The sequence below is a fragment of the Labrus bergylta genome, chromosome 13, assembly GCF_963930695.1.
Source record: "Labrus bergylta chromosome 13, fLabBer1.1, whole genome shotgun sequence".
NCBI classification, from domain to species: domain Eukaryota; kingdom Metazoa; phylum Chordata; class Actinopteri; order Labriformes; family Labridae; genus Labrus; species Labrus bergylta.
The window spans coordinates 20,554,835-20,626,923 of NC_089207.1; the positions used below are offsets into that span (position 1 = coordinate 20,554,835).

The 72,089-nt window shown below is 44.4% G+C and overlaps 2 protein-coding genes across 2 annotated transcripts; both read right to left on the bottom strand.

Moving 5' to 3' along the window:
• Positions 1-9,631: 9,631 nt before the first annotated feature.
• Positions 9,632-41,264, bottom strand: efnb2a (ephrin-B2a). The gene is made up of 6 exons (XM_020635459.3): positions 41,147-41,264; positions 40,416-41,022; positions 30,139-30,422; positions 18,609-18,701; positions 17,134-17,244; positions 9,632-14,148 (listed from the first exon to the last, which is right to left on the bottom strand). The coding sequence occupies exons 2-6, from the start codon at positions 40,526-40,528 to the stop codon at positions 13,745-13,747; spliced, it is 1,005 nt and encodes a 334-aa protein (XP_020491115.1). The 5' UTR covers positions 40,529-41,022; positions 41,147-41,264; the 3' UTR covers positions 9,632-13,744.
• Positions 41,265-46,132: 4,868 nt separating this feature from the next.
• On the bottom strand, positions 46,133-54,827 carry arglu1a (arginine and glutamate rich 1a). The gene is made up of 4 exons (XM_020635421.3): positions 54,279-54,827; positions 51,687-51,912; positions 49,010-49,093; positions 46,133-47,739 (listed from the first exon to the last, which is right to left on the bottom strand). The coding sequence occupies exons 1-4, from the start codon at positions 54,608-54,610 to the stop codon at positions 47,575-47,577; spliced, it is 807 nt and encodes a 268-aa protein (XP_020491077.1). The 5' UTR covers positions 54,611-54,827; the 3' UTR covers positions 46,133-47,574.
• Positions 54,828-72,089: the final 17,262 nt, after the last annotated feature.

Consider the following 72,089-nt stretch of genomic DNA (forward strand, 5'->3'; position numbering starts at 1 on the left):
TCTTCTTCTTCTTCTCCTCCTATGTTTATTGTTGTCTCTTGGTGCATTCTGTTGTCTCCTTTGTTTGTAACATGTGTTGGGTTTTTTTTATGTATCCTTTTTCTTTGTCTAGAAAAAGCTGTAATTACGAACCATGAAAAAGGAAACAGCAGGCAGAACAAACCACCAGCTTTACTCCGAGGAAATTGTTTGTACATCATTTAATTATGTGCCAATTATTTCAGGAATTTAAACAGTTAAAGTAGATAATCAACTCAAGCTCGTGTTTTATTATTGTATTGTCGCCTCAGGCTTTTTATTAATAAGGATTTTCTTTAAAAAAAAAAAAAAAAGTCAGAACTCCTGTGAGGAGTTTTTTCTTTCTGGTTCTGAATAAGACCGAATGAATCCTCATGAGCCTATATGACCTACAAGACCATCAGCGAGCAGACTGTAACCACAGCACCCGGGTTGGTGTCAGACTACAGACTGTAAATATGAATGGATGAAGCCAGAAGTCATCTGTTCCTGCAGGGGGCTCTAGAGGCTCATCAGCAGCAGCCGCCATGTTGGAAATCCGGTCTCAGCCTAACTTTCAGTCAGCCTAACGACAGGCTGAGAGCTGGAGCTGAGGCGGGTTTTAAGCCTCCTGATGAACCGTTACATCCCGCCCGCCTGTCAATCAGGTCAGCTACACGCCTAACTATTGATAACAAGTATCGTTCATCAAATCTAAACTGAACCGTTTGAGTCAGTGTGTGCCCATGATGACAATAACTAATCAGATCAATGTATTTTTTGAACCAGGCTGTAAACATGTTAATTTCTGCTGTAAAAACAGGCTTTTTTTTCCTGCAGCCAGCCTCTAGTGGACACTCGAGGAACTGCAGGATTTTGCACTCCAGCCTCGGCTTCACTTTTCAACAGATTTATTTTGATTCCAAAGGAGAAGGACCTGGTCATTGAAGGCTCTACCTCCCATACTACTTTTTATGATAATTTAGGTACTACAAGCCTGCAGGCCTGCGGTCTGGAGGGGAAGTTATCTTGAGGGGTAATACGGCACTTTGAGCTCTTGATAGATCAAGATACGCAGATCCCCAACACTGATGGAGGATGCTACATATTGAGGATTAAATGTTGATATCTTTAATCTTTCTCATGACTCGGCTAGATTGCAAGATAACTTATACAGAACTCCTAAACTGCTCTTGAATAGGTTACAATTAAGATTTTGATTCAAATTATTTGTAGTCACATGATGTATTTCTGTTTAATCAAGTCCATCCCGTTATGCTCTAGTCATTTATTTAACCTAACGAGACGTCTGTCCATCCTTCATCTCATCTCATCTCTCCTCTCATTTCTTTTCTATCACACCTCCGCTCTGTGTTGTCCACCAGGAGCCCTCTCATTATTCATACACCATGATATTCAATCGTCTGTCACCCTGCATGTGATTAATGCTACATCCCGGCTCGTTGTGATTGTGTGTGTGTGTGTGAGACACCTCATCATCAGCCCATCATACGGATCAGTGCTGATGATCCGGCTCGACTGGGAGGAAAGGAAAGAAGAGATTTGTTTTTGGACCTCTCTCCTCTTCTTCTTTCTCCATCACAATGGACCAAACGTGTCGCTGACGCTCTGACCCATAGAGCCAAAGTGCTAATTCATCCATTTATATTTATGTATGCAAACCATCTTCCAGTCCGCCATTAAAACAATGCAAATGAAATTGAGTTGCTTTGTTAATTTGTCTCTTTTCTTCTTCTTCCCTGATATCCTCATATAGATGTGCATCCGAGCCTTTGTGTTGTAGTTATGCAACACCACATTAGGAAATCACAAAACCCCCGTGAGCTGATAAGACTGACAAAAAGGAGGTCTGTGATCTGAGCATCAGGGACAGAGGAGTCACTGCTGAGGCCAGAAAAAGACGGGCTGTTTGCCAACAGGCAGGGTAGGCAACTGCTTGGGGCCCCATGCAGGCTAGTGATGACAAAGGGATGACAAACTTTGAACCAAAGCAGTGACTCAGAATGTGCAACTTTTACAATGCCAGTATAAACCTCCGGATCTGACAATATTCAATGTTGTTCCAATGTTCCTGTGAAAACTCAAGTTGGTCACTTAAAGTTGGTGTTGGTGTCAGAAATGTTTTTGTTTTACATAATGGCGATGAATGCTGTTTGGAGGGGCCCCCAGCGAATTCTGCTTTGGGCTCCAACACTGCGGACATGTGTCCACAGGAGCTGGGGATCCAATCCCCGACACTTCCAGTTGAGAGACGACCGACTCTACCTCTGAGCTTCAGCTGCCGGTAGATTCTGCAACTTTGTCACTGTAGCGTAGTGTACTTTTTAAACATTTGAGTGTGAAGAAATTAGTGTCAGACAGGAGACACAACCAGAATGCTTAGAAAGACTTGGTCCTGATGAAACTCAAACAGATGATTTCAGAAACAGGGGATGAGGAAGGAATACAAAAAAATGGGTGGTAAGAAGAAGAGGACAGTTTGAAGGATTTTGTCTTTTGTCAAGATCACATTATAGGTACTGGAGGAGGAAGATGTCGGTGAAGGATATGATGATGTGAGGAAAGGATAACATGAGGTACTTTTCGTGGAGATGAGTTTTCAGCCCCGGATGAAAGAGAGCGGGGAGTGACTGTGTGAGGCCGACTGCAGCAAGAAGGTCAATCCACTTTTTGAAATGAGGGGACGAAAGGGCTGAGTGGTTCAGCCGCGGCTTGAATAGCCTCCCTTACTTCTCGAAGCTGTGAGACGACCCTCTCCGAAGTGATAGAGATTAGTTTAGGAATGGTGATGGAGTGAGGAGGTATTTCAGACACTCTACACTGCAATCCAATTTTTCTTTCCCCGCCAACGCCGCATTGCACTGGTCACATTCAATTTCAAATACACGCTCGCATTCAATTTCTGTCACATTCAATTTCTCTAAGCTGCTTCTGGAGCAGCAGCTTAAAGAGTCTCTAAATAATGCCGTCATCCATAAGATGCCCTTTTTCCTCCCCTCCCTGTAATATGAAGTTGTCATGTGGAGACTACAATGGGTCCATGAAAACCCTTTAACCCAGGTTGCTTGAAGCAGGTGTGACATATATTACTTGTTAGAAATACAAAGCCATTGCTAAGGCTTGATCACCATCCAAGGAAACACGCAACCTCCCTAAGCTGGCCCAAAACCCGGTTCTGTTTTGGAATTTGCGCCTCCCAAATTCAATATATCAAGATATCCGGGTCCTTAGATTGTCCCCAAAGTTTTGTTGTAATCAAATAGCTCAACAGTTGGAAAATATTCAGATTTTCTTTCTTTTAAAGGGCTAGCTAAGATCTTCACCTCTAGGAGGTCATCGAACTGGGACCTGGAACTGATCCTAGATAACAGGTCATCACAACTGGTAGGTTTGAAGGATCAGGAAAGTTAATCCAGACACAGACCATAGGGGGTTGGTCAATGGTTGGAAATGGTTTCAGCAGATGAGTATCACTCAGATGGTATTTTGAATAGAAAACGTTTTTATCCTTGTTGGTGTCTCAGTGTTTCATTGGTGTCAGGTAAAAAAGTCTGATATAGCTAACGTGTCACCTTTCAAGGACATCGGTCGTGTTTTCAGCGTGGTGTCACTGAATTTTAAACTCCTCCGCAGAGACTCAAAGGGTTTCAAATCCTTATAATGCTAAGGAGGTTTCTTAAATTTACATAAATCTCACCCCTGCAAAAAAAAAAAACACACACACACACACACACACACACAAATATCCAAACAGAAACAGCACTGTGAGTGTGTTATTTTCTCTGTGAGTGTGTGTTTCACCTCTGGGACCGCAGCAGCAGAGCTCTGTGAACTTCAAACAGAGCAGAGGCTCCTCAGGGGTCCGTTATGGCGGGACTGATACACTTCTAATGATGCTTGTGTGACTCTGCCAACAAAGGTAGCTGTGCAGTTCAAGCCGAGGAGAGTCCCGTGACAGCACAATGATTGACAGCTCCTGGGTCGTCATGGACAGCAGGAGGGAGGGATTCCTGCACCGATGCACCCCTTGATTTGTTGACCATGAGCGTGATTGACATGTGATGGGTGACACGGATCCAGAGCCACTCATTTCAACGTCCAAAACTCAGCTGGAAGAAACACGACATCAGACCAGTTAAACTGTCCTCAAAGATTGAAAAAGGCTTTTAAGCCTTGCTAGTTAAGATTTAGGATGAAACTGCTTAAAGAATCTGATATAAAACATGTTTAATCTTGTTATTTTGACACAACAATCTCTGTCAGAGTTCAACAGCTGTTTTTCCTGTTTTCTATATTTATGCTAAGCTAATGTTGTCGGCTAAAGAGAGCACCTTTACAGCCCCCAGTCAGCAAAGTTAATAAGTCTCCCCTAAAAGCTCAACAATTCCTGTAAATCTTGTGTGGGTTCCTCGACCCTGCATTGCATTGTGGGTCTTCCTGTTATTTTGGCGACTATATCGGAGGCAGAAACTGTAAAAGAGCTGCTCTTCTTAGTCCTGGGGGAAGCATTGGGCTGAAAACCTGCAGTTAAAAATATGAAATGGAGCTCACAACCTCAGAGTTGAAAAGCACTCTGCATCTTTTTTTTCTTCTTTTTTTCATCATTATCTAATGCAGCGTTCCATTCTCTGGCACATCCGCTGCGAGTATTAAAGATATTAAAGCCACTGGCTATATATTCATCATTTCTAACCACATTGTCTTCACAGGCCTCTGTTTATGAGGCTGCAGATGAAAATGAAAATGTCTTCATGGCACTGCGGCTCAGCTCTCCAGTGTTTATCAGAAGGGGAAAAAAAACAGGCTGAGAAGAAGAGATGAAAACAGAAAAAAAGCAGGAAACAAAAAGAGAAAACAAATTGTGAACCTCCCATCGCTCGCTCTCTTGAGGTGGTCCGTCATCTCTTCGCATCTCACTCACACACTTTGATGGGGAAGAGGAGAAGAGAAGAAAACTTTCTGATGTTTTTCCTATTTAACGTTTCCGTGTTATCTCCCTGGTTTTCATTTTCATGGCTCGGGAAGCGCAGTGCTGTTGAGAGGCGATGAGGCGTTGCGGGTGTTTAATGGGTTTTTCGTTTTGAGAAGGCTGAAGAAGTTTATCATCTGGGAGTAGTCACATTTTTTTGAGGGGGGTGGGGGTCTTTAACCTCCATGCACATGTCCGTAATTTAACGTCACAAAGAAACCATCAGTGTGTGTTTTCAATGGCCGTGATGTTTCCTACGTTAGAGGTGAGTCTGTGTTCAGGAGGAAGACGACCGCTGGGAACACTGGTTTGAGTAGTTTGAGTCGGATGAGAACTCTCTGGAGGCAGCTTCCAATGCAGAGACGTGTTTGTTGACATGCTGAACAGATCTTGTTCTGGGGGTGTGAATGAACGAGAAAACGCTCTGCACTCTTTTGCATACTATCGTAACAACTTCAAACAACGAAGGACAGTTTGTGATCTGAGATGTTCCTGCAGCTCTACTGAGTGTGTTAATGACTCAATAATGCATACAGCTGAATCACATGAGTGTGGAGGTCAATCCTAGTTTTTGATATCTGTCGAAGGAGTGCACAATAAATCATAAGGCTGCACCCACATCCTACATTCAGAAGATAATCCACACAGAAACTCATGACTCATCCAGGAGAACGGATTCCTTTCTGTTTGCTCACGACGAAGATTTTCATTATATCATCGAGGATTATCACATGTAGAGACGGTGGTCGTCAGGCTGCTCGTGACGAGTCTATTTTCATCAGTGGCGATTTTAGAGACTGGAGGGACCGTAAACAAAATTCCCTAGGGACCCCTCCCAACAGCATTCATAGCTAACATTAAGTGACCAACTTAAGTTTTCACAGGAACATGTCGGGCTCCATTAGGGAGGTATCCTACTGTCATTGTAGAATTTTCACATTCTGAACCACTGCTTTGGCTCAGATTTGTCAGCCCTCATGGGGCCCCCCTTCTAGCCTGGGACCCCAAGCAGTTACCTACCCTGTCTGTTGGCAAGATTTTCATTCTTATTAAAATAAAACAGAAGTGAGCTCAGGAACTTTCTATACAGAGCAGCTTCATGATTTCCTATCCTCCATCTTTCTGTTATTACAGTGTTTTGTTTTTTACGTTATCGCTTTCCTTTAATCTGGGACCTGAGTATCTCATTATTTATTATTTTTTAAGATTTCATTTTTTGGCTTTTTATGCCTTTATTCGAGAGAAAGGACCGCGGATGGAGCCAGAAATCAGGGAGCGATAGTGGGGAATGACATGCCGGAAAGGAGCCACAGGTTGGACCCAAACCCGGGCCGCCCGCCTGGAGGACTACAGCCTCCACACACCACTGCGTCACCAGCGCCCCAACCCTTCCCCTTTTGCCTTTAATTGGATAGGACAGTTGAAGAGAGACAGGAAGTGTCGGGAGGCGATAGTGGGGGGGGGCGACATGCAGCAAGGGTCGAGGTCAGATTCAAGCCCACGCACACTTAACAAAAACTATGGCGTCCGTACATGTGGTGTGCGACATAACCGCTAGGCTATCAGTGCACCTTGAGTTTACTGACCGTCCTCTTGTTGGCTGTGATTTTAAGGCTTTCATTGAAAGTTATAATTAAACTCTTTCTGACCTGAGTTTAGAAAAGTCCATTATGAATAAAGATCATAATGATTACATAACAAGTACGTATGTGGTCATCGCAGGTCACTCTGAGTTTAGTGCAGATGTTTCTGTGAGAATATAATCCAGGCATACCAAACGGTAAATTTCAGTACACGGTGTTGGTACCGTCACAAACTTTTCCCACTCCTGAATGTTTGGGTGGCGACATTGTTGACATGCCACACAGGCATGTAAACAGAGCCAACACCTTCAGTTAATCAGAGAGCGGCCATACCACACACACACACACGCACACACACACACGTACACACACAGTGACACACACTTCTCGAAAATGTGTGTGAGCTCCCTGCAGGTGGAGCCTCACTCACCTGCTCCCTGCTCTGGTATTGTGTGTTGAGAAAGCCGGCTCCGCCCCTCTCCTTTGTGTGGATGAATGGAAGGTGTTAGCGTCTGAGGCTCACGCTGTTACCTGCTGAGAGAAAAAAAAGAGACTAAAATAGAAACATTGAAATCACTTAATCCCCTAAACATGCCTCTCCGACTGGCTTCACAACTCTTGCCGGACTGTTGGATTCTCATCTTCGCTCTCCCACGTTTCTCTACTTCTGATCGTTAGTCATGAACTCGTCATCTGTTCTCAGATTAGTCAGACAATTAGAATGTCACGTGTCCGACAGTGAAACTGGACATTCTTTTAGCGGGAGTGTTGGGATTACAGCTGTGCATTGTTTTGTTTTGTTAGATGCTACGTACATTTTATTTTACTGGATGATCATCTTTTCAGACAACGTTTCTGTAACTAAGTTCAGCCATCATTACGTCTTGGTACGTTCATAGTGATTTAACGATTGGGTTGATGGAGCGTGGCACAGCGGGAACTCCACATACACACACAGTCAGACATGCACACACACACACACACACACACACACACACACACACACACACACACACACACACAGTGCTGCGCTCCCCCAATGGCTCCGCTGAATCAGTCTCGCTTCTGTAACGCCTCTGTTATGGTGCGTTCCATTTGATCTCAGAAATCGGAAATTCAGAGTTGCCGGTCTTAGGTATTAGCCAACAAAACAAAGGTACTCCTGGAGGCGTCCATGTTGCTGGCCCGACTTGGTTCCAACTCTAAAACTGGAGCGTGGTTAACTCGGGGTGTGGCGTCACTCCCAGCTCAGATATCCGTTGGCAAATGGAACGCACCATCACTACCTCTGAAGATGGTTCAGGGGGGGAGGGGGGATCACTTTGTCGCCCCATTACGCTCTGAGGCATTCAGATTGAAGGCGAAACGTCACAGGAACGTAAAGGGCAGTCTGAATACGAGTACTGATTCAGACTTGTTAAAGTAATGCAAAAAATGTCTTCATTTCACCATAATAACAGAACCTTTGAGATAAGTTACTGGTTGCTGATGGTGTTTAAAACCTATTTTTAAAGTTTTTGGACTCGTCCTTTTTGGTCTTTGTTCACATTATGACATAATGTGTATGTTGGAAGGGTATGTTGTCCAAAAACCTCATCCAAGAACCTCATCCTATTCTGGGCTTCAACAAGCTCTACTCTTGAACAAATGCCGTAGTTCAATTTGAAAACCACCAAGTGTGAAGGGGGAGAACCCTGATGTGGATCCTGAAAGTATAAGATGATGTTTACTTCTTGGACTCTGTGAGCATGAAAGACAGAATTATATTATAAGGCCGAGGGTCGGGGTTTGGCAACCAGAAAAACTCTTTTGATTCCTTCTGATCACTTTGCATATCAGAGGTGTTTGCAGTTTTGTTGACTCGTCTTTGGATGGCATACTGCTCAAAGTTCTAGTTACCAATGGGTGTGTTGGTTCACCCAAGGATGATCAGCCCCTGTGTGGAGTTTTTTTTCGGTCATAAAGGTTTAGCTAAAAAAAAAACAAAGAAAAGGCAAAAACATGTTGTCAATAAAATGTGAGGAACCTCTATTTGAAATCTGATACACTGAATCTTTCTGCAAGGTTTGCATCTCAAATTCAACCTTTCCCAAAAAGCAATTACAGACCCAGTGACCGAGTGTTTATGTGAAAATAAAGCCAAGACTCTGACCGCCCTAATGTGGACTTGGCTGGGAGTGCGGGCTATCTGGACGGCTGGCTGTCACAGCTATAATCTTGCCTGTTGCTCGATAGCCTGGCTCCGAGTCTTTGGCTGCACGGAGAGTTAACGGTGGTTAAAGGACGGGTTATACGAGCTGATTTGGTGGCTGGCTGACTGGCACTAACCAGCTCTAGTGTAAGGGAAGTCTGGCTGAGTTTCTGCCTGGTTGTTTTCTGGCTGCTTCTTGCCCATGACTCACTGGCAGCTCGGCTGGTTATACAGGCTAGCTGCCTGGAAATGTTGGCTGACAAATCACGAGCGCGCCTGACTCACCAGATTAGTGATAATTTGGCGCTGAGCTGGTTCTGTTTCAGCGAGCAGCCTTCATCCCACTGATAGCAAACAGGATCCTTTAATCACTGCCTCCATATTACATCAACAAAGAGGGAGCCCCGCCACACACACCTTCCTCACTCTGTGTGTGTTCTCTGTGGTACAATTACACGGCCTGTTATTCACTAAAAATCACAACCAATGAAGTCCACTTCTTTGAGATGATGGTTTCATGTCGGCCTGTAACCTCCAGGAACTAATATTCTTAAAGTGTGTTCTAGGAATTCTCCAAACCAAGTCCATTTGTGTGGGCAATATTCTGAGAAGAAGTAAAAGACCTGTGCAGAAATCAAATTTTTCAGATGACATCATCACCATTACGTTGTTTTGAGAGGGGGTTTTAAAAATCTCTGTTGGAAATAGCTGCTTGTCCTGGATCCAAAACTGAAACCAAAGAGATCGACTCCATCATCAAGGGTGGACTCGTCTTTTTGAGGGTATTTCTAGGTGTAGAGCTGCTGCTGATGTCAGGACATTTTCACATTTCATTGCAGAAGCAACAAAGAACCACGAGCAGACAGCGCGTCCATAGGAAAAACATTTTATTGAAAAACATTTTCAGTTTGTAACAGACTGGTGGAATGTGTGTCATTTATCCTCACTTTGAACTTGTTTTAAATGTTTGAATGATCAAAAACCATTTTTCACAGCCTGGCCATCTCATACTGCAAGGAAGAGGGGGGATGAAAAGGGGCTACAGCCACCCAGTAACCATGACGACGGGACGAAAGAAAAAACACCAGGGGGGAGAGGTGGTGGTGGGGCGGGAGAAGAACAAACAATGCAAAGATAATACTGTGTTACTTAAAACTGGACTGAAATTAAATCATAAACAAAACCAAAAAAAAAAAAAACTAATTCAATAAATATTTATGGTACACACTTATGGCACAAATATGCAGCAGTCGGTTTGGCAACTTTTCTCTCTTTTTTTTTTTTAAACCAAATTACCATGGAAACAGTGCAAAAGGGGAGGGAGTGGGGAGGACACGGACTTTCCATCGAGCGCTAGCTAAAATACATAGCAAAAAATTCAAATTTTATACAAAACATCTTACTTTAAGAGTTTATAAAAAATGTTTTTATTGGGTTCTGGTCAATATTTACATAAGCTATTTACCAAAAAAGTAGTATGCTCTGTTTCAACTGAAGTGTATTCCATTTTTTCTGAACTTTTTTTTTCCATTTACTTTCCTAAAAAGGTGAATAAGGCTATTGTAACAACCCAGGATCCATATACAATACAAACATTAATGTATTTACAGTTTGTTTACCTACAGAAGTACGGTGCAAAATTACTGAGTCAAGTGACCGAGGGCTGACCATACGAGCAAGGCATTTTACAGTAGCCTGAAGTGCTTCTCCGAGCCCCCTGTGCTAAGACTCTCGCAGCATCGCCGCCACATTTCAAACAAAAAGGCTTTTGAAGCGAGCCGGGTCAATGTTGAGAGAGCGTTAGTCGAGCGGCGGCTCAGAAAAGGACGCCAGATTCAAAGAAACTAATAAGATTGTCATATTCTGCCGCAGACAGACAGCAACTAAACAGCCATTTCTTTGTCGTACGTGTGTCATCTTTTCTTGAAAACCTGTCCAGGTGTGATATATATATTTATGCGTTTTGAATGGTTTCATTTTTCACAGTTTACCTTTGTACTACGGCAACGTCGTTCAAACAGAAAAAGGTTCAAATAATACTCGAGATAATGCAGGAAATCAGAACCCGACAGCAGGCATGTGTGACGTACTTTGCTAGTTTTGTGTCATCTGTTTGTCGTTACATCTTTCAGTGGTTAAGAACACTTTCCATAGGTGTTTTTTTTTTTTCTCAGAATCGATTAAAAAAATAAATAAGAATTGCATATTTGCAGATTTTGTAGCCTCTTGGAGGCACAAACCTCAGATCATACAAGGCTTGGCTTTTCGGTGAAATTTGATGTTCTTTAAAAACAAATGACGATGGGCTGATTCATGCTCGGGGAGCAGCTTAGGTCACCTTTATGATCCTACGCTGATGATATAAATGAATGTGAATCACTGATACTTGCTCAACACACACGCACACACACACACACACACACACACATGCACAGAGAACATGAAGGGTGTGTATGAGGAGAATCGGGGCACTGGGTGTTCATGGGAGTTTTCCTTTGGGAGATGCTACACTGAGTGAGTGTGGTAGACACAGCTACTCTGCCCTTTTATACACCAATGTGAGCTATTCGGGGTCCCCTAACCCCACGCCCCAGGGGCCGGGGCCCAGGCTGCCCTAGCCGAGCCCAGAGTCTGAGGGCGAGAGCTCGTGAAAATACAGGACTCAGCGGGTCGAGAGATATCAAATAATGAAAAACCTAGATTGCATAATGTGCACTTATACCATAATATATTAACATTACTTCTTCTTCTTCTTCTTTGTGTCCTCCATCCTGCTTGACAACACCTGTGCTCTATGTGTCTATCATAAATAAATTCTGCTTTTTATTTGTATTTTTTCATCTTTGTAATGTCCTTTTTTTTTTTTTTAATGTACATCTATTAAGTAAAAAAAAAAGAGTAAATCAAAAACTCACAATATGGAAATGCTAATGGAGGATGGGAAACAGTGACAATGTAAGAAGATGTCCCTGTGCTTTAAAAACAAATCAATAATAGTCAGTACGTTCGCACTCCCAACTTGCAAACACACGAGCTCAGTGACCCAGCCCTTCAAAATAAGACGCTCCGGGTACTCCCCCGCCATCGGTTCTACATGTGAAGATCTCTCTGTGGTGAAGCGATTAAACATCCTCTAAGACTTCTAAATAAAGACGTCAAGATCGTCATCATAGAGGTGCAATATTTGGTGCAACTTTCAAAATAAAAGGTTGCAGGAACTGTTGACATTTTATGAGTTTTGGGCATGCAACGACAAATACCATAAGGGTTAATGTTGTGGAAATGAAGGTGCCGAAACTCCTGTGAATATGTAATTTATGTTTTAGATGTTTTTTTGAAAAATTAGACAAAACTGATGGATGTGCGTTAAGTAAAGAACATAATCTGACAGCTTTGTTTTGATAGTCTAACTTCCTCTTGAATGCTATCATTGCTTACTTAAACATGGAGTCCTGTATGTGCAGAACCCAAAGCTATAGAGGGGGTACCTGCTGCTTCATATTTTGAAGCTCTGGGCTTCTTGCAGAGCTGTCGTGTTTAACAAGTTGGGATGTGGAGCGTGCTGGAACAGGAGAGCACCGATTACGCAGGGCACCCTTAATCGCCCTCGGGGTAAACATTACAGTACCTAGAGCTGTGTCAGCCAGCTACGCTAACCGCAACTAGATCTCGGGCCTCGTCTTCACCTCGTGCGGCAGTAAGGCGAACTGGATTTCTTATTGCCCCTCAAACTTCAGTGTGGGTTAACAAAGACGAGAGCCGTCGTCGCTGCTGCTGCTGCTGCTCACTCTGACAGGATACAGCTGCTCTCCCATCTCTAGCTATCACTGCGTCTCTCTCTGCAAAGAGTGGAGGTACCAGAATGGGGTTCAAAGTGCTGCTCTATGTGTATGAAAGTCCTCCACTCTTTCCAGGAGTCCCTTTGGGTAGACCATGGCATGCACCAGAGTCCCTACATGAGGGCACAAATAGAAAAGAATCCTCACTCTGCCTTTGCACACTTTCACCACTCCTAGCCACTGAGGGGGGGGGGGGGGGGGGGTCACTCGACACGATGCGGCATGTCACGAAAGGAAAGAACATCTGCGTTTGAACGACGACAGGATATGAAAAGAAACAGATACAGAACACCTTCAAGTAAAATCTGAATGGATGACTTTCTGGGATGAGGAAGAAGCGGTGCGATCCACATGGGAACCCAAACGGTTCACATTGAGACAGTGTGTCTGTGTGCGTGGGTGATTGTGTGTTTATGTGATGGTGGGCATGTGGGTGGCAGGGTGAATGGGTGATCTCCGTGAGTCAGTCAGGAAAAGTCCCAGAGAGGATCGCTGCGAGGATCTCTCTCCGTTTTCCTCCTCCGCCTGCTAAATCCACAGAGTCTCTCAACAGCGGGCAGCCATTTTGAGAGTTCATGGTCAGCCGATATTCTCCTTTTTCTGTCCTCCTCACTCTTTTTTTTTTTTTTGTCTCTTTAGCTCTCTTTTTCCAAGCAGTAGTGTCTTTTTTCTTCCCCTCCTCTCGTGCCAGGAAACCTTCACGTCCATACATCCATCTGTCCGTCCCATCTGAAAATAGCAAAAACACACTGTGCGCCCGTCTGACTTTTCCAATCCCACAATCCTCGCTGGCTGCAGTGCACAAAACAAAACGGGGAGCAACTTTTAGGGGGAAGAAGAGATCATCTTCTTTATTTCCCCCAGAGCCCCGGCAGCAGCAGTGGCAGCTTCAGCCATCTCTCCGCCCTCCACACTTTTAATCCGCACCGACTGTAACCGAACCGAAGCCACAAGGTATCAGCAAACTTTGAGAAAGAAAAACTAGTGACAAAACATCAGAGGAGAGGAGGAGGAGGAGGAGGAGGAGGAGGAGGAGTCGACAGAGTGAGAGAGAGAAAGAGCGAGAGTTAGCGGGCGTGCCGGCGGTGCCTGGCCAAATCAAAAACCCGCTCTGCCCGAGGATTGTTCCCGTAAAAGTTCCTCGTCAGACTTTGTAGTAGATGTTGGCCGGACTCTGAGGCGGCATCTCCTGAACTATGTAGACCGGGTGCCCGTAGTCGCCGCTGACCTTCTCGTAGTGCGGGCAGAAGACGCTGTCAGCAGTCCTGAGCGGGATGATGATGTCGCTGGGCTCCGAGCCGTTATTGTTCCCGCCGCCGCTCCGTTTGGGCGTGGCCAGGGTGCTTAGAGACAGCGTGGCGGCGTGCTGCGGGGAGTGCTTGCGATGCCGCCGCCGGTACTTGAGCAGCAGCAGGACCAGCATGATGATGATGATGATGAAGATGACGCTGCCCGAGGCGATGCCCACGAAGATGGCCACCTCGGAGCCGATGACGCTGGAGGACTTTCCCCCGTCGTCGTTGTCGTTGCTTTCTCTGTGTGCTACACCTGAGAGAGAGAGAGAGAGAGAGAGAGAGAGAGAGAGCGAGAGAGAGAGTGGGAACACAGGTGAGTCAAATGACAGAACGAGCTCTGCTTCATTTTCATCCTGGAGGCAGGCTGTAATTATACATTTAAAACCAGTTATTCCATCATCAAACACCCATTACACCCGAAACACGTTAATTCGTCTGACGTGCCATCAAATTAAATCTGATGGTAAACGAGTTTACACCTGCTGCGAGACGCCGCACTCACAGGCGACGGGCAAAGATGCTAATTCAGCTAGCGCTAAGACGTGAAATGTGACGACAAAGTTCTATTAAAATCAGCTTCACACATCTGTAGCTGCATCTCTCAGCTGAACACGACCTTGAGTTTTCAAGCCATGCATGATTTAGAAAGGGTCGAGGACTTTGAACGTTAGCGTGTTTTGGGATGGCGTGCACAAAGAGCGGAGAACGCTGTTTCCAGGAAAAACGTGCAGGAGGTGAAATGCTAAATTCCAGAAAGTTACCAAGAGGTGTTTAAAACAGCAAAACACAAAGAGGACATTTGGAAAAAGATGGAGGATTTTCCTGTAGTTTCAAAGCACACGAGCAGATTTTAGCCTCCAATCACATGTTGACCTGAACACTTCTAACCTCCGACATCACCAGTACAGGCAGCTGGTTAATTATTAAAATCAGCTGGGAGGAAATGCTTTTATCACACACGGTTAAAACCGATGAATGAATGAAAAGGTCGCTGTGACAGAGAGAGATGAGATGCAAAATCTCACTCACAGGAAATCATCAGCTGGAAACTGAAAAAAAAAAAAAAAAAAGAGATTTTCTCACAGAATAAAATGGAGACTGAGAGAGAATCACACATCCCGGCCAATTATTGTGTGATGTTGGCGTGAGTTTGGGGTGTTTCCAACGCTACAGAGATGTGATTCTGAGGCAGCCTCCGCAAATCTGACATGAGGAAGGTGTGCGCGCTCTGATCCAAAGACACACTTTCTGACGCCTTTAAGGAAGGAGAGGAGAGAAGTGGAAGCAGGAGCTTGATGGGTTTTTTTTTTTTTTAAAGAGCATTTGTGTCTTTTCCTGCCTTCCACCTTTTTTTATTCTGCACAATCTTTTCATCATGTCAGCGTGCAGGGAAGAGGCCAGCAGCAGCGCGGCTGAGGGTGAAGCCTGCCTATAGAATGCTTTCGTGTAAAGGTCACATTCGATCCGTTGGCTATTCAAATTCAGCCAGTGAAGACTGCAACCTTGAAAGTAGGGCGAGTGCTGCCTGATAGGAGATACAATGGCTGGGGCAGATACAGGCGAACGCCACTTAGATAAATTGCGATTCAAAAGACATAAAAAGTAACTTCATTTTCGTACTCATGGCCCCGCAGGGAGGGAAAAATACAAACGAAATATTTGATGTCCACATGAGACATGAATTATGAAAGGCAAGCTGTGCTCTGACTCGCAGCGATAGACGCTCTGGTTCTGGTCCAACACTCAGGGGCTGCTGTGTTGTGTTCTCCGTGGGACAGGAACGGGGGGATTATTGTCTCCCCCTGTCTGCTGCTGCTCTCCTGAGGGCCTGACTGTGGCTTCTCTGTGGTCGGGGGAGTGGATGCGGAGTGGCAGACAGAGCACAGAGAGGACCCTTCCCATGTTTTACACGGGGATTACAGAGCCTCAGACGCTCCGCTCAGAGCACTCCGCCCAAACGCACCCTGCTAGCGACCAGGATGGAGGAATGGGCTGAATAAAAAGATGGGAGGGGACAAGATGCTGGTGTCTGCAGGGAGAAGTGCCAACATTGGTTAGGGACGGGATTTATTTTTAAACAAAATCAAATTCAAATAAAAACTGTAACACAGAAACTATTTTGTCTTTTGAGTCATCATGTTGTTGATTGTTTGGGTTCTTATATTGCATCACACGCTGTGCAAAATGTGTTTAAGACGTGTGTGCAGCGTGGAGCAGGAGAGATCAGGTCGACCTTTGCATCATTAGGCATTTGGAGAGAAAAACACTGACCTAGAGAGCGTGTGTCTGGTGCAGAGATTCAGCACATATGTGCATTTTTTCTCATTGTCACTCACACTGAAAGACACTTTTGAAGTATAATAACTTCAGGAGTGTGAAGAAATATTTTACGAACTGCTTTGGGTGATTCCGTTTTGTTTCTTTAATTGGCTAAATGTCATGAGCAACGAAAAGACTTGTGTCCAAACATCGATGCTTTTATCATCCGTTTGGTTTGTGGTTTTGCAAACACGTTTATCTGAGGCATCGGTAGAGACTGTTTGTGTGGTGTGTTTTGCAGAGTTCAGAAGGTTAGCAGGCGGCGTTAGCGTGCTCAGGTTGTAAACACAAAGCGTCTGCTGTGACCACACCCTTAATGAATCCCGGATCCAGCTAGGTCAGCTTGTTTTGGTTTCTTGGGACGTCTCCTGTTTCAGTTTTCTCTCTGAGGAAATTGCCGTTCTGATATTTTACCGTTTGTGTTTTTTTTTTTTTTTTAAACTGCAATATAATATGAGCGATAAGAGCGAGCTGCGTGTCCGTCTGAGTTGTGACTCTGCTCCGAAACAAGCGTGCGTCTGTGCTGAGAACAGGTGGTTAAAACAGAAGAGAAAGATGGCAGACAGCGATCGGATCATTTTCCTGAAAATGTCACTTAAGCGGCGGGTTGAGGCTGGAAAGGAGCCAGCGTGGAGATACCTTATAAGTCCTTAAGAGGCCGCAGATGCCTATCAGCTTTATGGGTAACATTCAATTACTGGCTGATGAATCGCTGACCTTTCTTTCCTTCACTTTCACACACACACACACACACACACACATCTCAGTGACTCAGAACACACACCCTTTGCTTAGCGCTATCTGCTTTGAGCTGGCCGGACAATCATCAAGTACAGACGCCAAATTGTTTCAATAAATCTGCCTCGCAATCACCGCTTCCCCCCCCGCGGGTTGAAACACACTGACAACGTGATCTCACCTGGCTTCTCCAGCACGTCGTTAGGATTGTAGGTGTCCTTGTCGTCTGAGTGCTTGGGAGGGTAGGGTACTCTGGTGGGGTTGTCTTTGGGTGAAATAGGATCAGAGGGATCTGAAAAGAAGCAGATTTGATGCATAAGACTTAAATCACTGCATGTCTGTTGTTGTTCTTCAAAGCCCTTCATTTACTTTATGTGGTGATAATGAATAATTCTCCAAAATGTGCTAATCCTTTGGAGTTAATGCAGCCAATCGAAGTACATCCACTCAAAGTTAATTTCTTTTGTGTCCCTGATGGACTCCGATTGTTATTCTCAGTGTCTGACAACATTAGAGAAAGCATCCCTGCAGAGAGAGACCTTTGTGTTCAAGAGGAAGCCACCAGACTCCACTGACAAAAACGGTTATTTTAACCCTCGCAGGATATGCAAACCTTGGAGCAGGCTTGATCGTTCAGTTTAGTTGTGTTGCTTAAACACTGCAAAGAATTTCAAATAACCATCGGAAATGCCAAACTCAATGAATGGCACAAACATGCTTTTTTGATTGAAGCAGTAGTTCACCAGCAACTCTCATTATCTGCAAAGTAAAATCAATGTTTTTCTCAATGGAGTCTGGCGGCTGTAAAGAGACAGAGCAGATTCTCGTTGAACAATCCTTCTTTGAGGAGATAACCTCTGCATGTGCTGAGCCTCGCATTGGCAGGTTTATAAAGATCACATGATGAACATCTCTGTAATCATCATAAAGGAGTCGCTCTTCAACCCGATCCGCTCCGTTTAAATATTCAGAATCTGTTGTTGCTTCTGCTGAACAGACTCAATAACAGCGTCTCTAAATGGAGGAGTGATTCACTCAACATCTGCTGTCATAATGAACGCCATACTACATAAAGCTCAACCAGAAACATCACAGCTCATTTGAACCCAAATCTGGCACATTGTTGGTTTCTCTGTCAGAGTGCAGCAGCCATCCATTTATTCCTCCTGACCTTCAGAGGTCCTCAAACGTGCTGCAAACTGCAGGAAATCCCCACTCTGGGTGGCATCCAGGCGGCTGATTTATGACTAATTATGGGTGTAATTAAGATCAGTGTCTGATCTGTCTGGTGTGACTCAATAAAAAATGACGTTTTGTGAGCATCAACACAAGATGTGCGTGCATCAAAAGCCTTCTAGTTGAAGTGTACAACAGCAGATGCTTGTAGTGCATGTGTGCGTGCAAGCATACTCAATATATGTGTGTGTGTGTGTGTGTGTGTGTGTGTGTGTGTGCTCGAGTGGGTGTTTTGGTGCATTAGGACTTCCGCTAGATTACATCTCCTGCCCCCTCGCAGCCCCCAGGTGTCATGGAGACGATGGAGCTGTTTGCTGCGCGGCCTCCTATGACCTTATAAGGGCATGTTCAGACACTCACACAGGCGTTCGAGGTCATGCCTGCGGGTGCTCAGTGCAATAATAATAAGAAAATACTTACTTTGTCCCACTTTCATGACTATCTTCATGGACTTGGTCTTGCACACGCCCCCCTCCTGGTTGTCGATGCCCTCCATGGTGCCGTTAGACGTGGCTGCAGCACAAACAGGGAGAGAAACAAGGTTAGGATTTATTGTCGCTGAGAGCATCTGGTGCAGAGGGAGATAAGAAGTGTGGAGGCAGCCATATCGAGTGGTTTATAAAATCTGTGATGAAATAACCTTGTGGAAATAAAACTCATGTAACTGTATGACCTTGACTTTTTTACATTTTGTGCCTTTTCTCAAACACTTTTTACTCGGAGTGAAAAACACAAAAGAGTTCTGAGTATTTACTTTCTGTTCCACTGACAGTCACAACGGACTCATTCTTTAAAGAGGGTTTATTATTTTACGGTTTGCCTCTTTTTCAACTCTGCAAGATGTAATTAATACCTCATGACATTTTTTGCTTGCTGTTTTTTTTTCTTAAAGCTGTTTCTGAGCTACAACCAAAATGAAACGACCCCGAAACAACCAGAGTCCTGAGCAAACTTTACCAAAGACAATTCTTTCCTTTTGATAAGCTGGATATTTTCATCATCAATTTCCAACACGTAAAGCTTTGTTTTCCTGCAGATATATGAGACACAATATGAGAGACGATTAAAAAACGGCTCTGTTTTTTCAGGATGAACTTTATAAAGATGACCTCAGAATCAGGAGGTGTTTGTGTTCCTCTGCACGACAGCTGATCCTGACAGATCCGAGGTGGCAGGTTTGCTTCCGAGCTGCAAGCATCTTTGTCTCCTGCTCCGAGTCGACAAACTAAAAACAATCTCATCTACCTAAAGACACAAGCGTCTCCCTATGTGTCAAACAAAACACGTAATCAAACTGACTTCTCTTTAATGCAACATCCACCTCTCTTAAGCCGTTCTGGAGTAAGTGCATTTCATTATTTTAAAAATCATATATCGGGTAAGTTATTAGAAGTTGAATTATCGTAAGATTGAAGAAAGAATGACCTCAGGAAAAGGTGATGAAATGATCAAATTCAATCTGGTTTCTGCAGGTTTTTTAGTCGTTGACATTTTCCCATTAGTGGGGATATAAATTCCTGTCTTTTTGATGATCTATATTCACAGATATCTTCATTCAAAGGTTGAATATTGATGATTTAAATTGAATACCGATGAGGTGTGAGCGGTCCAGAAACACATCCATGAACATCCCGGTACTTAAATAGTCCCGATAGTTTAAGAGAGAAGCTTATCTCGTACAAACAGCCACTTCTCCGAGACAACAGAGGTGATGAACGCCTCCCGCTGACGAGCCGAATGACTCAGCCCCTCCCCTCCCCCCCTTTAATAAAATCACAATTCACCTGCTCATCACCTCAGCGTCTGCACTCAGGCTGGATCTTTCACATCCCCAAAGTCAATTAGGCTGAGTAATTGTGACGGTAATATCTCTAACTGTGCTGATGGGCCTCGTCAAGGAGGCAGTTAAGGGAGGTGAGGAGAGGGGGGAGGGGGGTGATGAGGGGGGAGAATGCAAGAATGCAAAGAGAGTGGCCATCTTGGCAAGAAATTTTGGTGGCTTATCCGGCATTAGCGCTAACAACACACGAGAGAGAGAGAGAGAGAGAGGTAGCCAGTTATTTAAAGAGCTCAGATTATAAAAGACAAATCTGCTGACATGAGATATTTTTTTAAATCAGGCGTGTTCACATGAGAGGAGCAGAAATGGTTGATGGCACTTTTCCAGGAGAAGCAGCGAAATGAAGCTAACAGAGGGAGGTGATAAATACCTGGATGGCCCTCAGATAAAAAAGGAGCTTAAAGGATCTAAAAATCCGGAGGAGACAGAAGTGAAATGCTAAACGCTGCGTTTAAGGGACAGCAGCAGATGTTGCAGGAATCTGGAGGGGCGGAGCTCGGCGGTCCACATGTGAAGGAGGGACAGACCGGAGCTGTGAGCAGGTACACATGGAGGGGCTTAGCAATCCAAGATACATGCAGGGCACGTCTTTGATGAGTTACAAGGAGGCTCGTTTAGATTCATTTTTGACATATCTGGATGAATCTGTTTTTCTAAGTTTAAGAGAAAGAAGTGAACTGAAGGAACTCTTTGAGGCATTTTTTTGAATATTGGTTGAGAGCGGCTGCAAGATTGCACAAGACAAGTGCAATTTGTAGGTAAGTGTTGCAACATGAATTCAGTCCATGTGTGTGTGTGTGTGTACTTATAGGAAAAACACGTCCCACAGTATTAAGAGTTTGTATGCTAAAATAATAAAGCTTTGATGTTCCAGGACATTTTCTCCATCTCCATTGCAGGTCATGTTTTGAAATCTCTGAAGTAAGATGGTGAGATGCAGAGATGCTTCATTCAAACAGTAAAAAAAAAACGTCTTCACTGAACAAAACTTAAACTGATAGCTCCACCATCCTCTCTTCTACCTCTGCTGCCCCTGGAGGCTGCTGTGCAAAACTGCAGTGATGTGGAAGGGAGGCGGGGCGGGGCGGGGGGGGGGGGGGGGGGATAGTAGAGCTTGTGGTTTATCAGGTCAGTAACACAGAGGCTAACGAGCTGCCAGGGCTTAGCGGCTTGGCTTCCCGCCAGTGCGCATTGGCCCGCATTCACTGTGACTGCCTCCCACCCCACCACCACCACCTCACTGACCCCCACACCCTCCACCTCCTCTCTCCCCCCTTTTCTTCAACAGCACCCAGTCCTCCCCGGTTTCCTCCTCTTTCCACCTTGCTGTCACCACCTTCTTCCACGTCTCCCCCCCTCCCCGCTGCACCCACCCAAACGCCTCTCCATCAACGTCAGGGGCATTGAAAGGCAGGTGCTTCACGGAGAAAGAAACAGGTTTGAGAAATGAAGCTGTGCCACTTCCTCCTCCTCCTACTTGTTGTCCCTTTTCTCTTTTTTTTTTTCCCTCCCTTTCCGCCCTCACAGCCACCAATCATTTTGATCCGAATCCCCTCGCTGCAACAAGACGGTGATGGGAGCGGACACAAAGAGCATGTTAACAAGGCCTCCCTCCCTCCCTCCCTCCCTCCTCCTCCTCTTCTTCTTCTTCTTCTCTCTCCTTCGTCTCTCCCTCTCTCGCTGACCTATGGCTTTTCCAGCGGAGCCCGAAAAGCACATTACAGACAAAGCTCCTTAAAGGCTTGTGCTCCTGTGTGTGTGTGTGTGTGTGTGTGTGTGTGTGTGTGTGTGTGTGTGTGTGTGTGTGTGTGTGTGTGTGTGTGTGTGTGTGTGTGTGTGTGTGTGTGTGTGTGTGTCTGTGCTTGTTTGCGTGTTCAGTTCATAAACCTGTTAGCACAACACTCGTGAATTTTACAACCCTGCATCGTGTCGCTAACCATATTAGCATTGTTTACTTTGCTGGGTGATTGGCACATTATCTGCATGTCGGGCGCTTGTGTTTGGGTGCACTACGCTAAAACCGCTTGAGACCGAGAGGTCATAGGTCGCTGGCTGCACAGAAGGTGTATTTAGGCCACTTGTGCCCCCTCTTCGTCTTTTGTTCTCTCCTCCCGCCTCCTGTTTGCTCTATTAAATCATTTAACACATCAACGCAGAAGTTAGAAAAACACAAACCTTGCCAACCCTCCACGTTTTTTCTTTTCTTTTTTTTTACTTGGCTGCAACATTTAATAAAAACCTGAAGAAATATCCTTCAATCTGGAGCCATCTTAAACTCAAAATCTTCCCCTTTAAATGCAGAGTAAACGGCAGAGCCTCTGTGCCAGAGCTGCAGCCGGGAGAAGCCTGACTTGGATTTAAACAGAATGTGATTGTTGAGTCGGCTGAATGACTTGGCCCTCCTCAGACCAGGCCCAGGCCGGACCGGCTGACAGACGAGCTGGCTAGAGTTAACCAGCTAATCCTTAATGACCAAGGGGGGGGAGACATGTTGGAGAAGAGGGGGGGATAGACCTGGTTTGTACATGATCCTTTAGGAATATTGCTGGAATAGTCTGATGAGACTGAAGACGGGGAGGGAGCAGGAGAAAGAAGTGAGGAGAAAGAACCCTCTGCCTCAGCTTGTGTGTGACCTACTGCAGACGGACAAAGAGTGAGAAACCAGAGGGGGAAAAGGGGAACTCCATCTTTACTGTCTGCAAAAAGTCAGCTCTCAAAAACAAGCAGGAAAATGCAAGAAAAGCAAAACTATGCACCCCCCCCCCCCCAAAAAAAAAAAAAAAAGTATTTTTGAAGGACGTTTTGATTAGATTAGTGACAAATATTTAGCGTCAAAGAAGACACAGATATCTAAAAAGGAAAACATACTGAGCCCACAGGTCTGGTGTGAATAATAGCCTCTAAGTTAGCAGCAAAGCTTCAACTAAGCATCCATTCTTTGACTTCATGAGAAAGACAAAATCCTTCGGACTGGCAGAAACGTAAGCAAAACGTATTTTTCTTCTGCTGGCTTTGTTAAAAACAAGCTGAGTAACAACCCACACATGGCTGCAGTGACGGCCTTCTTTAGGGAGTTCAGCGTTCTGAAATGATGCGATATAGTTTATAGTGCTGAGAAAAAGAAAAAAACGAAATCCTGATTAAATGGATTTGTACGAGAATGGAATTGGCAAAAATGATTGAATCTCAGGAAATACAAACGTACGTACGAGTTGAATGTCATGATGTAGATTTAACTGAATTGTTAATTTTTATGTATTCATGTTTTTTCTGCAATGAGCTGGAGAACTGGTCGGTTAAGACGAGGTTTTTAGAGCTGAAATAGACTTCAAGGCTTGCTCGGCAACGGGAGAATAAAGGTCATCAGGAAAAATCAGTCATGGCCTGTGACTAAGTACGTCTGGAGAACAAAGTGACAGCTTGAGAAGCTCTGAAAAAAATGATCCGAGGCACAAACACACACACAAATTCAACCAGACCTGCACACCTTCAAACACAAACACAAACGTACGTCCTTTATAAGCCCCCACCTGCCCCTCGTCCTCGAGGTTATTCACCCCCCTTTACGTTCATTTTATCCAACAAGTCCAGAGAGAAAATCAGCTCCTCAGACGGTCAGCTGTGAGCCTCGGTGACGCTAATGTAACATTCAAAACAAAGAAGCTTTTTTTTTTTTTTTTTGCAGTACTGATCATGTGAGCGTGATGGTTTTGGTTTTATAAGCAGGAGAACTGAATGTCGAGTCATTTCAGATTTAATATTTGATGATTTTTCGACAAGCTTTACATAACTCTGAGTTGAAAAAATGGGAACCATCTGTAGTGGAGAGAAGCTTCTGAAAAAGTCTGAAAAACTTCAGTGTGAAATCTGCCAAAGTCTGTGGGTATAATTAATACACAATGCACCGCCCAAAGACAATGCCGGGGCCGCTCATAAATAGTGGAGGAGAGCAGCATGGCAACAATAAGCAGGAAATAGGAGAGAGAGAGGACAGAACGAGAAGAAGAAGAGAGACAAAGGCAGCTATGATCTAAATGCCGAGCGTAATTGACGTCCATCAGGTTGCTGTGGAGCGTGAAGCCATCATCACGGCACCGAGGTTATGAGCTAGTTAAGAGCCGTCACCGCCGAGCGCACTAATCTGCAGTGACAGGGGGCGCCTTCGTGTTCGGGACCCAGGTGACCCTCGGAACGAGGCCAGGGCAGAGCCGGGTCACCATGAAAAAACCCAAAGCAACTCAGCCAAGCGACCAATCGATACTGTTCTCACAGCACTCAAAAGTATTGTTTTAAAGCTTTTGAGTTTAACTGACCGCTGTGTTCAGCCTTTCCTGCTCTGTGACATCGTTCCCATGCCGACACAAAATGGCGGCATCCAAGTTTCAACCTGGATGCACTGGGCTGAAAATCGTGCATGTGAGAATATTCTCTCTTTCCCCTCTGCATCGCCTCCAGCTTCTACAGAATTCTGCAGCTCATGTCCACAAAATGTGCTCGCCCTTTGACCTTCCTAACAACTGCCTACAGTATCTCTAATAATCAATATCTAAATACATAGACGACGCATTTCATATTTTGAGTAATGACAAAGATGTCGAGTGTGCAGGATTATAAAACAAAAATCTTTTAACTTCACTTTTAATGACGTTGTTTGCCTGCTTGATTTGTTATGTTTGTTTTCTCCTGCATTAACGTCCTTGCTCACAGACTCTGTCTCCTCTTTGCATGTTTTCTGTGACTCTCTGCGTTTCTTGTTCTGCGTTTTGCAAAGTGCTGCATGATAGAGCGGGCGATTCCGATCAAAGAGAGAAGAAGAGAGCAGGGTTTTTTTTAGATCCACAGCTCGGGTTAGATTCACAACAATCAGAGCGGCAGGCAGGCGGGTGACGGGGACTATTTTCTGTTGTGACGGAGGCGAAAGGTGATTAAAGTCTTGATGAAATTTCTCCCTGCACGTCGGCGCTGACTGTAAAATCAGATTTGTCCTTCTTCTGCCCTCTTTAGCTCATCTGTCTCCCTCCATGCCCGCGTTCCCTTTCGCTCCATTCCCCCCCCCCCTCCTCTCTCTCTCTGTTTAGCTCTCTTTCCTTTTCCCTCCCTCGCTCGCTCTCTGACGTCACTCTCTCTGCCCCCTTCCCCTCCCCCCCCTCACTCATCTCTCTCTCTCTCCCTCTTTAGATCATGTAATCATCTAGCTCGCTAGTTTCTCGGCTGCAGGCCATGCTGCCGCAAACAATCACATCAAACTCATCTGCTCTCAACTGGAGCAGCATTGTGCGCCGCCACTTTCCAAAGGGCTCACAGAAACACACACACACACACACATGCACACACAAAAAAAAAAAAAATACACAAACACGGACACATGTGAGTGCAGGGAATTCTGCACGCTAGCGAACAGATACAACGCATAAGAGTTGTTAAAGTGACAGCACAGGATGAGACACCGAGGGGTGATGATGCTGTTGTTTAAAGGTGCGGGTTTCCGAGTGGGCGGGGTCAAGTCCTCCCATCTAATCAAGCTCTACACTCGGGCACAATACACAACACAAGGCAGCACTAATCCAATCGGTGAGGACTCAGATGGGCAGCATTGATGTGCAGGCCGCGGCGATTGTGAGAAGAAATGGAGGATTAAACGGCGGTTAATTAATTACGTATCGAGTGCTCACTCCAGAAGACTAATGAAATCCTCGCGGTGAGTTTTCTGAGGCCGTGTCACACTCCGATGGAGCTCAGACAACTTGAGAGGAGGAGGGTAATGACACACACACGCACGCGCACACGCACACACACACACACACACACACACACACACACACACACACACACACACACACACACACACACACACACACACACACTCACAAAAACACACACACTGATACAGAACACAATGCTTTGGTGCAGAGGACAACTAAAGAACGTCCCTCGTCCAGGTCTTCAGGTAACTCTTACTGCCTTCCTTCACACATGTCTGTACTCCTCACATTTCCAGAAAAGGCTTATTGCTTGAGCTTAGCGGATGCATATCACACACAACAGAAAAAAAAACTTGATGAAAACAACCTGACAAATGTATCAAGACGACACAAAGGGGGAACTTGCAGCCACATGGGTTAGCGTTCAAATAGGAGAGGCATCCGGGTCTCCTCCTGATTTTCCCATCACAGTAAAGTTTAATATCATTTTTGAGTCCCTAAAAAAAACATTTTCTTTCGATCAGAACAACTTGATTTTGATATTCTCCAAAAATGAGGCGAGGTTCAGTCGTCTCTGCACAGAAACAGTGGGATAAATGTCCCTCAGTGGGAGTCTGTTAAATGATTGGAGCGTCTTCTAGAGCGAGACTTTGACATTTGTCAAGACGCTGAATCAGTTCTCTGACTTTCACCGGCCCCTTTATAAGATTGTATCTGTACTTTCACTGGAGCTAAGCATGTGTGTGATGTTTACGCCTCTGAATATTTGCACATCTCTTAATTCTGAAACCTTTTTAACGCCTACGAGCACAGACTGACACTGACACCGCCAAAGCACATTTAAAAAAAAAAAATGGATGTGACTCCGCCCCCGCACACCTCCGTGTGCGTTTCTCTCATTCTGTCTCTGATGTTTGTGTTTTTCCTTCCTGTGTTTACCCATGCAAAGCTGGAGCTTCTCCAAGCGGGCCGCTTCAAAATAAAAAAGGGAAACAGCACTAAGTACACACGGCGGCGTCACAATGCAGCTGCAGCGGACTGTTAAAGCTGCAGGACTGGAGGCCAGAGCTCGCCAAGAAGAGGCAATTAACAGCAAAACGTGACACGCTCCAGCAGAGGAACAGCTCCCTCTCTCCCCTCTTTAGGCTACACATTAGCATTTCGGGGAGTTGTGGAGGGAGGCGGGATGGCGGCGGTGGCACAGGCAGTGGGGGGGGGGATGTTGGTGGAGAGAGAGGGGAATTTGCAAGAAGTGCAAAATTGGATTTTTCCAACCCCTCTTTTGAAAGTTCTGGATTGAACTTTCCCACCGCTCTCTCTGTTCCAACTTGTCGAGTCGGCAGGCTGATGAAGAGGAGGGCTTTTACACCAGGCGCTGGGAAATTGAATATTCACGTCTGCTCAGGCTTTGATAGAGAGCCACGAGGAGAGAAACACATTTTACAGACACAGAGAGACGGTTGCAGCGCCAGCCTCCTGAGGGACAATGTGTGTGTGTGTGTGTGTGTGTGTGTGTGTGTGTGTGTGTGTGTGTGTTTGCATGGGTTCACTGTCTCACATCCTTTTAGCTCAGGTTGCACAGATTCCCGGGAAGTGAAATACAAAAAAATAATCTAAAACATTACGTGAACATAAGTAAATAAATACCAACGTATGCACTGCTGGATTCACTTCTTTCGCAGAGTTCAGAGGTTGGATTCTGTTTCTCTCTCCGATTGTGATCAGATGGAGCTGCAGGACTCGGAGCTCTGGGAGATCAGCGATAAGTAAACAGCAGCATCGGCTCATCAATAATTAACTGCAGCAGTTTGGGTGGAGGCAGCAGAGAAGGAGGGGGGGGGGGGGGGGTGATGGTGTCTGCGTCTCTTCAGTCTGAAGCCTTTGTAGTCTCTGAGCACACTCACACAGACCACATCTAAAGCGGCTGTGCACAGGGTGTGGATGATCAGACACCAGAATGCTTGCACAGGTGGATTTGTGTGTGTGTGTGTGTGTGTCTGTGTGTGTGTGTGTGTGTGTGTGTGTGTGTGTGTGTGTGCATGCAGCCCTGTCAGGTATCCATGTTTACTTTGTCTGCTTCTGAAATGAACGTTTTGCGGTCTGAACATCTTTTTACAGAATATTCAGTCTACTAAACGAAGCCCTCGGTGATTCAGAAACGGTGTCATCGCCGAGAGCTTTGTATACATGACACTCAACATTAGATTTAGCAGACAGTGTATAATTTATCTTATTTAAATCTATTTATCGTGATCTGACGTCTCCTTTCAAAAGGATGATGAAGTTATTTATCAAACATCAGTGCACAAAAACATCTTCATCTATGAGACTTTTGCAGCCATAAATATCAGTGTCAGTCTCAAACACGTCATATCACTGGTTCATTTTTAGAAGTTTCTCCAAAGAGTAATCGCTCGCTTTGAAGCGGCTCTAATTGCTCCACCATACGGTGTCTTCCTAAGTCCATGTGTCACCTGCAGGACCACTTTAGCACCTGTTAGACGTTCACACAGCGAGACGTGCCCCGCCATGCAAATATCCTGCAGCTACGACGCATCAGTGACAGTTCAGCCGCTGTTACTGTTTGGTTTAAACCACCTGAAGCCGAGCTCAATGAACATATTGTGTTGGTGAACCTGTTTTTTTTTTTGTGTGTGTTTTTTTTTCCAACCAGCTGCTTGACTGATCTCTCTGCAGGACTCCTGAGCTCCGTGGAGCTCCAAGTCATATTTAAATACATCTACAGGAAGCAGTTTGAAGCGTCCGCTGCAGCATGTTGCACATTTGTTTTGCATAAATCAAACTTCCTCTTTTATAGTGCAGGGTTTGCATTAGAATCAGGGTTCCTCTTTCCTCCTCTCCTTTCTTCCCCTTCCTTCTCCTCAGTCAGAAACATGGCCCTCCACTCAGTGTGACAGCTCACAGATGGCGGTGGCAGAGCCTCACAGATGGTCCTATCTGCAGAGCACCCCCCCATCAGCGCCACACAGATGGTTCAGTCCACCTCCCGTGTACTCAAACCAGGGGGCCGTCGCTAAACCCCATCACTACTTCCTCCCAGGACGCCATGGGTACATCACATGAGTACATCACAGGGATTCAGAACAGCGGAGAGGGCCACACCTTTTCCCGTCAGACGGGATGCTGACTCACTTCGACGCCGGAACGATGGCGAGTGACAGTGAAGAGCGTGCGCCGCTTAGAGCCTCAGAGATGAAGACCCTTCAGCATGTTACCATCAAAGAGATTGATTTGTGACGGATGAGGGATCTGCAAAGTTCAGTTTCCCATCTGGATCTTGCTCGAGGTTGCAGTTTATACATAAAGTAAATCTCCTAAGCAGAATATCTGAAAACACCAGCGTTTCCTGTGAACGGGCTTCCAGCGTAACTTCAAATGAACCTAAATTATTTACTCATATATCTGCAGAATCTCTGGGATCCTCTGGATGACCTCAATTAGTACTCAGAAAGTAGAAAGTTCTCTACAGAGGAAGCAGCTCTACCCTCGTCTTCAACCTCAGCCTCGTCTGCGTCACTTTATTTCCGATACGTCCTGACCACCATACACGTCGATTTACAGCACGGAGCGAGAGTTTATGAACTTGTGTTCAACTGTTTTTCCACCAACAGGCTCGTCAACAATACAGAGAGAGGATTTTATAGATTAAGACCTTTTGTAAAAGAGTCATATCCTGTTTTAATAACCAGAAACACCAGACTGTACGGACAGAAACAATTTCATTTTAGCTCACAGAGCGCAGGAGTTGATGGTCTACCTCTGCCTTGGTAAGACGCTTTACTGCATGTGAGTTAGTTTTTGAAGGCAGATGTAAACCAGTATCTCCCGTTGTCTGTGAGCTAGAAAATCGTGTTTTTGTCGATGGAGTTCGGTGGTTTCGAAAGGAGTGATGCAAAACAAGTTTCCTACGTTTCGACAAAGCTCGCTCTCTCTCTCTCTCTCTCTCTCTCTCTCTCTCTCTCTCTCTCTCTCTCTCTGTCGGGATCTGTTCTGTAATGTTGTCAGACTCTGAGAATAACAATCTGAGCCTGTCAGAGACAAACATGACTTTTCCATGACCTTCTTTGATCACGCTTGTTTGCCCTCAGGGATTATATTGCAGCCGGTCCAGCCTGTTTCACTGCTGCAGGCTGAAGCTGCGTACAGAATCAATTACAAAACTTCTGTATGTTTAAGTCATTTCCACTCTGAAATATTGCCAAGGTTTAAAAAAAAATACAGGAATTAGTCTTCAAGGAAAAATGCACAAAAAACCTGACCCTGAGCCTTGACACATGTCACCAACAGCTGGTGCTTCAACCTCGCCTGACTGTTTAAAAGGCCGCTTTCCCCCTTAAATTATGCACCACCTAATTTATGACGCCTTCAGGGAGAGACGTGTACTTACAGATGATGTAGTAGTCCTTCCCTCTGAAGAACTCCAGGCCCCACAGATTGGGGCTGAACTCCTGAAACTTCAGGGTGAACTTGACGTCCTGGTCGGGTTTGACACAGTTGAGGAGCGGCGTGTCGGCCTTGGTGATGGTGCAGCTCTCCAGCTGCTCCCTGGGCACCATGTACACCTTGTAATACTCCACACCGTCGGCCACCCCGCCGTCCACGCGGGGGCACACAATGTCCAACTTATCCCCGATCTGGGGGTACAAAACCACGCCTTGGCCTGGCACGAATCTGAAAGGAGAAGAAAGAAATGAGCCAGCTGCAGAGAAGTGATGAGGAGTCATTCATTATGCATTTCAGATTGGAGTGTTTGCCATCCAGCTCTCTATATCTCACCAAAAAAAAGAGACGTCGGCTTAATTATTGATGTGGTAATTACTGATTGTGTTCATTAATTTTAGATGATGGCGGATAATGGTGGAATGTGTGATGTGTGTGATGGATGTGCGGTGCAAAGTGACCCCCATATCTGACGAGGAAATCTCCGAGCTGTTTTTTCTCCAGCGTCGCAGAGAGGGAGAATAATTAACGGGATAGATGAGGAGAATGCGGTGCTCCTCCCGGATGCGAGTGGGAAAAACGGCAGAACGACGACGGCATACAAAACAGAATGTAAAAGAAACAATAACAAAAGAGTGAGCGACAACAGGAAGAGCCGCAGAGACACGCACAGAGCTGGAGGGGATTTGTCGAGGGGGGGGGGGGGGGGGGAGGAGGGTTCAATTTCCCTAATTTCTTTCTGAAAGTAAAATAATGTTGCCATTTAGTCTCCAAGAAGTGTGATCCCCCTGCAGCATGGCACACACACACGCACACACACACACACACACACACACACACACACACACACACACACACACACACACACACACACACACACACACACACACACACACACACACACACACACACACACACACAGACACACACACACACACACACACACACACACACACACACAGACACACACACACACACACACACACAGCTGAAGCTCCAGTAGGTGTGTTCTAAGTGATTATCCATAAACGAGTTGGATGATCGGTTAATGGTACGAGACGTTTTTTAAGCATTAATACCAAACGTTGATGGTGAGGATTTCATCCTTATTATTGTCTTAATGTGTCAGCGATCGGATGCACTCAGAGACGAAATCAAACTTCTGATGATGTCCAACTGAAGATGTTTGAAGAAGCAACCAGACGATTAATGGATTCATAGATCTTACATTCTGAAGATTTATTTACAGTCGAGGTCAGCTGCAGGTTCCAGTCTGAGTTTAAAGCAGGAGATTTATTTTTAATTAGTAAGCAGGTTGTTCTTCTTGGCATGAATCCAAAAACCTTCTGTTTACACGTTTAAACAATGAGACATTGAATTAAACCAACTGTTGCTATTAATCCTTTATTTTCATCATATTTCAGCTTTTATATTATTTGAATATTTATTCCTCTTTTAATCTTCATTTTGTCTTTTTTTATGTGAAGCACTTGATGCATTTAACTTCCTTGCGTTCATCACTATGAGCTGATTCTTCTCCTACGAATGCTGCGATAATTCATATCCAAAGATGATTCAAAACGTGGATGAACTTTGACCCTAACCGATTAATTGTTCCGCAACTTCCTGATTCCTTCCCTGTGCATTACTCGGCCATACATTTGTATAAAACACTTACTAGAAGTCTCTGCAGGCCGAGCATCTGAACGTGACCTTTGATCCTACTTCCTGGAAGAAAGCACAGCTCACATCCTCAGCTCTGTGCTGTCACAGTGACGACTGAACGCAGCGTAAAGGTTTCGACTTTATTGTTTCCTCCTGACTACAAGGAGCAGCAACGCGGGGCAGCAGGGGAGCCTGCACACAGGGGAGCGACGGTCGAGGAGGCACAGTCGATTCATAATTAACAAAGAGTGCTAAATGAAATAGCAGGGGGAGCATAATGAGTTTCATATTTATAAACATGGAGGCCCGCTCGCTCTCACAGAAACTGTATTTGCTCTTCCTCTCTGCTGTCGCTCAAACATACAGAAACAGACACATACATTATTTCTCTTCGTCCTCTCACAGCGTGCATCATCTTCAGCGCTCAGGGCAGAGCATGTGCACAGGAAAGCACACGCGCACATACACACACAAACACGCGCATAAGAACACACGCACACGTGGCGGCTAACTAGGCCGAGCGAATATTTCTTCCTCCCCCTGAGGACACACTCAGCCGCACAGTGTGTCCAGTGACACAGGGCGAGAGAGAGAGGGAGAGAGAATGTATGTCTTTGCATTCTGTATCACATCTGTGTGTTTGTGTGAATAAAGGGGGGTGGGGGGGGGGGGGGTGATAATGTGGTGTATGGTATGTCTATGCATTAACCCCGTGTGTGTGTGTGTGTGTGTGTGTGTGTGTGTGTGTGTGTGTGTGTGTGTGTGTGTGCGTGTGTCAGCGTGGTTGGAGGGATCCACTCATGCGTGGATGTGGTGAGCATGTGTGTTTACACAGGGGTGAAAGCAGGCATGCGTGTACTGATAAGTGTGTGTGTGTGTGTGTGTGTGTGTGTGTGTGTGTGTGTGTGTGTGTGTGTGTGTGTGTGTGTGTGTGTGTCGTTGTGTCGGTGCATTAGTGTGTGTGTGGCTGTAGCAGAGCTTGTGGTGGCTCTTATTCATCTACGGAGGTGAATCTAGAAATGCTTCAGTAGATCTCACAGGATGACGGAACAAAGAGGTGAACAGCAGATCTGCATAGAACAGATCCACCTTGTTGCAGTTTGACGGGATTCTTGTTTTTAACATCGATGAGAGAAGAAAGGTCTGAAGATTGAACCCAAAGCAATACAGAAGTCAAAATGTGACATCACAGCCCGGCTCTCGTGCACATACATGCAGGCCAATGAGCACGCAGGCTCTACTGGTAGATTCTTTTATTCTTTTCTGATCACCACCTCCATAAAAACAAGAGCGTCTGAACTCCCTCTCTGATAGCACGAACGCTATCTGCACAGAGGGTGGGCGAAAAAGCAGGAGATCGTTAGACTGAACCTACACAGATGAAGAACAAACACACACACACACACACACACACACACACACACACACACACACACACACACACACACACACACACACACACACACACACACACACACACACACACACACACAGATATGCCAGAGCTAAAAGAAATACCCTCCTCATGTGTCCGTCTCGTTCGGTCACAGCGTCTGTGTGGGCCTGCTCTCTGAGTCTCTCCTGTCTGAGTACGATATCTGGGATCATGGCGTCGGCTTTCTGCTCTTTCTCTCTCTTTACAATTCAAACATGAGATCTGCCTTAGCCAGGGGCAAAAAAAAAAACCCAAAAAAAAACACCATCCTCTCCATTCCACTGTTGTGTTCGAGCCAGCTGATTTAGAGCAAAGTGCAGCATAATGAAAGCATTCAATAACTCTGACAGAGGAGGATAAAAGTGTGGTTTCAGTGTGGGTTTATCGAGGAGCTGCCAAGGGGCTGATTACGGCTAAATATGACTTATTCTGGTTTGTGTCTTTGAAAAAAAAGACACAAGACGAAGGAGAGAGGAGTCGGACTTGATTTTGCTCCCCGCTGTGTGATTGGTTGATGGGTACATGTGTGGAGGATGCAGCTACAACACGGACAGACAGGTCGAATAAAGACACAGAGAGAGAGAGGGAGTGGCGCACAACAAATAGAAGCCTGCCCTGCCGTCTCATGATTGTAAATGTGTTTGACCTCCCCCCCCCCCCCCCCCCCCCCCCCCTTTACCCTCCTCCTCCTCCACCGGGCCCCCCACCCTGCTTAAAGGCACACTTGGCCCTTCACCCCTCCCCTCCTCTTCCTCAAAATAAAAGCCTCCTTCTTCTTTAGGAAGACGACTCCCCGCACCATAAATATTCCTGCAGCAGCAAAGAGCAGAGAGCCGTTTATCACCGAGGGCTGCTGCTCGTCTGGACGCTAAAAGCATCAAAGGCTGATGAATCAAAATGGAAGAGTGGAGAGAAGAATAAATGAGTTGGATTAATTCACTTTGAGTCGTTTGTAAGCTACACGTTTGACTCATTAAAGAGAATTAACCTCTTAACAGCCACGATCGAGTCCTGGGGGAGACCAGGAGAAGTTACATGCACATGAAAATATATTGAATATATATTTAATATTTGATTTCTCTAAACAGCTGACACATCCTGATGTTTCATAAAGTCTTCTTTAGGTTTTAAAAAGTGAAATATCCGCTTCATAAACCGACTAAAGCGGACTGAGGGGGAGGGAGAATATTTAGTGCACACAAACATGTTGAGAACAAACACGATGAAACAGGTTATTCCTCATCAAGAACAGGAGTTACACTTTCTTATCGGACTTAACGAGCCTTTAAGAAACGTAGAGTTGCATGACGAATGTTTACAAAGCTGTAAAAGGTAAGAGCTTGGTTGTACCACAGCACAGAGACGAAGCTGATTGTGGATGAATCGACATGTTGATTGTCTCTGAACGGAAATCTGTTTTCCAAGATGAACTCTTTTAAATATGACTTTTGAAGGATCTCAAAAAACATTCATATTTTGTGTGAGATGAAACTTTGAGACGTCACTCTGGACTTAGTAAACATTTGTTTTACAAGCTCAACAATTATTCGATTACTTGCTCTCCTCTTGCACCGTTTTGTCCTCTCCTAAGCTGAAGGCCGAGTCAGTGACTCTGCAGATTAAAGCAGCAGAGGACTGAAGGAAGCAGCTGCAGTTACAGTAGCACTCCTCTTTTCTTCCTCCTCTCATCTCTCTGTTTATCTCTCCGCTAAACAAAACACCAAAAACTGTGACGAAAGACCAAAAACCAGAGGAAGAGTTTACAGGACCGAGCTGTGATGCCGCCCCCCCCCCCCCCCCCCCCCCCCCCTCCTGTTTCTCTCCTGTGAGTGTGTGTGTGTGTGTGTGAGGGTGAGAACGACCACAGGTGCTGAACTCTTTCCTCAACATCTCCACATCTGGGTCAGAGCCGGAGAGAAATGAATAAATAAAAAGTGTTTATAAAGCGAAGAAGAAGAAGAAGAAGAAGAAGAAGAAGAAGAAGAAGAAGAAGAAGAGAGGGTAGAAACGGACAGCTGCAGTTTCCTGCTTTTTAAAAGTGGGGACTTCTGTCCGAGATGATGTTCAGTGCTGCTAAATCTGAGCTCTTTCAAAGTTGGATGTGCTAAATCTTCAGTTTCCGACCAGGTGAAAGTGACAAACTGAGCTGATGGGACGCACAGGTGGGTGACACTCAGGGTGAATCCTGCAGACTTGAAAGTTTACCACCGGACATCTGCTCTTCTCGTTTATCTTCTAACCAGCTTTCTTCACCTTTAAGTTTGGTGTCTCTCTTAGTGTGTGTGTGTGTGTGTGTGTGTGTGTGTGTGTGTGTGTGTGTGTGTGAGTGTGTGTGTTTGGGGGAGGAGAGAGGAAACGTTTGGGGCAAAAGGAGCCAAAGGAGGAGGAGGAGGACTGTGGATCTACTTCCTGAGAGGTTACGACCGCTGCATCTGTCGCCAGTAAAAAGAAGGAAAAAAAACATGTTAAATCTCTCAAACTTTTCTGCGTCTTTTGGTCCCTCCACATCTCCACGTCACCCCAAAGCCTCCGTGTAGATACAAAGCAGATCCCGGGTGTAAATCTCCCCCCCCCGCCCTTGTTCTCTTCCTATGGCCCTGAAGTTATAGGAACACAAAGTGAGCCGAGAGGAGGCTGAATATTTACTGCCCATCAAGAGCAACTGTTTGACTCTGAATCCCAGCTGCAACGCACGGATTCATTAAGGCGGCAGACAAAGAGGCCAAGCCGAGGCATAGTGAGGGTTAATCCACTGCAATTCATCTCCGCGCCTCGGCTTTTGCCCTCTGTCGGCCGAGGGAGACGGAGGGGACGGATGTCTTTACGCTGAGTGTCACCCTATCCCCCCTCTCGTCCTCTCCGGTTCTGTCTGCCTTCGGCCCACCTTTCATCCAGTAATCCAGGCCTGTGGGATCTGAGCCGGCCTAGACATAATTACCCTCCTTCCCCCAAGGGGCCCCCACGCTTTCTTCTCTCGCTCCCTGATTCATTTCTATCGTTTCTTCCCTCCTATTCTTTCACTCGCACACAATCTTAATCATCAACTTTTCTGATCATTAAAAAGCCACGTCAACCTCCATAACCCCGGCAGGGTGAGCTCACAGTCCAACATGGCAGGATTTCACTTTCTGCCTGAGCTGTCGGTCGATGTAACTAAATTAAAACAACTGATCTTTCTCTCTCTCTTTCTCTCTCTCGCTGTCTCTCTCTTTCTGTCAGCTGAAGAAAAGAAAAGGAAGAAAAGAAAATTAGAGGCTCCGCAGGGGGTTCAGGAAAAGGAGGGATAGCTGGAGGAAGAGGAGGGGAGGGCATCGTTACAGCACAAGGCCTCGTCAGTCATTCATGATGGAGCTGCATCTCTATGCACGCCTCCCCACCCTCCTCCACCTCCTTCCCTCTCTCTCTCTCTAACCCCCCCCCCCCATGTTCACAAAAGGACCCACAGAGGTGCCCCCGTCGCTGCCCGGTCACAAAGGGTCTTTGGGCTTCTATGTAATCTCTTAATGAACTGCAGTGGAGGAGAGGCAGCGCTCCTTTTACATAAACCATGTAAAGCAGGCCTCGCTTTTGTTTCTCCCTCCCAACTACAAAATGGATTACCAGAAGAAGGAGGTGTGTGTGTTGTGATGTGTGTGTGTGTGTGTGTGTTGGGGCGATCAGGGGGAGGAAGGAGGGCGAGGTGGTGGGGTCATTCTCTTGTTTTTTCTCCTCAGAGGTTCATGCATAAGGGCAGTAGAGTAGTAAAGCGCAAACAACAATGAGGTTTAATCGACACAGCCGTGGGCCCTGCACAGGGATTTTTCTCTTCTTTTTTTTTCTAGATGCACACACTGCAAACACACACACACTGAGTGTTTCTTTATCCTCTCCCCCGGCCTATACACACAAAGGCATTAGACTGGCCCGCAGCCTTCACATTTCTAACATTCATCCTTCCTTGAATAGTCAAAGAGGAGGACGAACACAAACTAGCAGAGAGACAGAGAGGCAGGGACGACTCGGGCTGTGGAGCATATTGCTGACCTGCTGAATAAAGATATTCACGCTTTGGGGTTCTCTTTCTGCTAGCGAGGAGGAATAACTGGCTCTCTCACACACAAACACACACACACACACACACAAGGCACCACGAGGACTGTCAACAAGCTGTGAAAAGGAATGATAAAAAAAGTTTGTGTGTCGTTTATTCAGCCGACATTCAAGAGACAAGTCATTTATCGGAGCTGAAATGTGTGAAAAATGAGAGGAACATTTTCCATCCTGGTCTCAAAGTTTGTCATCAACATCTCCTGCCCCCCGTAATGGAAAAAACTAAAGAGAACAAAGAGCGCTGGAGTCAGAGGACTTCATGTGAAATGTCCAAACTATTTTTAAAGTTTCTAAGAAAGATTTATTTCAGCCACAACTTGAACTACAAACTGAATTTATTGTTCTTTCTCAGCTCGTTAAAAAAAAGGAGGCGAGAGGGAGGCACAAAAGGTTGTTGTTTTTTTTTTTAATACCTGCAAAGAAAGAGGCGTCTGCTCACATAATGATATCACTCTGTGGCCTTTTACCTCTGAACTTCTCACCCAGACAGAACGCAAAGAATGCACACATGCACACAATGCTAATTCCACCGGAATGCCCGCTGCATTTGTGGCAGCCCCGAGGCCTATATTTGCTCCGAGGGACGCACTTTCTTCCCTTTCTTTGTTTCTTCCCCCAAAATCAAAACTGACACGCCAAGTGGAATGACATACTAATTTGGGTGCAGTTCTAAAATGGAAGAGGTTTCATGCTCTGGCTCTGTGAGAAAGGTATTTTTTTTTTTTTAAAAGCAAATGAAAGAAATGACTTGTTGGGTTTGATCCTTATATAGCAGGAGAGCTCTGCCTGGAAGCAAACTCAACTATGTCTATACATAGCATGATATTATGAAAAAGAAAATATTCTCAGCAGTGTTTATGTTTATGTTTATGTTTGCTGTCAAAGCTAAAAGAAATCTCCATGCACATCAGACTCAAGCAAAGGTTTTCTGCTTCAACCAAATCGGCTTTGTTTTGTCTTCACGGGGATTCTATTCAGGCCAAATGGTGATCAAATGGCACTGAATACTCAGTGACATTAACATATCAACTCACAACATATCGGCTATGTGTGACACACAGACATTTGGTCTGGAGTATAGGTGCGCTTAGAGCCACCTCAGCAGAAATTCACCTTAAAATTGTCGTTTTTAGTGTCTTTAAACGAGTTCAAACCGTGAATGAGCGCGTCAGCACACAGATGGTCGTGACAGTCAAGAGGCTAGAAGGCCGAGCGTGCTGCATGCAGACACCCAGAGCTCTGTCCTGCACCCAAACGCAGCAAATCCTCCTTCCACATATCCTCAATTACGTGACACAACAGACAAACAATGCGTGAGCGCGCACGGGTACGCACGCCACAAGTTAACGCTCATTTCCAGCAGTTAAACGACACAACAATAGACACCTGTTAGACCATCATAACGTCTCCATTGTGAGACATTCAGGGTGGGGAAAGAAAAAAAAACGGGCTTCAAAGAGGGGCTTTCTGCCTGTACCAGCGCCAAAAGCGGAATTATTGAGCGAGTTGAGAGTTTGGCCGTGACGAAACGGCCACAAAGAGGGGCGCCCCCCGCCGGGCTGAGAGCAGGGTGTCGAGGAGGAGAAAGACACCTTTTTATCAGCAGAAAAAAAAAAGAGTTCAACCGCCTTTCTTGGCCTGTTGAAATATTCAGGAGGCGAGTGGAGGGAGTCGATGATCTTGAATGGGTGGAAGGGATACTCAAAAAGGCAGGAAAGGGAGAAAAACATCTTCGAGGGGCCCGTGTGAGCGCCTGATTTCTTCATAATCACCCACCGGCGGTCAAACCGCAAAGGACTGAAATGTACATATCCGCTTCTACATCCAGGGGCACAACATGGTTGGAGAGAGGCGGATTTACTCAATGTTTTCATCTCACAAACAATATTCCCAGCCTAATCTGCCCTCAAATGAGCTCATTGTTTGCTTGGTTATTTAATTATTTGCACACAAAGTGTTGGGAGCCGAGCAGAGCATCAGAGGCCCGGAGCGGGAGCGTCCCAGCAGCAGCTCCATGAAGCCTCCGCCTAGCTCGTCATGTTTCCATTTTCTCTTCAATTCCTCTCATTAATACAACCATCAGAAGGGAGGATAAAAATAACATCCAATAATATTTGATCCTCTACAAACACAACTGTGAGGGAATGAAAGGGAATGCTAATGAGCTCAAAACGGCTTCAAAGCTCTGCTATTTTTACCAGACCTGTTACAGCCCGGTGTGATTTATGAGACGCCCGCTCCAAGTTATTATTGAGGGAGGAGGCGAAGCGGAAAGTCACCTTAAAAATCAATTTTAGAGCGCTCAAACACGATGGGCCATTATTCCAAAAAAACTACAGAAATAAACAATAAATAACAAATAAACAGTTAATTGCTCAAACTGCCGTGCAGTCTCCTTGTGAGGCGGGTTTGTAATGTTGAGTGGCACCAGAACGCACGGCCGAGCGGGGCCTCGCCGTCCACTGCGCGCACAGGCTACGTATTCCCCAACGGCGACGCACACGAACAGCAAATCTATCAGTTATGCACTAAAACAACGAGCAGCGATACAGTTTTCTGATTCTTGACACATGTTTGGATGATGTCTCCATTATTTTTGTATGATCCTATGTGGCTGCTTACAGGAATAAACACTGAGTGTGTGCCTAAATGGTGTGTGTGTGTGTGTGTGTGACGGGTGAGCGGGTATGTAGGATTTTAAATAATGTACTCTGGGAAATTCGGCAAACCAAAGATGAACAAGACTGTTTTTATTTAGATGAGATGAGCAGGCGAGGATGGATTTAAATTTCAAACCACGCAACTGCACCAACTCTTTGTTCCAGAAAATGTATGCTGGACTGAAGAGCTGTTTCTAAAATACGCATTCATCTCAGCTTCGGTTATTTTACACACACAAGCCTGAGGCGGCGAGCAAAGCAACATTAAAGTGGCTGATTTTTCTACGGAGTCTGGCATGAGTCCGTCTCCACACGGGAGAGCGTACACTGCGCTACGGGGGCCAGTAATCAGCGCGGCTTGTGTGCTCCACTTACTTGGTATTTGTTGTGTTCCAGTAGATGGACTCCAGGATGAGCGCCCGGCACAGGTCCACTTTGAAGGCAATAAACAAAACTCCGAAATAATATCTCCACATCGAGTCCCCCATGGTGCAGCCTGCGCGCCTCCGGGTCGGTGCTCAATCCTCCTCCAAATAAAAAAAAAATATGTCCACAAAAATAAAGGACAAGCGTTCCGCGGCAACTGCTTCACCTTATATCCCGATCCAGAGGGGATACGCACGGACCACAAACCCCGGTCAGACGCACGAGAGCATCTCCAGAAGAGAGACCTGCTCCAAAAACCAAGGGCGCACAGCAGCAGTTCATTCAGCAGACAGTGCGTGGATATTCTCCCGTGTTCAGAGCGCAGGATTCAACCCGCTGTTATACATCCCTCAGAGAGAAAAAAGTGGCGGTGTCCGAGGCGGAGCGGGCGGCAGATGGAAATCAATACAAATATAAATCCCCTGCGTGATAGTCCAGCAGTGCAGCCAAAATCCAGATCAGCAGCAGCAGCAGCAGCAGCAGCAGAGAAAAGCACAGAGATGGCTGGTGGTGGAATGGTGAGATATTCCCCTTTCAGCTGGTGGTGAGCAACAAACTGTGGGTGACAGCAGCAGAAAAATGAGAGGGGCGAAACAATGAGGTCGGATGGTCAAAATCAAGAAAATGATAAAATATGAGAATGAAAGAAATCAAAGGAGCTGGAATGGAAGTTCTCATACTAGTAGAGGTCCCCAAAACAATGCAGGCGCTGCGGCTGGCTCCCAGAGATCCGTCCCGCACACAGCGTATAGGGATGATGCCTCAACGCTGCTCCGAAACCTGGATGGAAAGTAACTGCAAGGGACCGCGACTATTTGGTAAGGCTTGTTTTGCCCAGGCTCCGCCCCCGGCCGCAGCTGATTGGTCCCTAGTCAGTAGGAGATCTGCTGTCAGTCAAGAAGGGCAACTGGTTCAGTGGTGACTCGTGGTGAGCGAACTGGGAGGAATTACGCACGAATCCCGTTTTTATTCAATAAGCAGGTGGAGGAAAAAAATACTAAATTACACTAAATAATAAAATAAATAATAGAATTAAATGCTTTACTGATGATTTACTTTGTCTAATTACACAAACAATGAGGGATTCCTCTTCATGTAAAATAAGCTTTTGTAACTTTAACAAAAAACTTTATATAAAAAACCCCCCCACAATTTTTACCCCTCACCCACAGATAATAACGATGACTTCTCGCGTGTTTTTGATTTCTGTAAACCCCCCCCACACACACACACACACACACACACACACATATTAAAACCATCGGGGGGACATTTGCTCACACACAGGGCTGTATAGTCACAGAGCCACAGAGCTGCATGTGGCTCCATTGAGTGCAATACAGTGCAGGTCAAGTTTTTCCGAAAGACACGAGCGCCCACTAGCGGATAAATCTTCTTTGAAGGGCTGAGACACATAAAGAGAAACTATCGAATATATTAGATTTCACTCCTAATTTAAACTTTAAAACTATACAGTTTAATTCAAATCTAATACAACAGAATATTGTGTGTATTTTAAATCATATAGTCACATGAAATGGAGGGAAATTCACATGTTCTGTTTACTTTAAAAAAAAAGTCACCATGCATTGTTCCACATTTAAGGAATAATCAAAATCAGTATTATCGACATCGCTCGGCCTCGCGCATTGTCCTCTTATTCAACATTATTTTAAGATGCACTAAAGGGCCTTCAGAGTCCTAATTGAAAGGGAACACATTGACACTTGGAGCAAACTGTGAACTTTTAGTGAATGGCCTCTAATTTGACGCGCACACCTCTCACTCTCCAGCTGCAGGTTATACAGCCCAGGGTGCGCGCGCGCAGGTAACGTGTGAACTTTTCACACTTTCCAACGACTTAATTCGATCAGGTGGTTCCTTTAGAGGCCGCCGCTGTGGATTGGGGGGCTGATTGTTTGCTTAGCTGATAATCACGATGGTAGGTTATAACACCGGGCAGATAATTGAGGGCTCCTATCTCTAACTCTTCTCTCCTTTTTCTCTTTTTGGAATCAACACCGAGGCGCAGCGAGCTTTCAACACACCGGCTGGATGTTTATTGCGGCAGCGTGAACTTTTTAGATTAATTTCATTCAGAGGCGGCTGAAAGGAAAATGTATTTAACAGACTGACATGTGCAGAAGCCCCTGCGGAACTTTCTCTAAATATTGAAGTGTTTGGGTTTCTTCCCTGGCTGCAGCCCAAGGAGAAATCCTTCAAAGGCATTAGACCTATAATATGTAGCCTTAGTGTTTCTATGGGGACGACTTGGATTGTCTGAAATAACTTTTCAGACAGATTTTGAAAGTAGTTTTCTTTTGCGGTTTTTCTTCTCCCTCTCTCTAGAATCTGTTCATGTGTTTGTGTGGAGTTTAAAAGTGGCTGAAAATGCCTCAGAAATATTTTAAATTCTGACCGAAGATATTATAGGATCATTTATCTGTTCGATTTTTAAAGGTTTAACATCTTTGTTCCAACTTAATATCACTCTTTAAATTAGTTTTTTTTTTGGTCCCTTCATTCGTCTCCGGGTGTGGATGACATCTCAGAGGAAGTTTTTTGAAGTTTCTATATATATTTTCTTTTAATTTGAATTTCTTCCTTCCTGCCTCGCGCGGTTTAAAAACACGTCAGTCATGCTGCCGTGGGACAGATTTTTTACGGAGCGTCTTTTCCTGCATATGTGCCCGATTCACTCTCTCTCACACACACACACACACACACACACACACACTTATCTGTGAATCTCAGAGCTTGACACTTGCAAACAGGAAAGACGTTGTAGCTCTTTAACAGTTGTTGACCCTGTGAGACTGATTTGATAAGTGCAGTCTCCTCAAACTGAATAATTGAATTAGGCTAAATGAAACGCAAAGACAGTTTGAAAATGTTTAAATTAAAGTCTATTAATGAGATGAGTTGATAATTATTATTATCAGAAGTAGCTCAAACAGCAAACTATCTGGCAGAGATTTCTCTTCAGCAAAATAAAAAAAAAATGTTATTTCCAAAATTCTTATAAATGTAAAATCTCTATTAAATAATTAAAAAGTTACACAGGGATTTTTTATAAAGAGGCCTTTGGTCTGTCAGAGGGGTTGGGGGGGGGGGGGGGGGGGGGGAGGCACAGAGAGCGCAGGCCGCGGGGCAGAGTGTTTATTCAGAGAGCGGAGAGCAGGAGCCGTCGGGCTCCTGAGGCCGGGGTCCGGGGGCGTCCTGATCCCACTCGGGAGTTCCAACTCCTCTTTAGGGGAAATCTGAGAGGTGTTGATGGACTTTGATGGCGTCTGTTTTGAAAGTACAGAAAACTAGGAGGTAGGCTTTGACTTGTTAAGAGAGAGATGAGAATAATGAGCTTTGTAAATTATTAATGACAAATATCCTGATCTTTAACTGAAAGGCGAAAAATCAAGTGTTGATTTGTATCTCGACATCATGTAAAGGAGGAAAACCTCAAAGATTTTCGAGGCTTGAAATGAAAGTGTTGTTTCCTCCAGAAGACAGAAAATGCTCTCCTGTTGTTGACCTAAAAACAATAATCCTAATATTTAATTTCCCACTGAACCAAAGCTATTCTCTATTTTCTTTTTATTTCAACATATATGACTAATTTGTTTGTTCATAACGAGTCCAGCTTTCTCTTTAAAATCACTTCATTAAAAAAAATACAAAACTGTAAAAAGGTTACACCCAATTCTGTCATTATGCTTCTTTTCTTTTGTTTAACAGTGTTAACAGGCCTGGGCGATAAAATGATAACGAACTATCGCGATATTTTTTTAATTTTTCTCACTATAAACATAACTCACGTTTGATGGATTCGAACCTTTAATTACACCCGATGACATGATGTGAGGCTACAACAGTCAACACCACAAACCTTTTTCCACCGGTTGAAACAAAATGACCCCTTAGACCACACCGAAGAAATGACTAAACAAACGAGACTTAGACCTTCACCCTCAGTGGTCCCTCAGTAAGCACCGGTCCGGTAATATGTGACTCCCCAGCAGCAAAACTGTCACATCAGAGGTTTTTCCAGCTACGTGCACTGAGCTTATGAAGGTGAAATTCTCCTGTATTCGAGTAGAGTTTGTCATGTTCTGATAGAAAAGAATAATCAAACCACAATAAACCATCTGGTGTCTTCAACTTAACTCAGGAGCAAAAATCAGATTTGGAAAAAATGATTTAATATTCATTGTGATAATTATCAATATCAACTGATATGAGAAGTTTTAGTCATATCTTCCAGTCTTTTTTTAAAATATAACTATACCATTTTTTATCACACATAAAATATAGTTTTATTTCTGCACGACTCAGAAGTGTTTCCTCCCCTCCCACTTTGTCATGTTTAAAATGTACAGATCCATTCAAATAGATTTGATACAGTTACACGTAAAGGACCAACACTAACCACTGTGAGCAGTAAATATAGTCGGTTTTATTAGTGTTTATTTTACTTTAGCTTTCCTTCTCCCGGTCTTTGATAATGAACTGACCTACTCCACTGCACTCTGATCCTGAAAGGTCAAAGGTCACGGTATCATGTAAGGCCGTGGAGGCTGGATGTATAAATGCGTGTCTGAGACAATAATTACATACAAACTATTTATTTTAAGTCATAATGTTCTAGTACTCACAATCAAGATCAAGAGCACTTTTTGAAGGTCTCGTCTCAGAATCATAAAGCAGTTGTACTCGGTCTCGTCTCAGCCTCATACTGGGCGGACTCCAGATTTAAAATTAAGACCACCACTGAGAGGCTATTTTTCCATGTGATCACTGTGAGTAGAAGGAAAACACTTATTTCTAAAAGAACAAATAGCTTCCAATTTACAATTTCCCCCAGTTACAGCCGCAGCATTCCCGGTGTTACGGTCTAAGTGAGTGACACATCCGCTGCACACAAGACGAGGATTTTTCAGTGACAGTTAGGGTCTTGGCTTTTATCCCTAAATGTCATGGTCTTGGAGCACTCTGGTCTCAGTTCTTGTGATCTTGACTACAATGATGGTTTTACCTGTAATGCTTAAGAACATAAAAACTAACTTGACTAACCAGCTGTCGACTTTTTAGTCTGCAGGCGGGTTTTGCAAAATGCTTAAAAGCCATAATAAGATTTTATTCCAGGTTATAAATCTGTAAAATGTGTTGTAATTCATTGGGGTGAAAATCTTTGCAGGGCTCGAGCATGACTCTGAAAAGAAACACTGAAGTGTGCGATTGTTCCTTAAAGCCCCTGGAAGTTAACGACGAGGGTTCGATGTGTTTTGACAGTTCCAATTGGATTGTTTGGAGTCCTCCATTAAACCTGACCCTCAGTGCAGCACTTACTGGAACCACTGAGTGTTTGTTGATGTTGTTTGTCATCAACTGTAATCCAATGAACAGGAGCCGGAGGAGGAGGGGAGGAGCGGGTGCGTCTGTGCTGATCTCTGGTTAGCCTTTGTCGCATCAGTCTTCACTTCACTGGAAACAAACTGAACGGCAGCAGCTGGAGTCTGAAAGTGGAGCTGATGAAGCAAATGTACAGTACAGGGACTTCATGCTAGTTTTCAAAAATGACCAACCCTGCTTTTAAGCAGCTGTAACTCGACTGTTGTTTAAATGTTTGTGGATGAATAAATAATGATGAATAAGAGCAGCGTGGTCAGATAGAGTGGAGGCATTCAATGGATTTATTCAACTGTTCAGTCCCTTGACAATCGGGGGGGAAATTACATGACAAATTTAAACTCCCACAATTTAGCAAAAAGTCTGTATACCCACCTGAGATCAGCACGGCAGCATCAACTACACACATTCCCTCACACACGCGCACACACACACTTTCTCATTCTCTCGTACTGCTGCTGACCTCAAACCTGATCTTACCTGAACTTGTCCATCCTCTACGAATCAAGCGAAGTCACCAAAGTTAATTCACTACGACAAAACTCGGGGACAGAGCACGTACTGTACGCTCGAGAGTTTCTCCCCCCCAAAAAAAACAGTCCCATTCAACTCGTAAGCATTACTGTGACTTTCTGATATTGGATCGATTTCATACAACTCAAGGGAACTGAAGAGGGGGAGGGGGTCAGTGGGAGTCAGCACATCACAGCAAGGCTATTAACATTACATCATACAGGAAGTGTCCTCTCTCACTCCTCCATAACCCCCACAGGGCCACTCGTCATAGACGGGACACTTATCCTGTCGGGAGGTTTGTGGTCAAGTCATGGGCAGCTTGGGTGTCGAGGTGGAGTCCACCTGCACGGCAAAAAAATGCTAATAAATCTAAACTCCAGATTGACTCTTTCCTCGCAGGACGTCATCCTTCTTGAGTCATTTTTTTTTTTTTTTTTTTTTTAAACGTAAAAAACAAACGGCGCCAGAGCGGAGAATATTTAACGGGGAACAGATCGCATGAGTGAAAGAAGTCAAGACGGTGGAAGACACAAACAAACCTGTCAGCTGGACGGGAAGTTCACTGTGCTTTTAAAGGCTGCGACAGCCACTTTGGAAACATTACTTTCAAAAAAGAAATCAAAACGGGAAACCACAGGACAACTCCCAAGCTGCACATGAGCGTTTACAGTAAGATGAACCAGACAGAGTCACATTTTTCTTCTAGATCGGGGGGGGGGGGCGACGTCTATTGTAGTTTGCTGGCTGTAAGGACATGTAAGAAGAAGAGCACAGGCGCACAGATACTCGCTGTTACACCAGAGTTAAGACTGAGGGGACATGTTATAGCATTCTACATCAAAAGTTCAAGTTCCCTAAAAAATAAAACCGAGGAAAAAAAAAAAAGCACAAACAAGAGTCATCTGTGCGGAGGGGGAGGAGGAAGTATGGTGGGGGAGGGGGGGGAGCAGTCAGGTCCTTCAAGGGGGAGAAGAGCTGCCTCCTCTTCAAGGCCGGGTAGATCAACATGGCTCCTCACAGGGACGTTTACACACAGGGTCACACCCCTTTTCCTCGGCATTCCTTCTGCACTTCCAAAACGAAGCGAGCGTTCTACAGAGGAGGTGGAGGAGGAGGAGTGCGGGGTCCGAATGATGAGGAGGGAGAGCAGGATTGGGAGACGAAGGCAGGACGCAGGGGGGGAGCAGTCTCATTCGGTGGCCTTGAGGGAGAAGGAGAGCTTGGGCCTGGACTTGCCCTTCCCGAGGATGATTTTCTGCTCCTCCTTCTGCTGTTTCTGACGGTCCTGCTCCAGCTTCATGCGCTCCTCGTGAATCTTTCTCTGCTCCTCCACAATACGCAACTGATCCTCGGCCTGTCGGATACACACACACACACAAACAAACAAACGAGGTCAGGCAGGGACAGAAAACAATAATCCTGCAAACCAAGAGCCCACACAGACTTGCTGGCATTTTCTTCACACCCCCCCCCCTTTAAGATTCAGCATTACACTGTCTGCGTTTCTTTTGTGTGCAGCTGTTAGCTCGCCTGAATCGAATAAACACCGTGCTGCAAATTAGTCAGACTTAAGCTCATATAGCCATGAGGAAAAACAAACCCAGTGGATTGTTAACCACGACTGATTAGCATCAATTCAAAGGCACTCAATAGAAGTGGCTCTTGCCAAAAGGACTATGAAGTTATTCGGTCATGTTGTGGTGAAAGCCTCAAGGTCTCAGTCTCTTGAGGATTGATGATGAAAGACACATTAGTGACTTTAACAGCACAAAGACAGAGGCATTACGTGTCCTTGTTTTCCTGCGACAAGCACTGACAGACTAAAAAGTCGGATGGTGATCAGTGGAGTTACCTTTTAAATTAACACTCATTTCTTTATTCGTATAATGTTAAAATGAGTTCGGCTTTGTTTACTGTTTTTGGAAAGTTGCATAAGAAAACCCACCACCCCCGATCGATCGACATAGTGAGCAAGGTATCATAGTGCTATATAACAAGCTAACTAGCTAATTAGCAGCTATGAGCCTGAATAAAGCTGACAGATTTCCATCTCAGGGACAGAGTTTTAAAGGGATTATGTTTAAACTCTTCTGAAATTAATGTTCAGGGTCCTCTCTGGAGGTTCCCTGCAAATTCAAAACCATCACCACAACTTGTGCTGACAGCAGTGTCTAAACAGGGAGTCCACTTTGTGTGCTTGCTTGTAAAGCTCAATAAGGCAAATAAAGGTATTTTATTTCTCTGGAATGTATCATCACAATGCTCCCTTACTCAGGCCTCGAATTCAAACTATTTTCGGAAGCCTCAAAAAACACACCGTGTGAATAAATACATGAATAAAACTGTGTGACGATTAGCTGACAAATAAAATCTTTAGTGAGGATCAGCTCTAAAAATCCCAAAAGTGACTCAGGGAGGAAAAACAACCTCATATTTGTGTTTTATATTCTGCAAGCACCGTTTTGTTTCTGACGACATATAGAGCGTTGCATTAAAGTGGATGAATGCTTGTAGTCATTTCATATGTGACCGAGGCAGCGTGCACAAGCGGCTAAATTGAGGGTTATGAATCCGACAGAAATGGTACAAATGCATCGAAAAAGAAGCAGAACAGCAGGGCGTACCAGTTTGGCCTGGGCATCGGCGATCTTGCGGTTATTCTCCTCCAGGATTTTTTCCAGCTCCTCCCGCTTAGATTTTTCTTCCTCCTAGACGGGTGACACAGTTCCATGTTAGCGCACGAACAGGCTAAAGCCACAAAGCATGTTATGTCCACGCATACACGCCCTCTAACTGTCTCACACACACACACACACACACACACTCTCGCCACCCCAGCACAGACACACACACAAAAAAAACTAACTTATTGCACCACAGAGAAGTTTGTTTAGCCTCTCGCACATAACCACACTGCGGCATTCTTTGCAGTCAGCTCAAATTGGTTTAAAAATACAAAAAAAAAAAAAAATGGGGCGAAAAGAATAAATAAACTGGGGGGAAATTAACCCGCTACTTTCCCCCCCTCCCTCTACTGCTGTTTAAAACCCTCCTAGAAATAAATTAACACTTTGGGCGCTCACATTAAAACTTAAAAACACATGAATTTAAAAGGGGGGGGGGGGGGGGTGGGGACCCACTCATCACACTCAGATAGAAGACAGATATAAATGACAGACAGTACAATCTAGAAGAAAATACATGTGCTGGTTTTTAAACATCATTATAAGCAAGAGAAAAAGGATACAAATAAAGGAGGGAATAGTTTTGGCTCACCAATGCACGTATACCTACGCATTTTCCTTGCCTGTGTACCTACACAACTGGTGAAAGCTTTCGGCATTAAACGGTTGAATATTTACTGTCTCGTCCGGACTGTGTGGCCCCTGCAGAGACAGAGAAGCGCTCCTGGGGTGGGTGGGTGGGTACGTAGGTATGAGGGGTATTCTGCCGTACCGCGCCCGCGGCATTCCTCTTTATAACTCTGATCTCTGTACCTCTTAGCCTGCAGCCACAGCTCAATCTTTTTTTTTTAATAGTTTTTTTGTTCCTTTCTTTACAGCGACTCAGACCCCACTGAGACGATAGCAGACTGAAGGAGAGTACAGTACAAAGTGGTGTCTGTGTGTGCTCGAGGAGGACCGGACCACGGTACACTTACAGTACAGGACATGAGTCACAGGCTGAGCTGAAAGGCTGCAGGCCAGCTCAGGTCAAGTGCTAGTTAGGAAGGTTGGTGAGATGTGTGTCCAAAATAAAAACAACACAAATGTATTTACAGATAAAAAAAATATCAAACGTGGCAGCAACCCTATAGGAGAAGCAGGTCGTGAGTACAAAACACAGAACATTTGTTTCTCTGAGGAGAAAAAGATCTTTAAATCATAAATATGAGAAAAAATATGAACAGATCAAAAGGTTAGACCTGAGAAAGTTAACCTCGTCAGACAGTAAACAGGAAATGTAGCAGTCCATTATGTGTAAAAAAAAAAAAAAGGGGGGGTGGGGGGTGGGCTGGTAAAGAAAACCTGTGCGGGACAAACTGTCTGTGAGTCAAAAAACAACATTTTCTACACATTCAATTTGATCTTAAATATCAGAGTATAAGAGACATGGACCTCCACTGGTGTTCCTAAAACTCCTGTCAGAGTCAAGATTGATCGGCTGCCTTGTCGATGACATTGTGGGCATCTCGCTGAAAGCTTCTTCAGCAGAATACTTGTTCTAGGTCCTACACACTGTAACACTGTCCGTGGCTGAGAGTCAGAGGATCAGACAGAGCAGAATGGTAGCATGCAGACAGAGCATAAGGCAGGAGAGAGATGACCGATAAAGACCAGGAGGTGCCATTGGACTACATTTCTCACCCTATTAGTACCGAGCCACTGGCTGCTCCATGTGCAAGTTGGGGTCACTAGGCTTTAGCTGCCCCCTCTCGTTCACAATACATTATGACTGTAGTGTAAACAAATCCCATTTTCTTAATGACGCCCAGGGAGGCGGGGCGCAGACTGCTGTCTACCTTTATTCTCTCTAAGCCTGTGCTTACTTTGAAGAGACCGAAGATGGTTCCTCTAAGAACGTAAGACCCTTACAGGAAGGGGCTTCGTATCAGAAATAATGAAAAGCCAGGCATACATATAATATATAATATTTTCAGAAGGGGCTGTAAGATTTAGACATTGGGGACGCTTGAAAGTTGTCAGTGATGTACAGAGACTGTAAAACAAAAGTGTCACCTTAAAGGAAAAAGATTAAAGACATCAACAAAGATGCTTACAACTCGGAAAGCAAAAGATCAAACCAATCCAGGGGATCAAAAACATGAAATCAGTCCTTTTTGTTACCCTGCCATGGCAAACACTGTCACTAGAAATTCATGAACTACCCTCCAGATGACAAGTTTATGGTGGCAAAATTTAGGCTCCATATTTTAGCGTTGAACAACTCATTAACCACAAAAAAAGGGAGAGATGTTTTTTTTTCTTTAGCATGCATCTATCTGCTTTAGCTACTGTCTGTCCATGCAGAAAAAAAGGATGGTTATAGTGTGTTAAATCTGGATTCATCATTTCCCTGCTGAAAGGCTATTTTCCAGCCCTGAACCTCTCTCCCTGCATTTAAGTTTCCACAATGGCTAGATCCCTTCGTAAAAATCAGTCAGGAGAGCTAGGAGGTCCCTCCACCATCCTAACATCTCCTGTAGTGAGACACCAGTCAGAGCAGGGTGATTGGGGTTTTAGGCATTGGGGAGGCATTTAGGGAAGGAAGGGGGCTTCGTTCCAAACGACCGAGCGTTACCTCTCTGGCCTTTTGAGCTGCCAACTCGGCCTGCCGCTGCCTCTCCAGCTCCTCCAGCAGCTGCCGCTCCATAATACGCTTCGCCTCCTCGACGCGCCGCAGCACCTCTCGTTCGATCTCGTCTTTCCGCTTCTCCAGTTCCTCCTCCACCCGCTTGGCCACAAGCTCCTCCACCCGCCGTGCTGTCTCCTCCTCGATCAGCTTCTCCTCGATCTCCTGCTGCCGGCTGGAGGAGGGAAGGACAGTAGACATACAGAATTCAATTTAAGTTGTTGTTAAAGCATGCAAGTTGGTGTTGCCTTCATGCATTTGAACTACTCCATCTCAGCAGGGACGACCACAAAGCCATAAAATTATGGGTCACTGTGGTCACTCCCTATTGAGAGTTTGAGCCTGCACAAGAGAATGGTTCAGGCTGGGTAATTCAAAATGCAATCCTGCTAAAATCTTGTTGAAATGGTAAAAGCAGATGACGCATAAGTGTGGAGGGTAGATGAAGATCTGTATGGAGCCTGTGCTTAAACTCCTTCACATAATTGTAAATAATCATCGCCTTTCATCCAAGTCACTCATATGTATTATATGCTAAGCTATTGTTGCTTAAGGCAAATCCCAGGTTAGCTGCATATAACTCAGTCCAGCAATAACACATGTGACTATATCAGCCTCAAGCCCCTGTAGGAATGCATGAGCTAAGCAGCTGACTGACAGTGATGGTTACCTGCCATCATGTCTGCTTGTTGAAACAACTTTTAAATTGTTCTTTTTGGTCTTTAAATGCACTCTGAACAGGAAGCTATCAAGAGTAGGGAGTCATGTTGTCACATTGCTTCTGGCACAACTGTAAACAGACAACGTACCCTCCCTGGATTTGATTTCACTCTGTGAGCCAATGGGAAACCAGAGATCTTACCCAGCACAGGCCCAAGTCCTTCCTTATCTACCAAGTCTCAGTGACATGATATTTACATTTGTATGCCTGGTTAAGTGGCCCTGCAGCTATTACGCAGGAACAGAGAACCACTTAGAAGGCCAGGTGTGGTGCAGTGGCTCAGATCTCAGGTGTCTGTGTGCCCCTGGCCACCACACACACTTTCACAATGGCAGCTTCCCTGTCCCAACAGACCCGAACCTGCCAGAAGACAATAAACAGGTCGTGGTCTTAATGTGACACCACTGAAGTACTTTTATGATGCACAGAATTGACAGGGCTGCACTTAACAGCAACTCCTCAAGCAGCAAATTCCCTGCTGAATCAGCTGATCTGACAATCTCTCAATGGACCGCTTATCTGCATGCAAACTAAAAGCATGCTTTTCCGCAGCATGCATGCAATATGTTAAATGGTTGAAAGTTTTCACTGATAATACTGAGTGAAAGGGAACTGTGACATGTGCACTGCTTTATGTAAGACTGCAACTATATTCTTTTAAAGGTCTCCTTAAATACCTTAGACCAACTGTGAAGAACTTGAATGTTGTGTTGATTTTGGCAGCCTCTTTAGACAGGATCTTAACGCTCTGTTGATCCTGTCCTGTACCTCTATGGAAACTAATCTTTAAAGATAAATCTCCTCATTCTAACTGGCTAACATACCAATTTGCAAGGCAAATGTTAAAAAGAGTGTTCAGGTGTGCTTTCACACTTGCACCAAACTCGTTGAGCTGCATGCGTGAATGCAATCAGCCGAATGAATCACTCTGACTTTACCAGTAATTTTCCCTGCCGTGTGGTGGACACTGAAGCTTCAGTGTTTATCCAGCTCTGCATCAGTCTGTAAACCTTTCTGTGTTCTAACCTCTCTCCATTTTTCAAAAGCATCTCCAATATTGATCCTAGTTTGAGCACGTTTCTGCTCGTGGAGCTTATTAGAAACATGCAGAGGCTTTTTAGGTCGGGTACAATCACTTCTATCTGAACCAGTTCTCTTGCCCGCTTCCATCACTGCACCACCTGTTGGTTTGACCTGATAACTGCTCTCATATCTGGCAAACTGAGGGGCGTCCAAAACAGCCATTTTGGGATGCCTTAAACCCACCTACCTTCTCTGGTCCAAACAAATCCAGATCATTCAGGACCAGAATCTAAAGTTAGAAGTACATGTACAGCTCTGCAAAGTATGTTTACATGCATTCAAACACTTGAGATTAGTTGACACTTTTTTTTTGTTTGGGCCTATTTATGGTGGATTTCTTGGCTTTGAAAACTTGCAGCTGCAACACCACAATAACTCCCAGATTACATCTACATAGGTACATCTACCTATCTATCTATGAAACAAAACTGTAATTGAAAACAAAAAGTGAAAAATCCAGAAGGTTTCTGATCTTCCTTAAGAAACAGTCGTTCTCCTAAAAAGATGAGCCGGTCCCTTGGGTGCAGCTTTCAGCTCTGACAGGGATATGTATCGCTCCTGTATCAAGGCCCTGTTAGCATGCTACGTTGGCTACCTTGTTAGCATTAGCTTCGCTCTATATGACCACTGTACACAACTAGCCTAGTTAGCATTTAGCTAAGCACAAATCCCACTTGAAATCCGCCAAGGTTATACAACACAGGCGAGCATCGAGTCTCAAATAAAGTTACACTCACATTTTCCGCTGTCTTTCCATCTCGGCCCGTCTCTCTTCCTCTTCCTTTCTCTGCTTCTCGTCCAGCGCGTTTCTTTTGCTCAGCGTCCTGCCGAAGATGTCGATCCGCTCCGGCGGCGAGGCTGCTCTCTCTCTGCGGGCTGACGCTGTGGTCGACCGGGAACGAGAGCGAGATTCTCTGCGACGGTTCCTTTTAGCCTCCCGGGACTTGGACCGCTTCTTGGACCGCTCCCTGTCTTTAGACCGCGACCGAGACCGGCTTCGTTTCTTGCTGTGCTTGCTGCCTTTCGAGTGTTTGGACCGGGACGAGCTGCGGCTCCGTGAGCGGCCCATGTTTGACCACCAACCTGCTGTGCCTTTATGACTAAAATGTGAGCAGTGTCTTAACAAAACCACACCGGCTGCTTTTTCAAACGTGCCAGGTATGATTCCAGATGAAGTGTAGTTGCTCAAACACCTCTATTTAGCAGAAATAATCATGCGAATCGGTTGTTATTTTCCCCTACGGACTCACTACAAAGAAAGATGGCGGCTCGTCGAGTTTGTATTTTCCCAGCAGGCATTGCGGCTTTCGGCACTTTCCGGCGGTCTTCGGGATTGCCCAGTCAAATGCAGCCACAAGTGAAAGGTGAAGTCCAAAAACTTTCATGCAGGCTACTGTGTGAAAATAAATAGTTATATATTATATGAAAAAGTAATTTTGTTCTGGGGAGCGTCTGATATACTCTCTCTGTGTTTGTAGAAGTCTGTGATAAAAAAAGGCTGTATGATAGTGTGACTTTAAGAGGCCTATTTGCAGAAATTCAGTACTCCTACTTAAACTGCTTGGAAACCATGGAGACATTCAATAACTTTCCATATGCTAACTGAACAATAAAAAGTTGTCTACACAAGCAAACCTAAAACCTTTAACAAGCTCTGCTAACTGAGCTGTCATGCTGTCCTCACCTTTACCTTTCCAAACTTGTATTCCCAATCTCGCATTGTTATACATTTCCCTAAACAGATAATGTTTGGATGTTAATCTGTGTAGGCAACCCTCTAAACAAATCTGTATCCGATAGAAGTTGCGATCAGGCCTTGAAGCAGATTTGTATACTCTCTAACTTGTTTATTGATGTCCTCATTTTGTACAAAGTATGGCTAACTGTCCTTTATGGTGTAAATGTACAATTTAGTCTTTCCTGTCTTTGCTGTGCTCGACTTTTCTTTAAAATAATTAAAAGCATCGTCTCTTATTAACCCCTGTCCTTATATGTGCATACATTTCAGAAAAAATGTTGCTCACAGTGTCAGTTGGTCTATGTTTACCTCTTTTTCCTGCTCTAAAAAACACACAAGACGTGTCTACTTCCTCAGGTTTCTACTCCTTTCCTTGCAGCTCTGATCTGAGGGCCCAACATGGCACTGAAAGACAGAAGGTCCAAGGGGGACGGAATTAGGATTGGGCCAAAGTTTGCTAAACTGTACATGTTTTGCCTATCTTAGAAAATTACCAGAGAGAACAGTGTAATGTTTGCCCATTCCCTGCTCCGATATCCGAGGTAAATGGGACGCACCATTATCTCTCGCTTGATCTTAGAGCGATGTACATCCTAAAAATAGTTCATTACCTTGGACTGGTTAGCTGCCCTTTTTTTGTCCCTATTTGACTCCAATGTAACTTTGCTTGTGTCCATTTTTAAAGGTTGTTCTCATTCTCTCTCAAGGTTATTCTCATGCTCAGGGCCTAAAACGACACTTTTATCAGAGCTCGTAAATATAGCGACGAGAACATCAGATAACCAACCGACAGACAGAACCAGGAGAGAGAGAGGGAGAGAGAGAGAGAGAAAACACACAACTTGACAATGACATAGTCCTGCACTAAAAAGATTGCCATCCCACTCTGGTAAAACGAGGCCATTGTGATAACTCTCCCCGGAGTGCTGCGCTCAAAATAAACTGGCATTACTATATTTAAAAACACATAATTCAAAACGTTGTGAATCAGCCTTAAAAAGGTCACGCCGCTCAGGCTATAAATGAAAGCGTTCTGACTACAGAAGGATTTTTTGTCATCTGTTTTTTTCTAATTACCTGCAGCTCTCAGCGCTCGTGTCTAATTTTAGTTGAAAGGAATAATTTGTTCACATGGAGTCCTGCTGTGCAGCTTGAATTGGAGATCAAGAATACTTTTAGCTGTGGTGAACTGATAAAGGTTGTCAGTTGAGTCATTTGCATACTCACACAGATAAAAAGCTCCTTTGTACCGAGTTACTGTGCAATCATCTGTGAGTCTGTGTCGTCAGATTTAAGTGTGAGCATCGCCGCAGAAATACGCAAGTAAAGAGAAAAGTGATTTTAGAGCCAGAAATCGAGGGCAAGTCTCGGTTCATCCATCCAGGAAACGCTTCCCTACCTCCCCTTTTATGTCATTACTCTGCTGGAAGCCAAAGAATCAATTTTCAGTAACTTGTGGTTGTGTTTTATTTTAATGATCCACCCTTCTGTTCCCTGAGATGAGACGAATCAGCGTTAAAGAGACAGAGATGTCTTGTTTTCTGCTCGTGTAACAGGAAGAGAGAGGTGCCTTAATTCCCTTTTGATGAATAATAGAAAGTGTTTCACAGAGGTGGAGAGGAAGAGCGTTCCAGTGCAGCTCCTGTGGGAAAAATAAGCATGAATCAGGGAATAAATGAAAGAATTTTGCAGAGTTTGTCTTCGTTGCTGCTGGGTGGTTAGGGGTGAATGTGAAAGGAGAAGCAATAACACGAGCAGTGAAGACGGGGTTGTTAGAGAGGGTTTCAAAGAGCAGGTCTCATATTTCTCTTATCCGTATTTAAAAGGATGCCTTGCAGAGGTAATCTCAGGAAAAACTATTTGGATATGTCACCAATAATCACACCTCAGTCGAGGCTTAACGGTGTCTGTGTCACAGGTACTGCTCTTGTTCTTTTGGTGGTTTTTTCCTTGAAACTGTGAAGAACTTTTGCACACAGTGTTGTAAAATTCACTTCAACTAAAGACTTGGAAATTAATTTCCCCAAATGGTGTCAGTCAGAAATGGAAAAAAAGATGCAAATTGTAAAAGTCCATATGGGTTAGGTCAGGAGCTTAAAGAAACCAAAACAGGAGAGTAGTCGAGGGCCTGGTGTCCATTGTCAAACATGTTTTGACGGTCTGATGCGCTCTCTTCTGAAGGCACCGGCTGCAATATCTTTCAGCAAGGCTAGATCTTTACACTTTCTTATTCGTAAATTATAATCAAGTATGTTCCCTGCATGCTCTTAAATAAGCTCCTATTAATCAGCTAGTTTTGGGAACAGATACGATCTTTCGTGACGCTATTGGTGTGAGTGATCGATAATTAGATTTAAGATTTTAGATTATAGATGAAAAGGTATACATTTCATTATTAATTAATACTACATTTAGTCAATGCATTAGTTAATTCACGTTTTAAATATCCTTTTTGAATATATATACTTATAAAGGCTATATTTATTTACTGAATGTATTTTTAATATGTCATGCATTTAGTTGAAAGATTAAGTAAACATTTTCTGAGAAAGCTGGTCAATCATTTGTGCGTATGCATGGTCTGAGGAGGTTCTATTTTTGTTCGCAGAGTAAGAACAAATTCAAGTAAGAATATATTGATGAATCCCAGATTTGTACTTCAAACGTTCGTACGCAAGGTTTAAGCACATATTTGTGCCAAAATGTCAATAGAGTTAAATTTTTTTGCATTACTTCTCAATTTTGATTAAATCATTATTGGTGTTACGATGCTCATTTCTTAGTTCTATTCAAGGGCCAGAAGAACAACATAACTTCACACACTGATGCACACATATCTTCTTATTTTCATCATGAATAAAGCTCTTTAGTATTCTCACATTGTTGGACATAGTCGTAGTAGTTCCCTCAGGACTGTTTGTATAACACAGAGAGTTACACTTCAGGTAATCATCGAGTCAATAATGCAGTTTTAAGTGAGATTACAGTGTTTCCTGTTTACATGCAGCCACTGCTACAACAGAGCTAACACTGAAGGTGTAATAATGCTGCTTCATTTTTGTAGAGCTTTCACTAAATCCACTGACGTGCAGGAATTTACATAAACCCTCAATAATCTTACGAGTCAACATCCTTTCACACCCCATACAGCTAAAAGGCCATCATGAGTTTGGAGAATGTCACAGTTCTCCTGTACATTACATTCCTGTAAAGCCAGTTCAGCGTACCATCGAGCTAAAGTCTTGGAAGGACTCTCCATGTTAGTCTAACTTGTAGCCGAAAAGGTTCAATTTGAAGGATTTTACTGAAGCATAGATTCTCCTTAGGACTCGGTCTTCCTGGCTCAAGTTAATCAAAAAGTCCATCCCTTTCACATTGTGTGATCAAAGTTGGCCCTCTCCTTTCATGGGTACTTTTCAGGTCCCCTGACCCTGCCCCGTGGTTGCTCTTCAGGGGGAAAAACACTTAACAAACACAGGATCTCTTTTAAAAAGCCCCGCCACATTGTCACATTGTCATGTTGATGGCCCAGGGGTCCAAGCATAAAGAGCCATTGAGGAGGGGGACCTGAAAGCAAGATTTCCCCCTCCACTGGCCTGAATGAGAACACTTCTTTCACCTCGGGGCTGGGTATGGGAAAGGTGAGGAAGAGAAGGATACAATGGGTGGAGAATGGTGGAGGTGGAGATTTGTAGAGAGGGAAGGGACAGAGGACAGAAGGGGAAGGGGGGTGTTTGAGAGTGGAGAGTTGCAGGAAGTCTTAGCTATACAGCACTGAACACTGATCGCCACAAATCATTACTCCCCCTTATTAGAGCACTTCAATGACATCAGGATATCCAGAGATCGGACTCGAGTTTTGGTCCACTCATTTCCTAGTCACTAAGGATATGTGGTCATTGGTTAGGGTCTTGTTGGCTTGTTGTTGCAACTTTGAAATGGATCCAACAGGTTGTTTTTTTGGGTCCATTGGCCCATCGTTTACTGTCCTCAGGCCCTTTCCAGAGTGGCTTCCTGAAAATGGATTCATGCATCTTGAGCTTGCTTACATTTTGGAACAGGTTAAAACCCAACTGCTGACAGACCTCCTACAACCACTTCAAAACATTTTTATTTATAATTGCATAACTTTTGCTAAGTTCATGCTAAGCGTCTGACCATGTTTTTATTCAGTATATATTTCTCCCATTTATCAATCAATCAAACTTTATTTGTGTAGCAATTTTCATACGGTGATGGAGCACAAATGGCTTTACATAAATAGAAAACAAACAGCAACAACATGACCATGTGCCAGGAAACACCCTCACCCCAGACAACAATTCAAAAAACTGCAAACTGTTTAAAAATATGTGTAAAGAATTCAAAATCTTAAACTAAAATACCTACAGATACCGTAGGTGTAATACAATTACTATTATGGTCTTCTATGTCTAAAAATTGGATTTTTTATGAACATTTTGACGTGTTGAAGTTGCTTCCAAGATTTTTGTCAACTTTTACACTTTTACAAAAACACAATATAATCAGGCATAAAAAGAGGCGAGCTACAACTGAAAGACCCCCCGTCTAAATTCCCTGGTTACAAAAAAAGGGGGGACATGCTGTTCAAGCAGCGTTAAGATTTCTATTCTTTTGAGAAACTCATTAAATAATGTTTCTATCAGTTGTGTCTCAATGATTACTGTTCAAATCCTTTGCCCTTTAAAAATCCAAACTCAATAAGGGACATGGTTTATTAATCTGTTAGCTTTGAGAGAATTCTAAGCAACTTTGAAAACTGTAATGGCAACTCACCACGGCTCTGCTGTCAAATGGAAAAATACATCATTATGTCGGCAGTACAGCTCAGTTCCCTTTAATAATTGAATAACGTGTTTGAAATTAGGACTTTATATTTCTATGTGTGTGAAAGCTTTCTTTTGCAGTTTACATTTGTCTTTCTGTGCAGCTCATAATATGCATTATTTTGTAAATGCATGGTTTTGCTTTGTAGCCGAGACGCCTGAATCCTGTGCTCTTAATGCGAGATGATGTCCTAATTTTTGCAGACCAACAAAAGCTTTCCAGATCTATATCTATTTGTATTGATCATAGGACATCGCTGTGTCCTCCAGAGTAATTCAAAGGTTAATCCAAAAAGCAGTAAAGTAAAGAACATGATGAACATGATTTGAAATGTAAATTGAGTTCTGCTTCAATGTCGCCCACACGTCCTCCACACATCCACTGACCAGATGTCCATCCTCTGACTTGACCATTACTCAAGAACGACCAATCCTGATCATTCACTCAATTCAAAATCACTAACCCTTAAAAGAGCAGCTCATTCACTCCGACCACCATATGCCTAACGTCTTTCTCTCGACGATTTATTTGTGTCAAAGCGTGTGAAGAGCCCGGGTCTGCTTTGCATGTGTCGGCCATGTCCCCTTCCTCTTAAGAGATGTAATTAAGTGTTAGAGGAGCTTCAGAGCTGACCTCTGCGACAAAGACACGGAGGGAACTTGGCTGTCACCACCACGTTTATGTGACAAGTGATGGTCAGCGCCCGGGATCATCTTTCTCGAGAGGGCTGAACGGGACGAGAGAAAGAGAAGGGCAGGTGATTGTGACAGGCCAAACGGAGAGGTCAGAGGTTGGGTTTGAAGTAAAGGCCGGTGGGGAAGCTGATCTGGCTAAGCTCTTGTCACTATCTTCATCTGAGACCAGGAGTCTGCATCTCCTCTCGTCTTGGCTCAGCACCCCGGAGGTCTCTCCCTGCCCTGCCATTCAGAAGTCCACTGAGCAAAGGTTAGGTATCAGAGCAATTATCAGCTGAAATTAAAAACTGCCAGTGAGCGCAGAAGGCTTGGCTCATGTTTGCTCAAATGAAACGTTGAATGAAAGGGCAAAGGATCGACGGGAACACGATCTACGCTGTGTGCCGGAACGCACAATGTGGAGGCTGCAGACTAATGTCACAACATGAGGGAATAAAGTGTTTTACTCCAAAGACCCTACAACCGTCTTGAGCGTGTCTTTGGCATATCCTTTGGTCTGAGGGGATTGAGATTTATTCCTGCAACTCTTTCATCTCCCTCCTCTTCTTCCTCTTGCGCCAGCATTTCTTCCACAGTGTGCACGGAGAGAAAGCATGGTGGTGTGTGTGTGTGTGAGCGTGTGTGTGTGTGTGTTTACAACATGGGAAAAAGAGCACTCCTGAGAAACTACAAACAGGAAGAGAGACATATCCATCACAAGCACACATCCCCCTCCTCCTCCTGCCGACAAACACACACACACACACACACACACACACACACACACACACACACACAGCCCACAATCCTTTGCCTTTGCTTGCTGCTGTTCCCAACTGTAACAATGGAGGTTTCCTGGGGTCACTGTGACGTTGTGAGAGACGAGCAGTCGGTGTGTGAAATCTCAAGACCCGGCGAGTAGGAAGCAGCGAAGGTCTTACTCAACATCCAGTCATCACTCAAAGGGTTTTTCTTTGAAAAGCCCATGTGCAACAAGCTTTCATATTCATGCGCCATTTCCTCACTCCAAATTCATCATCAGAGCATTATGCAAGCATTTCGCAAGGGAAGGTAAAGCTTGCTGGCTGGCTGCTTCTGAACACAGCAGTGTTATTTCTAAATTCAGAGTTTAAACCAGCTTCACCTCTCAGATATGAACTTTTTTGGCTGCTGTTCAGGAAACCCCTTTCTCTTGACTTGTACTGGTTGTTCACTTAGTCAAGGCTCGTGGATGATGAAGACATCAAAACGCCTTCTATTAGTTTGATATCTTCAAAAGCAACAACGAGTACATCCGAATAAACGAGGTGCCGTGCCCCTCAGGCTTTGTCAAGCAAACTCTCATCTGCAGCAGCTTGAAGTGAAAAGAGGCTGCTCCGTCATTCTCACAAAGCACAGACAGCCGTGATGAATAGATGAGTTTGCCATCCTGCATTTATCCACCTAACCCCCCCCCCCCCCCCCTCCCATTTCTTGTCTCCCAGACCAGATTGCAGGAGTTTGTGGCAGATGTTTTGTGCTGTGTTCACACCACCTCTAACTTTACCCAGACCCTGTCCTTCTGGCCCCTTGGTAAAATTTCCACATGAAGTTGGGATGAGCAGAATTGTAAGAAAGTGCTGCCCTGATATCTATGTGTCATGATTTGCACCGATTGTCATTGTCATTGTCATTCTCATACGGCCTTTTTCATCAAAAGGCCGTATGTGTTGTAGTAAATGTCTGTAAATAGAGGACCCTAGCTTCAGGGGGAGTGGCCTGCGGTGCTGTGCATTCTGGGAGTTGTTGTCTGTCATCCACATGAGCCAAAAAGACACTTTCTGCCTTTTCTCAGTCAAGAAGGCACCAACTTCAAAATGTATTTCACATTTCTACTACATATATGACCCAATGTCAATACAGATTCATGTTTCAACGGGTGAAGTATCCCTTTAACTCACTCATCTGCGTCATCTTCAGTTCCTGTTTGCACGCGCTGAAGGAGCAGCACAAAGTATGATTTGAGGACTACTTATGCTATAAACTTTGCTACACATTTCGCCCTAAGAAGCAAAGTGAAGCTGTCTCGTTGTGTGACGATCAGAGGGAGGAAGCTCAGGGTGCAGTGGTGAATGTTGCCAGGAGGCGGTTAGGATGCATTAAGATCCAACAGTTTCAAACACATTGAGAGGTGGTTTAGATCTAGGAAACATATGGCCACATTGTTTTGGCATAGACTGTATAAAACATGGACGTAGTCTCAGGGACGTCATTCGGTGGTTTTTGAAGAGGCGTTATGAAGCCCAGCGATGGCAGTCACCATGCTGGAAATGTTAACTCCACCTAAGATTCAATCAATCTGGAAACAGAGACAGGCCAGGAAGACTCCTCCACTACACCCACCTTTCAGTCACAGCCACACCCCTAATTATGCTAATGATGCATCACTCTAAGGCTTGACCAGTCTTGACAAACAGTCGTGTTTGTTTCTACTGTGAAAGTCAGCATTTTTATTTGGGACCTAATGGGTATTTCTTGGATTTTGCAGCCAGCCTCAATAGGACTCTTGAGGAACTGCATTTTTTTTGCACTTCAGCATTGATTCATTATTTTACACTGAAAGTCAACACTTGGTACTTGGACATGGCCTGTTACACACTGAAGGCAGCCAGAACTATCTGCTATGATATTTATTTACTTGTTCAGGAGACAAAGCACAGACGTGTAAATCAATAAAGTTGTTAAGTAGTCATGGTTGACATGTGCAGCTAGAGATATAAAACAGTTTATCTTTAAGTGAGACATTTTTTGTTATTTATCTTTATTTGTTGCAACATGAATCAGGAAATTTGGGTGGGGGGCTTTTTATGCCTTTATTAAAAGACAGAACAGTGGATAGAGTCAGAAATCTGTGAGAGAGAGAATGGGGAAAGGAGCCATAGGGTGCATGCACCAACCACTAAGCAACCAGCGCTCCATGAATCGAGATCATTAAAAAAAAGAAAGAAAAGTGTGGATGTGAGTCACAGCTGTGAAGCTCCCACAGCAACAGTTTAAAGAAGTGTTTGTGTGTAGACGGAGGGAAAATGGTTTTATTGGCTCTTTGGCTCATCCTGTTAGCGCCCATCGAGCCCCCCTGTAGGAAGCAGGGACGCTATAGGCTACTATATCACAATGTGTTTGGTTGTTGAAAAGGATGCTGGGAGCCGTTTTACCTGCTGCTGTAAAGATATACAAGCATTCAATTCAATTCAATTCAATTCAATTCAATTCAATTCAATTCAATTCAATTCAATTCAATTCAATTCAATTCAATTCAATTCAATTCAATTCAATTCAATTCAATTCAAAAAACTTTATTTGTCCCCGGGGGGCAATTCAAAGGCACACAGAGCAGTAAATTAACAACAGTGCAAGTACGAAACATTTTAACCTAAATATAAAGTGTCAATTTAAATACAACTTAAAGCTTAACTTAACTTAAAATACAAAATATAAAAAGAGTAGATATAAGTGGACAGTGATCGGACTAACAGATGTAAACAGATGTAACCATAACTATGTGCAGGAAACGAGAAATAAATATATATATGCATGGCTAAAGACTTGTTGTTGTGTAGCTTTGAATGATGATTCAGTTTAATTGAACTCTCTAATGTCGAGCTTATTAAGCCATTGATTTACTATTCCCTTCATCAGCTACTCACCATCTTAAGGACGCCTAGACTTTTTGTTTTTACTCCTTACAATCTGCCAGTCATGCATGTGCTTGTTAACAATTTAAATATGCAGCGTCCTCATTCCATTAACCCATAAAGATTCTCACCAGGGGTTAAATGTGGTCTTAAAGAGCCTCGAGCTGTGCCCTGCCCTCTCCTCTCCTCTGCTCTTACCGCCGCCTCCCGCCATCCCACCTCACCCATCATCCCCCATCCAGTGTGGTGACTGATGTCCTGATTAAACAGAGAGGATGATTGATCCATCATATCCATCACTCTGCTTGTCTCTGGCACAGTGTGGTGTCATCCCTCAAATCTTTTGTGCAGAATTCCAACCTCTGTGCTGCACACGTGTGTCCCTGTGTGTGTGTGTGTGTGTGCATACATGTGTGTGCCCCGCCTCGTGTGTGTAAAGCACTCTCCAGTCCCGTGTGAGAGTGTGACAAATCTAATTTGGTCATCATCGTCAGTGGTAATCTAATTTCTTTAACATATGTGTTAAAGTGTTTGGGGACACCATATGTTCATTGTGCCAGTGTGTGGGGGTTGTGGAGTTTTGTGTGCATGTGTCAAACACAGTCCAAGATGTCTCTGGGTCTACATAGACTCTCCCTCTCTCCTTGTTTCCCCCCTCATCCATCTCACTGACAGTGGCAGAAACAGTAGCCTCCCCGAGCGCTCCTACGGGGCCCTCGGTTAACAGTAGGAGGCCCCGTCTGTTATGTATGGAGGCCTTGTCTGCTGGAGGAAACCTGTTTACAGTTGGGTTAACTTGTTGAGGACACCCCACTGTCGGTGGGTCGACCTCTATGTGGACCTGAATGGAGCTGCCGGGTCTTAAACTCATTTGTCTGCTGAACGCTCTGACAGCGCGCCGTGGCCCTTCACCTCTTCTTCAGAGCTGTAAATGATACAAATACAAACGATCCAACTAATCCATCCTGTGCGCTGTAAAAGTACCCGTGCAGTATGAAATGACCCGGTCCCTTTGTGTTAGCTATTTCTACATGATGCACTGTATTCACCGTACAAATAACACATGCTTTATTTGCAAACATCTTTTGGAGGTACTGCTTTGTTTCTGTGGATTTTAGAGCACAAACACGGGAACACAACGTTGATCGATTGCCACCTTCCATTATCGAGAAATCCCAGAGTGTTCTGATTGTATCTGACTAACATGACTCAAAATAAGCCACAGAGTCAGTCAAGCTTTAGTCATGTTCTCTGTGTTGTTCTCCAATGTGTGGACTCGGACTGGACTGCGCATTTTGCGGCCCGGTTAGTCCTGGAGCAGTGTGAGTGCAGGCCAGCAGAATGGGTGGGGGTGGCGGCGAGGGTAATCGTGCTTCAGCGACGGAGCGAGCGAGCCTGGTGTGAGGGCGCCCTGAAATCAACTTTGTTCACAACAATAGTGCAAAGAGACTAATCCTGGCGTTCTTTGTCTGCTCTTAGATTACATTTTCTGAGGGAACTATTTCCAGGTCTTAGAGCTGCAGCGAATGCCTCAACAAGACTCCATTTCATTGTTTTTACTTCTCCTTTGATGTCCTGGAACAAAAGCAAACATTGAGCAGGCAGAGCAATTCAACACAGATCGATCAGTCACTACAGAGAGAAGCTGAACCACCGCAAGACAACTTTCAGAACCCAGCAACGGGAAGCAGCGGACACACACACTTATCGTTCCCTTTTTTCAAGACCATAACAATTACCAGACAAGTCTTTCTAGATTTAAATTTATTGAGGTTTGTTTGCCAATGAAACTGGACCATGCAATACACAAATAAATGAGTTTACCGCTCATCTAAAGGAAAGGCTAGATTACAGATATTGTACATTTAAAAAGATAGTAGCAGCAATCTGTGTGTTTGCATCATTCCTCGAGTCCTTTCTAACCTGACCCCAGTGCCAGATGGGCGGGGCTTGTAAACAGAAGAAGACAATACAAGTGCCAAGCAATGAGACAACCACAGGAAAGCAATTGAAAATCATTCTGGCAGGTTTTTGCAGTGACCACACACACAAAACGCTCCCCTTGCAGCATTACCCACACATCTGGAACTCCCAGCTGGTTAAAATAATAAGAAGAATAATTTAATAAAATGTATGTGACCCTGGTGTGTTTTGGAGACTTGGGTGGAGAGAAAGTCTTGGTAATGAGTTCCATAAGAGTGCATAGAGAGAGAGAGAGAGAGAGAGAGAGAGAGACAGAGAGAGAGAGAGAGGGGCAGGAGGACAGGGACAAACGGAAAAAAAGGAGCTTGGTGAGCTGTCATCTGTCTGCAGGGCGAGTTAAAGGAGGCTGAAACTTGTGAGGAAAACTTTCGACTCAAGAAAGGGTGTTGTCTTGAAATATTTGCAGTAATAAATCAAAGTGCATAATGAAGATGCAGCTCAGCCTGTGAAGCCTTTGCTCTGTGAGATCTCTGTCCGATCCTAATTATCATATCAGCGGCATGCAGCTAAAGCTTTTCATTTTCAGAGTCCCTCCCTGTAGCAGCTCACAGATCAGCAGGGCTGATAGCAGGAGACCCAGAGGGCTGCTAACATCAGAACATGAAAGACGAGCTATTCTTTTATCCACACAATAGAGGTGGACAGGCCTCCGCCTTAATTCACATTCAATATGCAGCTAGCTGCTGCTCCTGCAGGAGGTGGCTCCTTTTATCAAAGTCTCTGGTGAAACACTCGCTCCCTCTCCAGGGCGCCACTAAACTTAGCCGACCCTTGACTCTGAGTGTAAAACCTTCTAAAGCCCCCGGCCCTATATGTGGCCCATCCTGGTCTTGTTAATGTTGGACAGGAGGAGGAAAAGTGAGGATCTGAAGATCTGTGCTTCTGCGGGGAATTGTTTGACGAGGATGTTGATGTTTAGGACAGTTAATTAATCGGCGTGTTTGAAAAAACTTCAAAGATGTCCACGAGCACTCGTAAAAAAAATCTGGAGACAGGTGTAGCGGAAATGTTGCTCATGGGTCAAATGAAATAAATCTACAGACTGTCCGACGACCAGCAACAACATGTTCTAATCCAACAATCCCTCATTGAATCTGTAAGTGTATTTCCCTTTGCATGTTTCGATGCACATGTTGGATTTGTGCATGAATCAAAGAGAGACGTTTCCAGTAGAGATCCTGAGATATGAGACGCAGGAGAGGCTCATGAGAGCGTCGGCTAAACTGAACAACTTTGAAGAAGTTGTGAGGCACATATGATGTCTTTTTTGGATGCAAGAATTTGAATAAAACTTGCATACTCCTTTTCATTCTACTCAGAGTATTATGACCGTCGGCTTTTCTCATCCTTGATGGTTTCTGACTTGTAATGGGTTTAATTCAGGTGTGGCTGTAGTTGAGGTGATTGCTAATAAAAAAAAATGATTAATTTATTTATGAACTTGCAAATCTTCTTGGGGTAGGTAAACTGGTATAAGTGGCCTATGGGCTCTTACAGTGTAGCCACTGACTAATCAATATTTTCCCCTCAGACCTCACACCACACATCCGTCTCACACACTCACACTCACCAGTCCTTCCCCCTGTAGTCCTCAGAGGCCCCCTGCTTTCCCTGACACTTCTTCTTTAACCAGGAAGTCCCATTGAGATTAAAAATCTCTTTTTATAAGACGGACCTGGCACAGGTCGCAGCCAAACACATTCACATTAAAAGACAACACAACACAACATGGGAAACACACAAACGTTTAAAAAAATCCAACCGAGACCAAAATCTGAGTATCAGGGACGTTAAGATGTTTCAAGACAAAATTGCATTCACTGCAGTTGCTGTTATTCTTCTTCTGTGGTGCTTATTGGCGGTTCACACTGAAGTTGTTTATGGGTCCATCTTTTGTTTTTTCTTTATGTCTACATTTTTTAACTCTGTAACCGATGTGATTTAAAATGTAGCAAATTATAACACTTAAAATAAAACCTACTTAAGTCAAAGTAAAAGTACTGATTTGAAAAACTACTTCAAAAGTTCAAGTACACAAAAAAACTAATCAATTACAGTAACTTGAGTAAATTGAATTTGCCCCTTTCCACCTCTGCCAGTGGGACTGAAATCAAGACAATCTTCGAGGTCCTCTGGAGGTTTTTGAATTCCTGCTTTATAAATAAATAAAACAGCGCTGTTATCTGTGAATTCAGGATCCCCCGACTCGACGAGCTCAGAACCCTGGGATGGAATTTGATGAGTCAGTGTTTCCCGAAGACCCTGCATCATTTCCCCCAGCACATACACATATACACACCAGAAACCCCTCCCGCTCCTTCTTGTGTTGTTGAGGTGGAGCTGCTGTGATTGACAGCTCCATTGAGAAAGATGAGCGGCGTGACAGTGACTCTTTAAGTGTCGGAGCCTGATTTGGGAACGCCCAGCGGCCTTATGACACCGAGTGAAACGACTGTGACACCAAGCTGTTTAACGCTGTCACCCCTCCACAAACAAGCACTCAAACCAGCCCACCAAATACAGAAGCTTGGTCAGTGGCCCCCCAGCTCAAATAGTAGGTTAGTAGCTCTAATAATAGGTTTGTTTTTTGAAGGGTCCTAAAGTCTGTCAGAAGTTTGTTTGAGTTGGAACTCTGGGGACGGATGGGTCGGACAAACACAGGATTTCTACTCAGAGGACAAAGGTTTAAATCCCATGTGAGATCAAACAGCCGATCCTGACTTCTTCTAATAGTTGACGTCTTTAAAAGTGAACCAATTAGTTTGGATTGTTACATAAGCAACACGTCCTTAAGTTGTCACATCTCTAGTGACTGAGTTCTACATCCGCATGCACAGTCTTTAGGAGAGTGACGAGATCTTGGGTGTACTCATATTTTGTGGGCTAAAGTTGCAAAGTACGGCAGGTTGGTTAAAGTTGCAGGGAGGCCATCTTTGTTGAGGACAGATGAAGAGGAAAACAGAGTTTGTTATAAAATCATAGAAGCAATCAGTAAAAGTCTGACAGTGGTTCAGTTTTCTAAATAATCTCTTAACAGAAATCTTTATGAAAGTGCAGCTGATGCTCTTTAATCGTCTCTCGACTCCAGTTTAAGTCAGTATAGTACCGATGCCAATTCAACATTTCGAATCGGCCCAAAAAAAGGCAAACGGAGGGCCGACGGGTTGCTGGACACACCGCAAAAACTAGGGCGACCACCACTGACCGACGGTCCAACTAGGACCGTCAGCCGACGATCTCCTTGGTATGTCAGGGCCTTTAAGCCCAACCAAACTGCTGCTGGTTGACAATATTAATCACAAAACGTATAAAATCCAAAATGTTTCTCAGCAAGCTTAAATGCTTAATTGTTACAGTGACTATTCTGTTATTTAAAAGTGGAACTTGATGGTCCATTAGTATGCTAACTTGACCGTGGAGCTTGCACATGTAAAACTGACGCAGAGGGAGGATCCACATGTTGAGCTGACCAAGCTGCCTCACTCAGAGATCTGGGAGTAATGGTGTAGACAAAAGCTACATACACAATCGGTATGTGTAACCAGTCTCCTCATTCAGACTTGTTGTTGTTGTCCATCCGCCACAAAAAACGTAATTTTTAGAAATGTCAATTTTCTCCCAAACAAATATGGCCATTCATCACTGACGCCCTCAAATATAAGTAAACTTCTTTAATCAAGAATCATACCTGGCCCTTCTCGATAACTCAAAGTTATCTAATTAGCGAGCCGAAGTCTCCAGGCACGCTGAATGCCAGGCGGTGCTACTGTAAATACACTTTCACCATCTGGAGTGTGCATGACTGTGTGTCTCTCTCTCTTTTTTCCTGGTGACCTGAGATAGCCTCCTGCTAGGAGGTAGCAGCATGCCCGCCATCGGACAGCTGTCTCCGTCTCTCATTCCCCCTCCTGTAGCATGCCTTTTAATCAGCAGGTCGTCAAGAAGTTCTTTGACTCCAAACAGTGAAGGAAAACTTCTCTTCAGCGAGCACTGCTGTTGGATCCTCACAGTTGCATTCTGAGCGAATCATTCCTCCTTTTGTCTCCAGTTATCTGCGTCTGTTTTGCTTTCCCTCCCTCCATCTCCGGTCTGCAGGTCGAGCCTTTCACTTACTGTAAGTTGACCCCCCACACATTCACGGTGCGTACTCCGGCATGTGGCCTTGTGCTGACCCTTCAGCCGCTTTCATGTCCCAGGTTAGCAGCTCAGCCTCTGGGGAATGTCCACCACCCAGCACTCCTACATCCTCGCTGCAGATAAGGTGCTATCTGCCGCAGCCAGCACATTCCTCAGGTGTTAAATTAGCAGTTAACAAGCACTCTTCAATTAACACCCTGACAGGAGGGGTTACCTGATAATAACGGCTGTTTTGAAACTTGCTTACGACGACTTCATTTCCTGGCCTGTGCAGAGTGAACCAGACAGGTTCATAGATAGAGAGACAGTCTCTGCCCTTCAGAGAGGAGAGGCAATAACTTGATGTTTTCTTCATAATGGAGTAAGCATGAGGTCACATTCAGTATTTGAAGCCACCTCCTGTGTCAACATTTTCCTGCAAAAAACGCCTCCTCACACATATTTTCACAGATCACAGCAGTTTTTCCCAGTTTTCATTTTCTACCTTTACTCAGGGTGTAGAACTGCAAACACAAGGCACTATTTTCTAAGACTAAATTTGTGCTTGATGTGAGCTTACCTTTTTTTTAATGCACATCGAAGCAGTGGTCACGTCTGTCATGCTGTCAAAGATAAAAATAGATTTTTTTTGTCAATGGAGTCTGGTTGCTTTCAAGATAGAAATGGCGCTCACGACTGTTTCTATTGGGTAAATAAAAAAGATTGTTCATTGTACAGTTAGAGCTTCAATCTGAGATTTTTTGTCACTGACTTGATCCAACTAAACATTTATGAAACAAACAAAAGCACAACAAATAAACCTGTTGAAGCACACATCAACATAAACAGTCATTTGATGCACAAGCATCAAATGACTGTTTGTAAATGGAGTTTGGTTATTGTTAGGAGAATGGCTTTATAATTATCTTTTACAACATTACAGAAAGGATCCCTACAGAGGTAGGCATTTTTGTTACACAGCTAGAGAACACTTTATGTGCATGTACTTTGATTGAGCACATTCCCTTAGAGGTCATCATCATTCAAGCCCATTCTGCTTGTGCAGGATGAAGAAATCTACTGAAGCAATCCCGTCAAAATCCCATCATCTCCTCATGTTCCCCTTTCATGTTGTCAGTCTGCGAAACCAGTAGAGTAGCTTTGCATATCTGATACTGGCGTCAGTAAAACTAAAGACATCCCTTAATGTTCTTACCTGCGCTATTAACACAGTCCAATAATGGAATAGCTTCAATGTGGTGAAGCCTAATTAGCAACGCTGTAAGGATCCCACTCACTTTCATTATTGCATTATTAGCATTATCCATCATTAGAAACATGCATTCTGGTCTCACCTCACAGCACCGAGTCCCTTATTATTACATGGTGCCATCTGGCTGTGAAATCATGCATATTCAAAGGGGAGCAGAACCTGACATAACACCCCACAGCCTGACTCACAGCCCCTCTCACTGAACCATAGGTTGTCTAAAATGTTTGAATCACCTTTTTACT

Excerpts from the sequence above, each read along its gene's own strand:
- efnb2a (XM_020635459.3), bottom strand. The coding sequence starts at position 40,528 with ATGGGGGACTCGATGTGGAGATATTATTTCGGAGTTTTGTTTATTGCC. Across the intron at positions 30,423-40,415 it reads TGGAACACAACAAATACCAA|ATTCGTGCCAGGCCAAGGCG; the intron begins GTAAGTGGAGCA and ends TTCTCCTTTCAG. Across the intron at positions 18,702-30,138 it reads GAAGGACTACTACATCATCT|CCACGTCTAACGGCACCATG; the intron begins GTAAGTACACGT and ends TTTGTGCTGCAG.
- arglu1a (XM_020635421.3), bottom strand. The coding sequence starts at position 54,610 with ATGGGCCGCTCACGGAGCCGCAGCTCGTCCCGGTCCAAACACTCGAAA. Across the intron at positions 51,913-54,278 it reads ATGGAAAGACAGCGGAAAAT|CCGGCAGCAGGAGATCGAGG; the intron begins GTGAGTGTAACT and ends TCCCTCCTCCAG. Across the intron at positions 47,740-49,009 it reads CCGATGCCCAGGCCAAACTG|GCCGAGGATCAGTTGCGTAT; the intron begins GTACGCCCTGCT and ends TGTATCCGACAG.